This window comes from Humulus lupulus, chromosome 2, assembly GCF_963169125.1.
Source record: "Humulus lupulus chromosome 2, drHumLupu1.1, whole genome shotgun sequence".
In the NCBI taxonomy this organism is placed as follows: Eukaryota; Viridiplantae; Streptophyta; class Magnoliopsida; order Rosales; family Cannabaceae; genus Humulus; species Humulus lupulus.
In genome coordinates, this window is record NC_084794.1 from 1767037 (window position 1) to 1820471 (window position 53435).

The 53435-nt window shown below is 37.0% G+C and overlaps 4 protein-coding genes across 5 annotated transcripts; 1 reads left to right on the forward strand and 3 right to left on the reverse strand.

Annotated features, from left to right (window-relative positions):
• Positions 1–26607: 26607 nt before the first annotated feature.
• LOC133816827 (large ribosomal subunit protein eL21x/eL21w) lies at positions 26608–27756 on the reverse strand. Its single transcript, XM_062249127.1, has 2 exons — positions 27443–27756; positions 26608–27069 (listed from the first exon to the last, which is right to left on the reverse strand). Exons 1-2 carry the CDS (start codon positions 27677–27679, stop codon positions 26812–26814), a joined length of 495 nt encoding a protein of 164 aa, XP_062105111.1. The 5' UTR covers positions 27680–27756; the 3' UTR covers positions 26608–26811.
• A 3077-nt stretch (positions 27757–30833) lies between these two features.
• LOC133816828 (type II inositol polyphosphate 5-phosphatase 15) lies at positions 30834–37477 on the reverse strand. 2 transcript variants are annotated; one of them, XM_062249129.1, is made up of 11 exons: positions 36519–37475; positions 36151–36403; positions 35109–35901; positions 34637–34761; positions 34179–34263; positions 33796–33961; positions 33653–33693; positions 33280–33547; positions 32940–33063; positions 32060–32420; positions 30834–31507 (listed from the first exon to the last, which is right to left on the reverse strand). In XM_062249129.1, exons 1-11 carry the CDS (start codon positions 37282–37284, stop codon positions 31133–31135), a joined length of 3357 nt encoding a protein of 1118 aa, XP_062105113.1. In that variant the 5' UTR covers positions 37285–37475; the 3' UTR covers positions 30834–31132. The 2 variants fall into 2 exon arrangements, with proteins under 2 accessions (XP_062105113.1, XP_062105112.1); XM_062249128.1 differs by having other exon boundaries at positions 33653–33961; positions 36519–37477.
• A 1242-nt stretch (positions 37478–38719) lies between these two features.
• LOC133816829 (beta-hexosaminidase 3) lies at positions 38720–42545 on the forward strand. Its single transcript, XM_062249130.1, has 13 exons — positions 38720–39402; positions 39495–39530; positions 39629–39740; positions 39855–39925; positions 40020–40150; positions 40232–40297; positions 40564–40664; positions 40765–40824; positions 40983–41016; positions 41188–41286; positions 41383–41442; positions 41627–41877; positions 41967–42545. The coding sequence occupies exons 1-13, from the start codon at positions 38917–38919 to the stop codon at positions 42131–42133; spliced, it is 1674 nt and encodes a 557-aa protein (XP_062105114.1). The 5' UTR covers positions 38720–38916; the 3' UTR covers positions 42134–42545.
• A 222-nt stretch (positions 42546–42767) lies between these two features.
• Positions 42768–45311, reverse strand: LOC133816830 (2-alkenal reductase (NADP(+)-dependent)). Its single transcript, XM_062249131.1, has 5 exons — positions 44909–45311; positions 44628–44814; positions 44102–44268; positions 43913–43995; positions 42768–43271 (listed from the first exon to the last, which is right to left on the reverse strand). Exons 1-5 carry the CDS (start codon positions 45155–45157, stop codon positions 42893–42895), a joined length of 1065 nt encoding a protein of 354 aa, XP_062105115.1. The 5' UTR covers positions 45158–45311; the 3' UTR covers positions 42768–42892.
• Between the last annotated feature and the right edge of the window lie 8124 nt (positions 45312–53435).

Below are 53435 nucleotides of genomic sequence, written 5' to 3' on the forward strand. Positions count from 1 at the left end.
GGAATTTTTTTTGAAATGTTGACTTAAGTCTCCGTTTCGACTCCAATATATTCATTTACCCATGAGAACTCTTGGGGAAAAATATCGAACGAGTTGAACACGGGGGTAATACATTTCGGAGAAATTAGTGAAATCTCCAATTCACCAAAGGGGTACCCCTTTCAGAAATCTTCGATTTCTCTAATATGGATTCGAGCAATGATTTGATAGTGAATACTAAAGAATATGCGAGGGTCATGGGCACAAAATTTGTACCCTATGTCTTAGGATTTAATGTATAAAGTTTCGTACAAATCCGAGGTGTGTTGAGGGTGAAACAGTCAAAATACTGAGAGATGTACGAATATAAGGAAAAAACTTGAGAAAATTGCCATCAAAAAGGGGAATTTTTTTTGAAATGTTGACTTAAGTCTCCGTTTCGACTCCAATATATTCATTTACCCATGAGATCTCTTGGGGAAAAATATCGAACGAGTTGAACACGGGGGTAATACATTTCGGAGAAATTAGGGAAATCTCCAATTCACCAAAGGGGTACCCCTTTCAGAAATCTTCGATTTCTCTAATATGGATTCGAGCAATGTTTTGATAGTCAATACTAAAGAATATGCGAGGGTTATGGGCACAAAATTTGTAGCCCTATGTCTTAGGATTTATTGTATAAAGTATCGTACAAATCCGAGGTGTGTTGAGGGTGAAACAGTCAAAATACTGAGAGATGTACGAATATAAGGAAAAAACTTGCGAAAATTGCCATCAAAAAGGGAATTTTTTTTGAAATGTTGACTTAAGTCTCCGTTTCGACTCCAATATATTCATTTACCCATGAGATCTCTTGGGGAAAAATATCGAACGAGTTGAACACGGGGGTAATACATTTCGGAGAAATTAGTGAAATCTCCAATTCACCAAAGGGGTACCCCTTTCAGAAATCTTCGATTTCTCTAATATGGATTCGAGCAATGATTTGATAGTGAATACTAAAGAATATGCGAGGGTCATGGGCACAAAAGTTGTACCCTATGTCTTAGGATTTAATGTATAAAGTTTCGTACAAATCCGAGGTGTGTTGAGGGTGAAACAGTCAAAATACTGAGAGATGTACGAATATAAGGAAAAAACTTGAGAAAATTGCCATCAAAAAGGGGAATTTTTTTTTGAAATGTTGACTTAAGTCTCCGTTTCGACTCCAATATATTCATTTACCCATGAGATCTCTTGGGGAAAAATATCGAACGAGTTGAACACGGGGGTAATACATTTCGAAGAAATTAGGGAAATCTCCAATTCACCAAAGGGGTACCCCTTTCAGAAATCTTCGATTTCTCTAATATGGATTCGAGCAATGATTTGATAGTCAATACTAAAGAATATGCGAGGGTCATGGGCACAAAATTTGTAGCCCTATGTCTTAGGATTTATTGTATAAAGTATCGTACAAATCCGAGGTGTGTTGAGGGTGAAACAGTCAAAATACTGAGAGATGTACGAATATAAGGAAAAAACTTGCGAAAATTGCCATCAAAAAGGGGAATTTTTTTTGAAATGTTGACTTAAGTATCCGTTTCGACTCCAATATATTCATTTACCCATGAGATCTCTTGGGGAAAAATATCGAACCAGTTGAACACGGGGGTAATACATTTCGGAGAAATTAGGGAAATCTCCAATTCACCAAAGGGGTACCCCTTTCAGAAATCTTCGATTTCTCTAATATGGATTCGAGCAATGTTTTGATAGTCAATACTAAAGAATATGCGAGGGTCATGGGCACAAAAGTTGTAGCCCTATGTCTTAGGATTTATTGTATAAAGTATCGTACAAATCCGAGGTGTGTTGAGGGTGAAACAGTCAAAATACTGAGAGATGTACGAATATAAGGAAAAAACTTGCGAAAATTGCCATCAAAAAGGGGAATTTTTTTTGAAATGTTGACTTAAGTCTCCGTTTCGACTCCAATATATTCATTTACCCATGAGAACTCTTGGGGAAAAATATCGAACGAGTTGAACACGGGGGTAATACATTTCGGAGAAATTAGTGAAATCTCCAATTCACCAAAGGGGTACCCCTTTCAGAAATCTTCGATTTCTCTAATATGGATTCGAGCAATGATTTGATAGTGAATACTAAAGAATATGCGAGGGTCATGGGCACAAAATTTGTACCCTATGTCTTAGGATTTAATGTATAAAGTTTCGTACAAATCCGAGGTGTGTTGAGGGTGAAACAGTCAAAATACTGAGAGATGTACGAATATAAGGAAAAAACTTGAGAAAATTGCCATCAAAAAGGGGAATTTTTTTTGAAATGTTGACTTAAGTCTCCGTTTCGACTCCAATATATTCATTTACCCATGAGATCTCTTGGGGAAAAATATCGAACGAGTTGAACACGGGGGTAATACATTTCGGAGAAATTAGGGAAATCTCCAATTCACCAAAGGGGTACCCCTTTCAGAAATCTTCGATTTCTCTAATATGGATTCGAGCAATGTTTTGATAGTCAATACTAAAGAATATGCGAGGGTCATGGGCACAAAATTTGTAGCCCTATGTCTTAGGATTTATTGTATAAAGTATCGTACAAATCCGAGGTGTGTTGAGGGTGAAACAGTCAAAATACTGAGAGATGTACGAATATAAGGAAAAAACTTGCGAAAATTGCCATCAAAAAGGGAATTTTTTTTGAAATGTTGACTTAAGTCTCCGTTTCGACTCCAATATATTCATTTACCCATGAGATCTCTTGGGGAAAAATATCGAACGAGTTGAACACGGGGGTAATACATTTCGGAGAAATTAGTGAAATCTCCAATTCACCAAAGGGGTACCCCTTTCAGAAATCTTCGATTTCTCTAATATGGATTCGAGCAATGATTTGATAGTGAATACTAAAGAATATGCGAGGGTCATGGGCACAAAAGTTGTACCCTATGTCTTAGGATTTAATGTATAAAGTTTCGTACAAATCCGAGGTGTGTTGAGGGTGAAACAGTCAAAATACTGAGAGATGTACGAATATAAGGAAAAAACTTGAGAAAATTGCCATCAAAAAGGGGAATTTTTTTTTGAAATGTTGACTTAAGTCTCCGTTTCGACTCCAATATATTCATTTACCCATGAGATCTCTTGGGGAAAAATATCGAACGAGTTGAACACGGGGGTAATACATTTCGAAGAAATTAGGGAAATCTCCAATTCACCAAAGGGGTACCCCTTTCAGAAATCTTCGATTTCTCTAATATGGATTCGAGCAATGATTTGATAGTCAATACTAAAGAATATGCGAGGGTCATGGGCACAAAATTTGTAGCCCTATGTCTTAGGATTTATTGTATAAAGTATCGTACAAATCCGAGGTGTGTTGAGGGTGAAACAGTCAAAATACTGAGAGATGTACGAATATAAGGAAAAAACTTGCGAAAATTGCCATCAAAAAGGGGAATTTTTTTTGAAATGTTGACTTAAGTATCCGTTTCGACTCCAATATATTCATTTACCCATGAGATCTCTTGGGGAAAAATATCGAACGAGTTGAACACGGGGGTAATACATTTCGGAGAAATTAGGGAAATCTCCAATTCACCAAAGGGGTACCCCTTTCAGAAATCTTCGATTTCTCTAATATGGATTCGAGCAATGTTTTGATAGTGAATACTAAAGAATATGCGACGGTCATGGGCACAAAAGTTGTAGGCCTGTGTCTTAGAATTTATTGTATAAAGTATCGTACAAATCCGAGGTGTGTTGAGGGTGAAACAGTCAAAATACTGAGAGATGTACGAATATAAGGAAAAAACTTGCGAAAATTGCCATCAAAAAGGGGAATTTTTTTTGAAATGTTGACTTAAGTCTCCGTTTCGACTCCAATATATTCATTTACCCATGAGATCTCTTGGGGAAAAATATCGAACGAGTTGAACACGGGGGTAATACATTTCGGAGAAATTAGTGAAATCTCCAATTCACCACAGGGGTACCCCTTTCAGAAATCTTCGATTTCTCTAATATGGATTCGAGCAATGATTTGATAGTGAATACTAAAGAATATGCGAGGGTCATGGGCACAAAAGTTGTACCCTATGTCTTAGGATTTAATGTATAAAGTTTCGTACAAATCCGAGGTGTGTTGAGGGTGAAACAGTCAAAATACTGAGAGATGTACGAATATAAGGAAAAAACTTGAGAAAATTGCCATCAAAAAGGGGAATTTTTTTTGAAATGTTGACTTAAGTCTCCGTTTCGACTCCAATATATTCATTTACCCATGAGATCTCTTGGGGAAAAATATCGAACGAGTTGAACACGGGGGTAATACATTTCGGAGAAATTAGTGAAATCTCCAATTCACCACAGGGGTACCCCTTTCAGAAATCTTCGATTTCTCTAATATGGATTCGAGCAATGATTTGATAGTGAATACTAAAGAATATGCGAGGGTCATGGGCACAAAATTTGTACCCTATGTCTTAGGATTTAATGTATAAAGTTTCGTACAAATCCGAGGTGTGTTGAGGGTGAAACAGTCAAAATACTGAGAGATGTACGAATATAAGGAAAAAACTTGAGAAAATTGCCATCAAAAAGGGGAATTTTTTTTGAAATGTTGACTTAAGTCTCCGTTTCGACTCCAATATATTCATTTACCCATGAGATCTCTTGGGGGAAAATATCGAACGAGTTGAACACGGGGGTAATACATTTCGAAGAAATTAGGGAAATCTCCAATTCACCAAAGGGGTACCCCTTTCAGAAATCTTCGATTTCTCTAATATGGATTCGAGCAATGATTTGATAGTCAATACTAAAGAATATGCGAGGGTCATGGGCACAAAATTTGTAGCCCTATGTCTTAGGATTTATTGTATAAAGTATCGTACAAATCCGAGGTGTGTTGAGGGTGAACCAGTCAAAATACTGAGAGATGTACGAATATAAGGAAAAAACTTGCGAAAATTGCCATCAAAAAGGGGAATTTTTTTTGAAATGTTGACTTAAGTATCCGTTTCGACTCCAATATATTCATTTACCCATGAGATCTCTTGGGGAAAAATATCGAACGAGTTGAACACGGGGGTAATACATTTCGGAGAAATTAGGGAAATCTCCAATTCACCAAAGGGGTACCCCTTTCAGAAATCTTCGATTTCTCTAATATGGATTCGAGCAATGTTTTGATAGTCAATACTAAAGAATATGCGAGGGTCATGGGCACAAAAGTTGTAGCCCTATGTCTTCGGATTTATTGTATAAAGTATCGTACATATCCGAGGTGTGTTGAGGGTGAAACAGTCAAAATACTGAGAGATGTACGAATATAAGGAAAAAACTTGCGAAAATTGCCATCAAAAAGGGGAATTTTTTTTTAAATGTTGACTTAAGTCTCCGTTTCGACTCCAATATATTCATTTACCCATGAGATCTCTTGGGGAAAAATATCAAACGAGTTGAACACGGGGGTAATACATTTCGGAGAAATTAGTGAAATCTCCAATTCACCAAAGGGGTACCCCTTTCAGAAATCTTCGATTTCTCTAATATGGATTCGAGCAATGATTTGATAGTGAATACTAAAGAATATGCGAGGGTCATGGGCACAAAATTTGTACCCTATGTCTTAGGATTTAATGTATAAAGTTTCGTACAAATCCGAGGTGTGTTGAGGGTGAAACAGTCAAAATACTGAGAGATGTACGAATATAAGGAAAAAACTTGAGAAAATTGCCATCAAAAAGGGGAATTTTTTTTGAAATGTTGACTTAAGTCTCCGTTTCGACTCCAATATATTCATTTACCCATGAGATCTCTTGGGGAAAAATATCGAACGAGTTGAACACGGGGGTAATACATTTCGAAGAAATTAGGGAAATCTCCAATTCACCAAAGGGGTACCCCTTTCAGAAATCTTCGATTTCTCTAATATGGATTCGAGCAATGATTTGATAGTCAATACTAAAGAATATGCGAGGGTCATGGGCACAAAATTTGTAGCCCTATGTCTTAGGATTTATTGTATAAAGTATCGTACAAATCCGAGGTGTGTTGAGGGTGAAACAGTCAAAATACTGAGAGATGTACGAATATAAGGAAAAAACTTGCGAAAATTGCCATCAAAAAGGGGAATTTTTTTTGAAATGTTGACTTAAGTATCCGTTTCGACTCCAATATATTCATTTACCCATGAGATCTCTTGGGGAAAAATATCGAACGAGTTGAACACGGGGGTAATACATTTCGGAGAAATTAGGGAAATCTCCAATTCACCAAAGGGGTACCCCTTTCAGAAATCTTCGATTTCTCTAATATGGATTCGAGCAATGTTTTGATAGTCAATACTAAAGAATATGCGAGGGTCATGGGCACAAAAGTTGTAGCCCTATGTCTTAGGATTTATTGTATAAAGTATCGTACAAATCCGAGGTGTGTTGAGGGTGAAACAGTCAAAATACTGAGAGATGTACGAATATAAGGAAAAAACTTGCGAAAATTGCCATCAAAAAGGGGAATTTTTTTTGAAATGTTGACTTAAGTCTCCGTTTCGACTCCAATATATTCATTTACCCATGAGAACTCTTGGGGAAAAATATCGAACGAGTTGAACACGGGGGTAATACATTTCGGAGAAATTAGTGAAATCTCCAATTCACCAAAGGGGTACCCCTTTCAGAAATCTTCGATTTCTCTAATATGGATTCGAGCAATGATTTGATAGTGAATACTAAAGAATATGCGAGGGTCATGGGCACAAAATTTGTACCCTATGTCTTAGGATTTAATGTATAAAGTTTCGTACAAATCCGAGGTGTGTTGAGGGTGAAACAGTCAAAATACTGAGAGATGTACGAATATAAGGAAAAAACTTGAGAAAATTGCCATCAAAAAGGGGAATTTTTTTTGAAATGTTGACTTAAGTCTCCGTTTCGACTCCAATATATTCATTTACCCATGAGATCTCTTGGGGAAAAATATCGAACGAGTTGAACACGGGGGTAATACATTTCGGAGAAATTAGGGAAATCTCCAATTCACCAAAGGGGTACCCCTTTCAGAAATCTTCGATTTCTCTAATATGGATTCGAGCAATGTTTTGATAGTCAATACTAAAGAATATGCGAGGGTCATGGGCACAAAATTTGTAGCCCTATGTCTTAGGATTTATTGTATAAAGTATCGTACAAATCCGAGGTGTGTTGAGGGTGAAACAGTCAAAATACTGAGAGATGTACGAATATAAGGAAAAAACTTGCGAAAATTGCCATCAAAAAGGGAATTTTTTTTGAAATGTTGACTTAAGTCTCCGTTTCGACTCCAATATATTCATTTACCCATGAGATCTCTTGGGGAAAAATATCGAACGAGTTGAACACGGGGGTAATACATTTCGGAGAAATTAGTGAAATCTCCAATTCACCAAAGGGGTACCCCTTTCAGAAATCTTCGATTTCTCTAATATGGATTCGAGCAATGATTTGATAGTGAATACTAAAGAATATGCGAGGGTCATGGGCACAAAAGTTGTACCCTATGTCTTAGGATTTAATGTATAAAGTTTCGTACAAATCCGAGGTGTGTTGAGGGTGAAACAGTCAAAATACTGAGAGATGTACGAATATAAGGAAAAAACTTGAGAAAATTGCCATCAAAAAGGGGAATTTTTTTTTGAAATGTTGACTTAAGTCTCCGTTTCGACTCCAATATATTCATTTACCCATGAGATCTCTTGGGGAAAAATATCGAACGAGTTGAACACGGGGGTAATACATTTCGAAGAAATTAGGGAAATCTCCAATTCACCAAAGGGGTACCCCTTTCAGAAATCTTCGATTTCTCTAATATGGATTCGAGCAATGATTTGATAGTCAATACTAAAGAATATGCGAGGGTCATGGGCACAAAATTTGTAGCCCTATGTCTTAGGATTTATTGTATAAAGTATCGTACAAATCCGAGGTGTGTTGAGGGTGAAACAGTCAAAATACTGAGAGATGTACGAATATAAGGAAAAAACTTGCGAAAATTGCCATCAAAAAGGGGAATTTTTTTTGAAATGTTGACTTAAGTATCCGTTTCGACTCCAATATATTCATTTACCCATGAGATCTCTTGGGGAAAAATATCGAACGAGTTGAACACGGGGGTAATACATTTCGGAGAAATTAGGGAAATCTCCAATTCACCAAAGGGGTACCCCTTTCAGAAATCTTCGATTTCTCTAATATGGATTCGAGCAATGTTTTGATAGTGAATACTAAAGAATATGCGACGGTCATGGGCACAAAAGTTGTAGGCCTGTGTCTTAGAATTTATTGTATAAAGTATCGTACAAATCCGAGGTGTGTTGAGGGTGAAACAGTCAAAATACTGAGAGATGTACGAATATAAGGAAAAAACTTGCGAAAATTGCCATCAAAAAGGGGAATTTTTTTTGAAATGTTGACTTAAGTCTCCGTTTCGACTCCAATATATTCATTTACCCATGAGATCTCTTGGGGAAAAATATCGAACGAGTTGAACACGGGGGTAATACATTTCGGAGAAATTAGTGAAATCTCCAATTCACCACAGGGGTACCCCTTTCAGAAATCTTCGATTTCTCTAATATGGATTCGAGCAATGATTTGATAGTGAATACTAAAGAATATGCGAGGGTCATGGGCACAAAAGTTGTACCCTATGTCTTAGGATTTAATGTATAAAGTTTCGTACAAATCCGAGGTGTGTTGAGGGTGAAACAGTCAAAATACTGAGAGATGTACGAATATAAGGAAAAAACTTGAGAAAATTGCCATCAAAAAGGGGAATTTTTTTTGAAATGTTGACTTAAGTCTCCGTTTCGACTCCAATATATTCATTTACCCATGAGATCTCTTGGGGAAAAATATCGAACGAGTTGAACACGGGGGTAATACATTTCGGAGAAATTAGTGAAATCTCCAATTCACCACAGGGGTACCCCTTTCAGAAATCTTCGATTTCTCTAATATGGATTCGAGCAATGATTTGATAGTGAATACTAAAGAATATGCGAGGGTCATGGGCACAAAATTTGTACCCTATGTCTTAGGATTTAATGTATAAAGTTTCGTACAAATCCGAGGTGTGTTGAGGGTGAAACAGTCAAAATACTGAGAGATGTACGAATATAAGGAAAAAACTTGAGAAAATTGCCATCAAAAAGGGGAATTTTTTTTGAAATGTTGACTTAAGTCTCCGTTTCGACTCCAATATATTCATTTACCCATGAGATCTCTTGGGGGAAAATATCGAACGAGTTGAACACGGGGGTAATACATTTCGAAGAAATTAGGGAAATCTCCAATTCACCAAAGGGGTACCCCTTTCAGAAATCTTCGATTTCTCTAATATGGATTCGAGCAATGATTTGATAGTCAATACTAAAGAATATGCGAGGGTCATGGGCACAAAATTTGTAGCCCTATGTCTTAGGATTTATTGTATAAAGTATCGTACAAATCCGAGGTGTGTTGAGGGTGAAACAGTCAAAATACTGAGAGATGTACGAATATAAGGAAAAAACTTGCGAAAATTGCCATCCAAAAGGGGAATTTTTTTTGAAATGTTGACTTAAGTATCCGTTTCGACTCCAATATATTCATTTACCCATGAGATCTCTTGGGGAAAAATATCGAACGAGTTGAACACGGGGGTAATACATTTCGGAGAAATTAGGGAAATCTCCAATTCACCAAAGGGGTACCCCTTTCAGAAATCTTCGATTTCTCTAATATGGATTCGAGCAATGTTTTGATAGTCAATACTAAAGAATATGCGAGGGTCATGGGCACAAAAGTTGTAGCCCTATGTCTTCGGATTTATTGTATAAAGTATCGTACATATCCGAGGTGTGTTGAGGGTGAAACAGTCAAAATACTGAGAGATGTACGAATATAAGGAAAAAACTTGCGAAAATTGCCATCAAAAAGGGGAATTTTTTTTTAAATGTTGACTTAAGTCTCCGTTTCGACTCCAATATATTCATTTACCCATGAGATCTCTTGGGGAAAAATATCAAACGAGTTGAACACGGGGGTAATACATTTCGGAGAAATTAGTGAAATCTCCAATTCACCAAAGGGGTACCCCTTTCAGAAATCTTCGATTTCTCTAATATGGATTCGAGCAATGATTTGATAGTGAATACTAAAGAATATGCGAGGGTCATGGGCACAAAATTTGTACCCTATGTCTTAGGATTTAATGTATAAAGTTTCGTACAAATCCGAGGTGTGTTGAGGGTGAAACAGTCAAAATACTGAGAGATGTACGAATATAAGGAAAAAACTTGAGAAAATTGCCATCAAAAAGGGGAATTTTTTTTGAAATGTTGACTTAAGTCTCCGTTTCGACTCCAATATATTCATTTACCCATGAGATCTCTTGGGGAAAAATATCGAACGAGTTGAACACGGGGGTAATACATTTCGGAGAAATTAGGGAAATCTCCAATTCACCAAAGGGGTACCCCTTTCAGAAATCTTCGATTTCTCTAATATGGATTCGAGCAATGTTTTGATAGTCAATACTAAAGAATATGCGAGGGTCATGGGCACAAAATTTGTAGCCCTATGTCTTAGGATTTATTGTATAAAGTATCGTACAAATCCGAGGTGTGTTGAGGGTGAAACAGTCAAAATACTGAGAGATGTACGAATATAAGGAAAAAACTTGCGAAAATTGCCATCAAAAAGGGGAATTTTTTTTGAAATGTTGACTTAAGTATCCGTTTCGACTCCAATATATTCATTTACCCATGAGATCTCTTGGGGAAAAATATCGAACGAGTTGAACACGGGGGTAATACATTTCGGAGAAATTAGGGAAATCTCCAATTCACCAAAGGGGTACCCCTTTCAGAAATCTTCGATTTCTCTAATATGGATTCGAGCAATGTTTTGATAGTCAATACTAAAGAATATGCGAGGGTCATGGGCACAAAAGTTGTAGCCCTATGTCTTAGGATTTATTGTATAAAGTATCGTACAAATCCGAGGTGTGTTGAGGGTGAAACAGTCAAAATACTGAGAGATGTACGAATATAAGGAAAAAACTTGCGAAAATTGCCATCAAAAAGGGGAATTTTTTTTGAAATGTTGACTTAAGTCTCCGTTTCGACTCCAATATATTCATTTACCCATGAGATCTCTTGGGGAAAAATATCGAACGAGTTGAACACGGGGGTAATACATTTCGGAGAAATTAGTGAAATCTCCAATTCACCAAAGGGGTACCCCTTTCAGAAATCTTCGATTTCTCTAATATGGATTCGAGCAATGATTTGATAGTGAATACTAAAGAATATGCGAGGGTCATGGGCACAAAATTTGTACCCTATGTCTTAGGATTTAATGTATAAAGTTTCGTACAAATCCGAGGTGTGTTGAGGGTGAAACAGTCAAAATACTGAGAGATGTACGAATATAAGGAAAAAACTTGAGAAAATTGCCATCAAAAAGGGGAATTTTTTTTGAAATGTTGACTTAAGTCTCCGTTTCGACTCCAATATATTCATTTACCCATGAGATCTCTTGGGGAAAAATATCGAACGAGTTGAACACGGGGGTAATACATTTCGGAGAAATTAGGGAAATCTCCAATTCACCAAAGGGGTACCCCTTTCAGAAATCTTCGATTTCTCTAATATGGATTCGAGCAATGTTTTGATAGTCAATACTAAAGAATATGCGAGGGTCATGGGCACAAAAGTTGTAGCCCTATGTCTTCGGATTTATTGTATAAAGTATCGTACATATCCGAGGTGTGTTGAGGGTGAAACAGTCAAAATACTGAGAGATGTACGAATATAAGGAAAAAACTTGCGAAAATTGCCATCAAAAAGGGGAATTTTTTTTTAAATGTTGACTTAAGTCTCCGTTTCGACTCCAATATATTCATTTACCCATGAGATCTCTTGGGGAAAAATATCAAACGAGTTGAACACGGGGGTAATACATTTCGGAGAAATTAGTGAAATCTCCAATTCACCAAAGGGGTACCCCTTTCAGAAATCTTCGATTTCTCTAATATGGATTCGAGCAATGATTTGATAGTGAATACTAAAGAATATGCGAGGGTCATGGGCACAAAATTTGTACCCTATGTCTTAGGATTTAATGTATAAAGTTTCGTACAAATCCGAGGTGTGTTGAGGGTGAAACAGTCAAAATACTGAGAGATGTACGAATATAAGGAAAAAACTTGAGAAAATTGCCATCAAAAAGGGGAATTTTTTTTGAAATGTTGACTTAAGTCTCCGTTTCGACTCCAATATATTCATTTACCCATGAGATCTCTTGGGGAAAAATATCGAACGAGTTGAACACGGGGGTAATACATTTCGGAGAAATTAGGGAAATCTCCAATTCACCAAAGGGGTACCCCTTTCAGAAATCTTCGATTTCTCTAATATGGATTCGAGCAATGTTTTGATAGTCAATACTAAAGAATATGCGAGGGTCATGGGCACAAAATTTGTAGCCCTATGTCTTAGGATTTATTGTATAAAGTATCGTACAAATCCGAGGTGTGTTGAGGGTGAAACAGTCAAAATACTGAGAGATGTACGAATATAAGGAAAAAACTTGCGAAAATTGCCATCAAAAAGGGGAATTTTTTTTGAAATGTTGACTTAAGTATCCGTTTCGACTCCAATATATTCATTTACCCATGAGATCTCTTGGGGAAAAATATCGAACGAGTTGAACACGGGGGTAATACATTTCGGAGAAATTAGGGAAATCTCCAATTCACCAAAGGGGTACCCCTTTCAGAAATCTTCGATTTCTCTAATATGGATTCGAGCAATGTTTTGATAGTCAATACTAAAGAATATGCGAGGGTCATGGGCACAAAAGTTGTAGCCCTATGTCTTAGGATTTATTGTATAAAGTATCGTACAAATCCGAGGTGTGTTGAGGGTGAAACAGTCAAAATACTGAGAGATGTACGAATATAAGGAAAAAACTTGCGAAAATTGCCATCAAAAAGGGGAATTTTTTTTGAAATGTTGACTTAAGTCTCCGTTTCGACTCCAATATATTCATTTACCCATGAGATCTCTTGGGGAAAAATATCGAACGAGTTGAACACGGGGGTAATACATTTCGGAGAAATTAGTGAAATCTCCAATTCACCAAAGGGGTACCCCTTTCAGAAATCTTCGATTTCTCTAATATGGATTCGAGCAATGATTTGATAGTGAATACTAAAGAATATGCGAGGGTCATGGGCACAAAATTTGTACCCTATGTCTTAGGATTTAATGTATAAAGTTTCGTACAAATCCGAGGTGTGTTGAGGGTGAAACAGTCAAAATACTGAGAGATGTACGAATATAAGGAAAAAACTTGAGAAAATTGCCATCAAAAAGGGGAATTTTTTTTGAAATGTTGACTTAAGTCTCCGTTTCGACTCCAATATATTCATTTACCCATGAGATCTCTTGGGGAAAAATATCGAACGAGTTGAACACGGGGGTAATACATTTCGGAGAAATTAGGGAAATCTCCAATTCACCAAAGGGGTACCCCTTTCAGAAATCTTCGATTTCTCTAATATGGATTCGAGCAATGTTTTGATAGTCAATACTAAAGAATATGCGAGGGTCATGGGCACAAAATTTGTAGCCCTATGTCTTAGGATTTATTGTATAAAGTATCGTACAAATCCGAGGTGTGTTGAGGGTGAAACAGTCAAAATACTGAGAGATGTACGAATATAAGGAAAAAACTTGCGATTATTGCCATCAAAAAGGGGAATTTTTTTTGAAATGTTGACTTAAGTCTCCGTTTCGACTCCAATATATTCATTTACCCATGAGATCTCTTGGGGAAAAATATCGAACGAGTTGAACACGGGGGTAATACATTTCGGAGAAATTAGTGAAATCTCCAATTCACCAAAGGGGTACCCCTTTCAGAAATCTTCGATTTCTCTAATATGGATTCGAGCAATGATTTGATAGTGAATACTAAAGAATATGCGAGGGTCATGGGCACAAAATTTGTACCCTATGTCTTAGGATTTAATGTATAAAGTTTCGTACAAATCCGAGGTGTGTTGAGGGTGAAACAGTCAAAATACTGAGAGATGTACGAATATAAGGAAAAAACTTGAGAAAATTGCCATCAAAAAGGGGAATTTTTTTTGAAATGTTGACTTAAGTCTCCGTTTCGACTCCAATATATTCATTTACCCATGAGATCTCTTGGGGAAAAATATCGAACGAGTTGAACACGGGGGTAATACATTTCGGAGAAATTAGGGAAATCTCCAATTCACCAAAGGGGTACCCCTTTCAGAAATCTTCGATTTCTCTAATATGGATTCGAGCAATGTTTTGATAGTCAATACTAAAGAATATGCGAGGGTCATGGGCACAAAATTTGTAGCCCTATGTCTTAGGATTTATTGTATAAAGTATCGTACAAATCCGAGGTGTGTTGAGGGTGAAACAGTCAAAATACTGAGAGATGTACGAATATAAGGAAAAAACTTGCGATTATTGCCATCAAAAAGGGGAATTTTTTTTGAAATGTTGACTTAAGTCTCCGTTTCGACTCCAATATATTCATTTACCCATGAGATCTCTTGGGGAAAAATATCGAACGAGTTGAACACGGGGGTAATACATTTCGGAGAAATTAGTGAAATCTCCAATTCACCAAAGGGGTACCCCTTTCAGAAATCTTCGATTTCTCTAATATGGATTCGAGCAATGATTTGATAGTGAATACTAAAGAATATGCGAGGGTCATGGGCACAAAAGTTGTACCCTATGTCTTAGGATTTAATGTATAAAGTTTCGTACAAATCCGAGGTGTGTTGAGGGTGAAACAGTCAAAATACTGAGAGATGTACGAATATAAGGAAAAAACTTGAGAAAATTGCCATCAAAAAGGGGAATTTTTTTTTGAAATGTTGACTTAAGTCTCCGTTTCGACTCCAATATATTCATTTACCCATGAGATCTCTTGGGGAAAAATATCGAACGAGTTGAACACGGGGGTAATACATTTCGAAGAAATTAGGGAAATCTCCAATTCACCAAAGGGGTACCCCTTTCAGAAATCTTCGATTTCTCTAATATGGATTCGAGCAATGATTTGATAGTCAATACTAAAGAATATGCGAGGGTCATGGGCACAAAATTTGTAGCCCTATGTCTTAGGATTTATTGTATAAAGTATCGTACAAATCCGAGGTGTGTTGAGGGTGAAACAGTCAAAATACTGAGAGATGTACGAATATAAGGAAAAAACTTGCGAAAATTGCCATCAAAAAGGGGAATTTTTTTTGAAATGTTGACTTAAGTATCCGTTTCGACTCCAATATATTCATTTACCCATGAGATCTCTTGGGGAAAAATATCGAACGAGTTGAACACGGGGGTAATACATTTCGGAGAAATTAGGGAAATCTCCAATTCACCAAAGGGGTACCCCTTTCAGAAATCTTCGATTTCTCTAATATGGATTCGAGCAATGTTTTGATAGTGAATACTAAAGAATATGCGACGGTCATGGGCACAAAAGTTGTAGGCCTGTGTCTTAGGATTTATTGTATAAAGTATCGTACAAATCCGAGGTGTGTTGAGGGTGAAACAGTCAAAATACTGAGAGATGTACGAATATAAGGAAAAAACTTGCGAAAATTGCCATCAAAAAGGGGAATTTTTTTTGAAATGTTGACTTAAGTCTCCGTTTCGACTCCAATATATTCATTTACCCATGAGATCTCTTGGGGAAAAATATCGAACGAGTTGAACACGGGGGTAATACATTTCGCAGAAATTAGTGAAATCTCCAATTCACCACAGGGGTACCCCTTTCAGAAATCTTCGATTTCTCTAATATGGATTCGAGCAATGATTTGATAGTGAATACTAAAGAATATGCGAGGGTCATGTGCACAAAAGTTGTGGGCCTATGTCTTAGGGTTCTATGTATAACGTTTCGTACAAATCCGAGGTGTGTTGAGGGTGAAACATTCAAAATACTGATAGATGTACGAATATAAGGAAAAAACTTGCGAAAATTGCCATCAAAAAGGGGAATTTTTTTTGAAATGTTGACTTAAGTCTCCGTTTCGACTCCAATATATTCATTTACCCATGAAATCTCTTGGGGAAAAATATCGAACGAGTTGAACACGGGGGTAATACATTTCGGAGAAATTAGGGAAATCTCCAATTCACCAGAGGGGTACCCCTTTCAGAAATCTTCGATTTCTCTAATATGGATTCGAGCAATGTTTTGATAGTCAATACTAAATAATATGCGAGGGTCATGGGCACAAAATTTGTAGCCCTATGTCTTAGGATTTATTGTATAAAGTATCGTACAAATCCGAGGTGTGTTGAGGGTGAAACAGTCAAAATACTGAGAGATGTACGAATATAAGGAAAAAACTTGCGAAAATTGCCATCAAAAAGGGGAATTTTTTTTGAAATGTTGACTTAAGTCTCTGTTTCGACTCCAATATATTCATTTACCCATGAGATCTCTTGGGGAAAGATATCGAACGTGTTGAACACGGGGGTAATACATTTCGGAGAAATTAGTGAAATCTCCAATTCACCAAAGGGGTACCCCTTTCAGAAATCTTCGATTTCTCTAATATGGATTCGAGCAATGATTTGATAGTGAATACTAAAGAATATGCGAGGGTCATGGGCACAAAAGTTGTACCCTATGTCTTAGGATTTAATGTATAAAGTTTCGTACAAATCCGAGGTGTGTTGAGGGTGAAACATTCAAAATACTGATAGATGTACGAATATAAGGAAAAAACTTGCGAAAATTGCCATCAAAAAGGGGAATTTTTTTTGAAATGTTGACTTAAGTCTCCGTTTCGACTCCAATATATTCATTTACCCATGAGATCTCTTGGGGAAAAATATCGAACGAGTTGAACACGGGGGTAATACATTTCGGAGAAATTAGGGAAATCTCCAATTCACCAAAGGGGTACCCCTTTCAGAAATCTTCGATTTCTCTAATATGGATTCAAGCAATGTTTTGATAGTCAATACTAAAGAATATGCGAGGGTCATGGGCACAAAACTTGTAGCCCTATGTCTTAGGGTTCGATGTTTAAAATTCCGTGCAAATCTGAGGTGTGTAGAAGGTGATACATTTAAAATACAGCGAGATGTACGAATAAAAGGAAAAAACTTGGGAAAATTGCCATCAAAAAGGGGAATTTTTTTTGAAATGTTGACTTAAGTCTCTATTTTGACTCCAATATATTCATTTCCCCATGAGATCTCTTGGGGAAAAATATCGAACGTGTTGAACACGAGGGTAATAGATTTCGGAGAAATTAGTGAAATCTCCAATTCACCAAAGGGGTACCCCTTTCAGAAATCTTCGATTTCTCTAATATGAATTAGAGCAATTTTTTGATAGTGAATACTAAAGAATATGCGAGGGTCATGGGCACAAAAGTTGTAGCCCTATGTCTTAGGGTTCTTTGTATAATATTTCGAGCAAATCGGAGGTGTGTAGAAGGTGATACAGTCAAAATACTGAGAGATGTACGAATATAAGGCAAAAACTTGGGAAAATTGCCATCAAAAAGGGAATTTTTTTTGAAATTTTGCCTTAAGGCACCGTTTCAACTCCAATAGATTCATTTCACCATGAGATCTGTTGGGGAAAAATATCGAACGAGTTGAACATTAGGGTAATACATTTCGGAGACATTAGTGAAATCTCCAATTCACCAAAGGGGTACCCTTTTCAGAAATCTTTGATTTCTCTATTATGAATTAGAGCAATGTTATGATAGTGAATACTAAAGAATATACGTGGGTCATGGGCACAAAAGTTATAGCCCTTTGTCTTAGGGTTCTGTGTATAAAATTTTGTGCATATCCGAGGTGTGTAGAGGGTGATACAGTCAAAATGCTGCGAGATGTACGAATAAAAGGTAAAAACTTGTAAAAATTGCCATCAAAAAGGTGAATTTTTTTTTAAATGTTGGCTTAAGGCACCGTTTGGACTCCAATAGATTCATTTGCCCGTGAGATCTCTTTCGGAAAAATATCTAACGAGTTGAACACGAGGGTAATAGATTTCGGAGAAATTACTGAAATCTCCAATTCACCAAAGGGGTACCCCTTTCAGAAATCTTCGATTTCTCTAATATGAATTAGAGCAATGTTTTGATAGTGAATCCTAAACAATTTGTGAGGGTCATGGGTACAAAAGTTTTAGCCCTATGTCTTAGGGTTCTTTGTATAATATTTAGAGCAAATTGGAGGTGTGTAGAAGGTGATACAGTCAAAATACTGAGAGATGTACGAATATAAGGCAAAAACTTGGGAAAATTGCCATCAAAAAGGGAATTTTTTATTAAATGTTGACTTAAGGCACTGTTTCGACTCCAATAGATTCATTTCCCCATGAGATCTCTTGTGGAAATATATCGAACGAGTTGAACACGAGGGTAATACATTTCGCAGAAATTAGTGAAATCTCCAATTCACCAAAGGGGTACCCCTTTCAGAAATCTTCGATTTCTCTAATATGAATTAGAGCAATGTTTTGATAGTGAATACAAAAGAATATGCAAGGGTCATGGGCACAAAAGTTCTAGCCCTTTGTCTTAGGGTTCTTTGTATAAAATTTTGTGCAAATCCGAGGTTTGTAGAGGGCTATACAGAAAAAATACTGAGAGATGTACGAATATAAGGAAAAGCTTGTGAAAATTGCCATCAAAAACGGAATTTTTTTTGAAATGTTGACTTAAGGCTCTATTTCGACTCCAATATATTCATTTCCCCATGAGATCTCTTGGGGAAAAATATCGAACGTGTTGAACGCGAGGGTAATATATTTCGGAGAAATTAGTGAAATCTCCAATTCACCAAAGGGGTACCCCTTTCAGAAATCTTCGATTTCTCTAATATGAATTAGAGCAATGTTTTGATAGTGAATAATAAAGAATATGCGAGGGTCATGGGCACAAAAGTTGTAGCCCTATGTCTTAGGGTTCTTTGTATAAAATTTCGTGCAAATCCGAGGTGTGTAGAGGGTGATACAGTCAAAATACTGAGAGATTAACGAATATAAGGCAAAAACATGCGAAAATGGCCATCGAAAAGGGAATTTTTTTTGAAATGTTGACTTAAGACTCCGTTTCGACTCCAATATATTCATTTCCCCATCAGATCTCTTGGGGAAAAATATCGAACGTGTTGAACACGAGGGTAATAGATTTCGGAGAAATTAGTGAAATCTCCAATTCACCAAAGGGGTACCCCTTTCAGAAATCTTCGATTTCTCTAATATGAATAAGAGCAATTTTTTGATAGTGAATACTAAAGAATATGCGAGGGTCATGGGCACAAAAGTTGTAGCCCTATGTCTTAGGGTTCTTTGTATAATATTTCGAGCAAATCGGAGGTGTGTAGAAGGTGATACAGTCAAAATACTGAGAGATGTACGAATATAAGGCAAAAACTTGGGAAAATTGCCATCAAAAAGGGAATTTTTTTTGAAATTTTGCCTTAAGGCACCGTTTCGACTCCAATAGATTCATTTCCCCATGAGATCTCTTGGGAAAAAATATCGAACGAGTTGAACACGAGGGTAATACATTTCGCTAAAATTAGTGAAATCTACAATTCACCAAACGGGTACCCCTTTCAGAAATCTTCGATTTCTCTAATATGAATTAGAGCAATGTTTTGATAGTGAATACTAAAGAATATGCAAGGGTCATGGGCACAAAAGTAGTAGCCCTATGTCTTAGGGTTCTTTGTATAAAATTTCGTGCAAATCCGAGGTGTGTAGAGGGTGATACAGTCAAAATACTGAGAGATTAACGAATATAAGGCAAAAACATGCGAAAATGGCCATCGAAAAGGGAATTTTTTTTTAAATGTTGACTTAAGACTCTGTTTCGACTCCAATATATTCATTTCCCCATCAGATCTCTTGGGGAAAAATATCGAACGTGTTGAACACGAGGGTAATACATTTCGGAGAAATTAGTGAAATCTCCAATTCACCAAAGGGGTACCCCTTTCAGAAATCTTCGATTTCTCTAATATGAATTAGAGGAATGTTTTGATAGTGAATTGTAAAGAATATGCGAGGGTCATGGGCACAAAAGTTGTAGCCCTATGTCTTAGGGTTCTATGTATAACATTCCGTGCAAATCCGAGGTGTGTAGAGGGTGATACAGTCAAAATACAGCGAGATGTACGAATAAAAGGAAAAAACTTGTGAAAATTGTCATCAAATAGGGGAATTTTTTTTGAAATGTTGACTTAAGTCTCTATTTTAACTCCAATATATTCATTTCCCCATGAGATCTCTTGGGGAAAAATATCGAACGTGTTGAACAGGAGGGTAATAGATTTCGGAGAAATTAGTGAAATCTCCAATTCACCAAAGGGGTACCCCTTTCAGAAATCTTCGATTTCTCTAATATGAATTAGAGCAATGTTTTGATAGTGAATACTACAGAATATGCGAGGGTCATGGGCTGAAAAGTTATAGCACTATGTCTTAGGGTTCTATGTATAAAATTTTGTGCAAATCCAAGGTGTGTAAAGGGTTATACAGTCAAAATACTATGAGATGTACGAATATAAGGAAAAAACTTACGAAAATTGCCATCAAAATGGGAATTTTTTTTGAAATGTTGACTTAAGGCACCGTTTCGACTCCAATAGATTCATTTCACCATGAGATCTCTTGGGGAAAAATATCGAACGAGTTGAACACGAGGGTAATACATTTCTGAGACATTAGTGAAATCTCCTATTCACCAAAGGTGTACCCCTTTCAGAAATCTTGGATTTCTCTAATATGAATTCGAGCAATGTTTTGATAGTGAATCCTGAAAAATATGCAAGGGTCATGGGAACCAAATTTTTTAGCCCTATGTCTTCGGGTTCTATGTTTAAAATTTCGTGCGAATCCGAGGTGTGCAGAGGGTGATACAGTCAAAATAGTGAGAGATGTACGAATATAAGGAAAAAACTTGCGAAAATTGCCATCAAAAAGGGGAATTTTTTTTTGAAATGTTGACTTATGGCTCCATTTCGACTCCAATATATTCATTTACCCATGAGATCTCTTGGGGAAAAATATCGAACGAGTTGAACACGAGGGTAATACATTTCGGAGAAATTAGGGAAATCTCCAATTCACCAAAGGGGTACCCCTTTCAGAAATCTTTGATTTCTCTAATATGAATTCGAGCAATGTTTTGATAGTGAATACTAAAGAATATGCGAAGGTCATGGGCATAAAAGTTGTAGCCCTATGTCGTAGGGTTCTATGTATAAAACTTTGTGCAAATCCGAGGTGTGCAGAGGGTGATACAGTCAAAATAGTGAGAGATCTACGAATATAAGGAAAAAACTTGTTAAAATTGCCTTCAAAAAGGGGAATTTTTTTTGAAATGTTGACTTATGGCTCCGTTTCGACTCCAATATATTCATTTACCCATGAGATCTCTTGGGGAAAAATATCGAACGAGTTGAACACGAGGGTAATACATTTCGGAGAAATTAGTGAAATCTCCAATTCACCAAAGGGGTACCCCTTTCAGAAATCTTCGATTTCTCTAATATGAGTTCGAGTAATGTTTTGATAGATAATACTAAGGAATACGCGAGGGTCATGGGAACAAAAGTTTTAGCCCTATGTCTTAGGGTTCTATGTATAAAATTTCGTGTAAATCCGAGGTGTGTAGAGGGTGATACAGTCAAAATACTGAGAGATGTACGAATATAAGGAAAAAACTTGCGAAAATTGCCATCAAAAAGGGAATTTTTTTTTGAAATGTTTACTTAAGGCTCCGTTTCGACTCCAATAGATTCATTTACCCATGAGATCTCTTGGGGAAAAATATCGAACGAGTTGAACACGAGGGTAATACATTTCGGAGAAATTAGTGAAATCTCCAATTCACCAAAGGGGTACCCCTTTCTGAAATCTTCGATTTCTCTAATATGAATTAGAGCAATGTTTTGATAGTGAATAATAAATAATATGCGAGGGTCGTGGGCACAAAAGTTGTAGCCCTATGTCTTAGGGTCTATGTATAAAATTTCGTGCAAATCCGAGGTATGTATAGGGTGATACAGTCAAAATACTGAGAGATGTACGAATATAAGGAAAAAACTTGCGAAAATTGCCATCGAAAAGGAATTTTTTTTTTGAAATGTTGACTTAATGCTCCGTTTCGACTCCAATAGATTCATTTACCCATGAGATCTCTTGGGGAAAAATATCGAACGAGTTGAACACGAGGGTAATACATTTCGGAGATATTAGATAAATCTCCTATTCACTAAAGGGGTACCCCTTTCAGAAATCTTGGATTTCTTTAATTTGAATTCGAGTAAAGTTTTGATAGTGAATGCTAAAAAATATGCAAGAGCCATGGGAAAAAAAGTTTTAGCCCTATGTCTTAGGGTTCTATTTTTAAAATTTCGTGCAAATCCGAGGTGTGCAGAGGGTGATACAGTCAAAATACTGAGAGATGTAAGAATCTAAGGAAAAAACTTGCGAAAATTGCCCTCAAAAAGGGGAATATTTTTTGAAATGTTGACTTAAGGCTCCGTTTCGACTCCAATATATTCATTTACCCATGAGATCTCTTGGGGAATAATATCGAACGAGTTGAACACAAGGGTAATACATTTCTGAGACATTAGTGAAATCTCCTATTCACCAAAGGGGTACCCCTTTCAGAAATCTTGGATTTCTCTAATATGAATTCGAGCAATGTTTTGATAGTGAATCCTAAAAAATATGCAAGGGTCATGGGAACCAAATTTTTTAGCCCTATGTCTTAGGGTTCTATGTTTAAAATTTCGTGCAAATCCGAGGTGTGCAGAGGGTGATACCGTCAAAATAGTGAGAGATGTACGAATATAAGGAAAAAACTTGCGAAAATTGCCATCAAAAAAGGGGAATTTTTTTTGAAATGTTGACTTATGGCTCCATTTCGACTCCAATATATTCATTTACCCATGAGATCTCTTGGGGAAAAATATCGAACGAGTTGAACACGAGGGTAATACATTTCGGAGAAATTAGTGAAATCTCCAATTCACCAAAGGGGTACCCCTTTCAGAAATCTTCGATTTCTCTAATATGAGTTCGAGCAATGTTTTGATAGTGAATACTAAGGAATACGCGAGGGTCATGGGAATAAAAGTTTTAGCCCTATGTCTTACGGTTCTATGTATAAAACTTGGTGAAAATCCGAGGTGTGCAGAGGGTGATACAGTCAAAATACTGAGAGATCTACGAATATAAGGAAAAAACTTGCGAAAATTTCCATCAAAAAGGGGAATTTTTTTTGAAATGTTGACTTATGGCTCCGTTTTGACTCCAATATATTCATTTACCCATGAGATCTCTTGGGGAAAAATATCGAACGAGTTGAACACGAGGGTAATACATTTCGGAGAAATTAGTGAAATCTCCAATTCACCAAAAGGGTACCCCTTTCAGAAATCTTCGACTTCCCTATTATGAATTCGAGAAATGTTTTGAAAGTGAATACTATGGAATATGCGAGGGCCATGGGCACAAAAGTTGTTGCCCTATGTCTTAGGCTTCTATGTATAAAATTTGGTGCAAGTCCGAGGTGTGTAGAGGGTGATACGGTCAAAATACTTCGATATGTACGAATATAGGGCAAAAACTTTTGAAAATTGCCATCAAAAAGGGGAAATTTTTTTCAAATGTTGACTTAAGGCTCCGTTTCAACTCCAATAGATTCATTTACCCATGAGATCTCTTGGGGAATAATTTGGAACGAGTTGAACACGGGGGTAATACATTTCGAAGAAAATAGTGAAATCTCCAATTCACCAAAGGGGTACCCCTTTTAGAAATCTTCGATTTCCCTAATCTGAATTCGAGATATGTTTTGTAAGTGAATAATACGGAATATGCGATGGCCATGGGCACAAAATTTGTTGCCCTATGTCTTAGGCTTCTATGTATAAAATTTTCTGCAAATCCGAGGTGTGTACAGGGTGATACGGTCAAAATACTGCGAGATGTACGAATATAAGGCAAAAACTTGTGAAAATTGCCATCAAAAAGGGAAAAAAAATTTCAAATGTTGACTTAAGGCTCCGTTTCAAATCCAATAGATTCATTTACCCATGAGATCTCTTGGGTAATAATATCGAACGAGTTGAACACGAGGGTAATAGATTTCGGAGAAAATAGTGAAATCTCCAATTCACCAAAGGGGTACCCCTTTCAGAAATCTTCGATTTCCCTAATATGAATTCGAGCAATGTTTTGAAAGTGAATACTATGGAATATGCGAGGGCCATGGGCACAAAAGTTGTAGCCCTATGTCTTAGGCTTCTATGTATAAAAAATTTTGCAAATTCGAGGTGTGTAGAGGGTGATATGGTCAAAATACTGCAAGATGTACGAATATAAGGCAAATACTTGCAAAAATTGCCATCAAAAAGGGGAATTTTTTTTCAAATGTTGACTTAAGGCTCTGTTTCAACTCCAATAGATGCATTTACCCATGATATTTGTTGGGGGAAAATATCTAACGAGTTGAACACGAGTGTAATACATTAGGAAGAAATTAGTGAAATCTCCAATTCACCAAAGTGGTACCCCTTTCAGAAAAGTTTGATTTCTATTATATGAATTCGAGCAATGTTTTGAAAGTGAATTCTATGGAATCTTCAAGGGTCATGGGCACAAAAGTTGTAGCGCTATGACTTAGGCTTCTATGTATAAAATTTTGTTCAAATTCAAGGTGTGTTGAGGGTGGTACGTTCAAAATACTGAGAGATGTACGAATATTAGGCAAAAAGTTGCGAAAATTGCCATCGAAAATGGGAAATTTGTTTCAAATGTGGACTTAAGGCTCCGTTTCAACTCCAATAGATGCATTTACCCATGATATTTGTTGGGGAAAATTATCGAACGAGTTGAACACTAGTGTAATACATTTCGGAGAAATTCGTGAAATCTCCAATTCACCAAAGTGGTACCCCTTTCAGAAAAGTTCGATTTTTATAATATGAATTCGAGCAATGTTTTGAAAGTGAATACTAAGGAATATGCGAGGGTCATGGGTACAAAAGTTGTAGCCCTATGTCTTAGACTTCTATGTATAAAATTTCGTTCATATTCGAGGTGTGTAGAGGGTGGTACAATCAAAATGGTGAGAGATGTACGAATATAAGGCAAAAACTTGCAAAAATTGCCATCGAAAAAGGGAAAGTTTTTTTTCAAATGTGGACTTAAGGTTCCATTTCAAATCCAATAGATGAATTTACCCATGATGTGTTGGGGAAAAATATCGAACGAGTTGAACACGAGTGTAATACATTTCATTGAAATTCGTGAAATCTCCAATTCAGCAAAGTGGTACCCCTTTCAGAAAAGTTTGATTTATGTAATATTAATTCGGGCAATGTTTTGAAAGTGAATACTAAGGTATCTCTGAGGGTCATGGGCACAAAAGTTGTAGCGCTGTGTCTTAGGCTTCTATTTATAAAATTTTGTTTAAATTCGTGTTGTGTAGAGGGTGGTACGTTCAAAATATTGAGAGATGTACGAATATAAGGCAAAAACTTGCGAAAATTACAATCGAAAATGGGAAATTTTTTTCAAATGTGGACTTAAGGCTCCATTTCAACTCTAATAGATGCATTTACCCATGATATTTGTTGGTATTAAAATTATAACAAAAAATAATTGAATAAAACACAGGGTCCAAATAAGTAATAGGAAAAAACATAGGGTCCAAAATTAAACTTCCTAATGCAAGTTTTCCGTTAGCAATAGTCTCAAAAAGAATGTATTTATTCATTATTTTTTTTTAAGAAAATAAATGAACGCATTTTTATTTAGTCTAAAATCTACCGTGGTGTCTCGTTGGAGTTACTTTTGACACATAGAGCACCACTCATCTTTGTGGTCTTGCTCAAGATAAATATGTAATTAAATAAAGAAAAATGCCAAATTTCGAATGTGTGACTTTCAAACGTTCTTAACATCTTATATATTACATGATACAAAGTAATATGTTTGTACGCAAATGGAAAATACAAATTCATATCACAACTTAAAAACAATAAATAAAAGTCAAAATACAGAGAGAGGTTAAGAGTAACCTGAGAAGAGAAGCAAGAGTAGAAGGATGGTGGAGGAAATCTTCATCGTCTCCCTTCTAAATTAAAAGCTTTGTCTCACAGAATCACACACTAGTTAAAACATGCCTCGTCATATAAGAAGCCAAAGTTTCTTAAAGGTTAAATTTTCTTCTAGCTAAAATACACTTGTAGATGAAGTGTTCTAAAATTAAAGAACATCAGTAAACCCAACTCGTCACCATGTGTATGTTACCAGTAGTACCTTAATAAAATTTACACGACTTTTAACAATCGAACAAAGGACCAATCTTATGGAAACAAGAATACACGATCAGAGTATGAATACCATACAAATATAGAGATCGTCTTCTCAAAGCGCTCAAATTATGTTTTTTTCAAGCCACTTAAAAACATGTATATTCCGTCAATATATCTGGTTGAATTTCTCCAACATAAACTGAACAATGAATCTATGTTTTTCCAAAGATGATAATCTCAAAATTAAAACAAAATTGTACTTATAATAGTATTCAAAATATGAAAACTAACAACGGCTTCGAGTACTTGAACTAATTAAGGAAACGTTTCCATTGGGAGTCTTGAAAACAAAATCAAAACCAGACAAGAACAGAACAGAACAGAACATTGAGAAGAAAAAATAATACATAAAAAGATCTAATAACCACCCTTGAGATCGTTGACAACATCGTAAGGAATGGGAGTGACAGTTTCCAACTGAGCTCCTTCGACCATGAAACCTGGCTTGGGACCCTCTGGCTGCCTCTTGGTGCTGATGGTCTCACCCTTCAACTTGGCCTCGGCCTTGAGCTTATCGTTCCTCAACTTTCTGTTTCTGAACTCCTCAGTGCATCTAGAGGGCTGGACATGCTCCACACGAACATGAATCCTCTTCTTAATGATGCGGTTCCCAACCTACATTCAATATCAACAGTGTATCAACAGCTACAGTCACATACTATTTGGGGCACACTACACAAATCAGCATGGCAACTGGGTAATGACTAGAGCTAAACCATAAACATGTACAAGACTGCGCCAAATATTTAGCACTTGAACTCAAACATATATATATAACTAAACATTCAAATCTACCCACCCACATCAAACAATTGACAAAATCCACTTCAGCCCATATCTCACATTTTCTCAGTCATCGAATATACAATCATCATCAACTCACCCAAATAAAAGAAAATTAACAAAAACCCAGACATACATACATACATAAACAACCATTTCTTTACAGTAAAAGTCGGCCAAAACAAACAGATCGGAGTAAACATACCTGCTTGTTAACCTCCACCCCAATAGCGCGCTTGGTGATGTTCCAGACACGCCCAGTTCGGCCATGGTAGAACTTGTGGGGCATACCCTTGTGAATGGCGCCGTTCACCCTAATATCGACATACTCGCCGGTCTTGTAGGTCTTGAGGTAGGTGGAGAGAGGGATGTACCCCTTCTTCCTGAAGGGACGTGAAAACAGGTCTCGTGTCCGAGATCGTAGACCGTGTCCAGCCGGCATTTTCTTCTACCGCTCTTCTCTTCTTGCTCTAGGGTTTCTCTCTGTAACACGGCAAAGTAAAGCCCTAGATAGGTTATGTTGAGAAACGATATGTTTTATAGTATCTTGGGCACAAGCTCTGGGCTTGGGCCCTTTTCTTTAAAAGCCCATTTTCGTAGGCGTTCGTTCCAGTTCCAATGAGGCCCATTAAGAAAAATCGAAATAGCAAGAGGTAGTAAGTCAGAAGAATTATCAGATTAATCTCTAAAAAGAAATAAATTTCTTTGAATAAGTGATGATGCTATATATATAATGATCTTTAATACTTGGATTAGCATTTGGGAAAAGCTGGGGAAAAAAACCCAACTTTTTGTGTATAGAATTATTTGTTAGTTTTCTGTATTGTGTTACTGTTAATTACAAGTTACAACATAATCTCTGAAGTATTATTATCTTATATTTGCCTTAAACTGCACATTACAAACTTATAAAACCCTATTGATCTTTGAGTATGTGTTCTACATTAGTGGAGAGAGATAAAAAAAAAAAACAAACCTATATAACTTTTGTACGAAAAATGATTTATCATTCCTTGAGATTTATTTTATTATTACATAATTTTTTCCAAAATTTCATTTATTGAATAGATAGATGGTTTTGTGTGTGCTCATTTGAAAGTAAATTTGACTATTAAATTAACTACATAAGCTAGATTTCTATTTTCAAATTTTTCGTGAACTATTTTCATTACAATTTTTTATTAAATACTCTTGATTTCACCAATAAATAAATTTGTGTTTTGATTTTTTTTTTTTTTTTTTTGCTTGAGGGCTAGTAAAATCTTAAGTTTGAGATGTGATAATTCTAGAAAATAGAGTTATTTTTTCACATTTTATAAACTAAAAATGGTTTAGTTCTTTAGTTTTTAAAGTTTTTAATTAAATTTAAATTTATTAGCATTATTTTAATTTTATAGACTTTTGTGTGGTTTTAGAGTTATTTTAGTGTCATATGTTGTATTTTAATTAATTGAATTATTGTGTTTAAATTTTGTTTTATGTTTATTTTACTTTTAATGGTTTTTGTTTTATGGTGGCAATTATGAAAGAAAAAAGAAAGAAATTAAAATTGAAAAAAATGATGGAAAATGTAGCATTTTTTAAGAAAAGAAGGAAAATTTTGATAAAGTTGAAGCACTAGCCCTTTTTGGGCCCATTTCTCTTCCCAACCCAGTAGTTCAGTCTGCTTGCGTCGACCTGAACTCGCGCCCATGTCACATCGACCCTTCAAAACACGAGTGCAGAACCATATGAAAGATAAGACATAGAACTACAACTTTCATGTTTATCAAAATTTCAAAATCAATTGTCTTCATTGTCAAACGCCTATCCTAATATAAGATATAGAAAATCGGCATTTCGAATATATTTACAAAAAAGTAGCCAAGAAATATTTTGCTCATACCCTACCATATACTCATCCAAATTTGATTTCATTTGTTTAGTAGCAATGCTAGGAGTTGGAGGATTCATTTTGGGTGAAATTAGGCATCACCAAAAAAAAATCATTTTTAGTGGTCTACTAACCACAAGCAAAAAATTCAAGGTCGTACATGCTTCGTTATTCTGGTCATACCTGGCTCTAGAAGTCTTGGAATAACACGATAAAAGAACCATATAACAGATAATACATAGTGTTATAACTTTCATCTTTACCGAACTTTCCAAATCAATCGTCTTCATTGTCAAAAGTTTGTCTCGGTGTGAGACACAAGAAATCAACATTTCCTGAAATGAGTATATTGACAAAAAAAGTAGCCTAGAAATATTTTGTTCAAACCCTACCCTATATTCATTCAAATCCAAAATTGTAGGAATGCTAGAAAGAAGAGCCTTTATTTTGGGCAAAATTAGGCTTAAAAATCAGTTTTAGTGGTCTACTAACAACCAGCAAGAAACTCGAGGTCATACATACTTCTTTATTAAAAAAAACAAAAGTAGTCTTACATACCAAATATCTCCTTTTGTTAAAAAAAAAGACCAAAATATTCCCTTTAGGGACGTAGTATACTAGTTGGAGATCAGAGATCGACTATAATCTAGAATATATAATTATTTCATTTGATTTCTACACTGATAAAGAAATTTGGTGTGGAATGATGAATCAGTTGTGCTCTTTATGGAATGGAAACAGAAGCTGAATGTGGGTGATGGTATAATTAAATGACTATGGTATAGTAGTATTTGCACTTTTTGAGAATGAATTTTTATTTATTACAATATTACAAGTTTTTATTTATTTCAATATTACAAGTTTGGTGTTGATCAAGATTTTGCACTTCTATTATATTGTTTAATAATTAACCAAATTTCTTTTAAACTTAGTAAAAACTATAATATGATTATTTTTTGTTGACCAATCATTCATGTAGGGGGTGTTTGGTATGAGGTTTGAGTTTGAGGAGTAGAGTTAGAAGGGTTTTAAATTAAGGGAATGTGAAAGTCAAATGTTTAAGGGCTGTTTGTATATGGGGAAGTGTTGGGATGGGTGGTCATTTGAAGTGTACCCCATGTTTGGTGCCATTTGTTAGGTGGGAAAGTGGTGGGTCCCACAGAGTTTTAGTGGGTAATGTGAATACTTGTGAAATTGTGAGTTTTAGATTAACCTACATGTGAACACTTGCCACACATTCCCATGACACTCAAAACTTATAACAAACAGCCTCTAAAGGGATTAAGATTACTCTCAAATCAAGTTAAAAAATAAGACCCACTTGGAAACACAAACCCTCAAGCCATTAAAAATGAATTTACCAAACATGAGTTAGATTTGACATTTTCATTCTCACCAAACCAAACCCCCCATACCAAACACCCCGTAGAGTTTAGCTCTAGGATTATCTCACCCATAGGCATATATATTGTTGAGCCATTCTAAATAAAATTTTAAAAAAAATAAATGCTCCTGCATTGCTCTATTGATGATATATATTTAGGTTTGCTCACTTTATTGATTTAACGAAGTGCATGTCACTCTCAAGGCATATGTCTTAATGTCGATTTCTAAAAGTTTAAGATATATTAAAATTATTCTCAATAGATACTAAATTTGAAAAATTCATAACAAATAATATCAATAAATATTATATAAAAGCCAAATTGAAGAGTCCTCAAAATAAAAACTCCAACTATCTTTTTTCATTGATAGCAGTCTGTGCTTCAGTTAAATGCCCCAAAATATGTTGAAAACAAAAGAACGCGTAAAATCCTATGATCTGCAAGCTTTACTTATTTGTCTTTCCTGTACAATTGAATACTGAAAATCAATCATCCCAAGAGAATATAAAAATGGAACAAAGATTTTCCTCAACAAATAATAAAGAGTTAGCTCCACAAGCAACTGGCAATTAAAAAATGGCAACTTGGCCGGCCGGCTATTCTGTTCCGAGTCAAATTCATTCATTCATTCATTCATTCAAGGACTGTGCATGCTTTGTAGGTTGCCAACCATGTCTTTTAAGTGGTCGACAACCTCGTTGGAACTACTAAGATGTTGCAAATCAGATCGGTGAAGGACTGTTCCTTGGAGTTTCCTGGATTCGAGCTCGTGTTCATTTGGATTCTTTCGTGATGATAAGCAGTGACGTACACGAACCTGGTGATCTCTTGACTCAGTCGTGTAACTCCCTCTAATCTTAACCGCCAATATAACTTCTTTGTCTCTGGCATCTTCACACCAACTGTTCTTGGGGACGCCATCAACGAATTCTTCCAGTGTTTGGAAGTCTTCATGATGAACAGAGACCTCTGCAATATGATCAGGTCTGATAATGCCCGTAGCAGGTGTAACCTAAATCCCATGCCAAATAAATAACAGATAAGCAAATTTGTGGCAAGCATATTCCGCCATTATTGCTGATAAGTGATATAAACTAGAGCTTTAAACTGGATTATGTACTCCATAATATGAAAGTATCAATCAAGAAGGGAAAAAAAATGTATAGAAAGACTTTTTAAACACCTGATGCAATGCAACAGAACACAATCATTTTATATAGGTACATTTTATATATGTTAAAGACATGAATAGTAAAAAGTTGAAACTTATTGTCGGCCATCTTAGTATGCATTTAATAGATCACTTCCTCTCTATATATTTTTTAAATTACAAATTTATCAGGATTAGAAATGTCTTTCTAAATTCTTTTACTGATATTTCTTAGCACTGGTGGTGTAGATTTGCAACAAATTTAAAATTTGAACACTATATCACTAATATACTGAAAAATAAAACGAGCCAAGTAACAAAAACACAGTATAATTTTGTAATCCTCTCAACCAAACAAAATAAGAACCTGCAAAAGTATAACTATTGTTCTTTTTTAAAAGCAAAACAAGTTACCTCAAGCCAACGGGGAAAGCCAAAGGAGCCTCTAGGACAATGATCTGATGCAAGCCCATCCTCATTAACGATAGTTTGTCCTTCACAAAGGATTTCAAATAATGCATCTCTTTCCCCACATTTATTGGTAATACGCAAGATCGATGTGTCCTTGTTTTGAAGAATTATGTTGTTTGTGCTGATGATCGTTTCCGGAATCTTGCACAGTTTTTCAAGTATAGCTTTGACTTTCTTATTTGTTCCAAGAATCTCTCCAAGCTCCTGTCTCCTAACTGATTCATCAACTCGTGCAATATCAACAGCAAAGATGCAGCGGACAGGCTTATGATCACTGTCTGTCACATCCATGCAACCCTCATACCTATCAAACAGAAGATGGCAGGTATTTAAGTATAAAATCATGGTGTCAGTGTATCCCAGACAGGAGTAGAAAAGATATCAGTATAAGTTGTCACAGGTGTTAGTCCAGTACACATGAAATTTTAATAAAATTATTGAGCATTTTTTCTCAACTCTGTTCCCTCCCTTCATATGTGTGATTTGAAGTTTTGAACATCAAATTTTGAGCATATTAATATGAACTAAACAGCTAGAGACTTAGCCAGAAACAAAACTGATGAGCTTCTTTTGATAAGTACATGCATCCAAATATGGCCTTGACAATCACAACCCTATTAAATACAGAATAAAGAAATGCATCCCTGTAAACCAGAAGAAATTTATCTAGTATCTCACTGGAAGAATTTAAGGGGGGCTCTAAAGGCCACCTGGATGGCCTTAGACCAGATAAAAAATTATGAGATACATTCCATTTGTTTTTATACTTTATTGCAATTGGGAAAAACAAAAAAGAAATATGTTACACACTAGAATCACTTACTGCAATATTGAGGAAACTACAGGACACTTCAAACTGCATTCTGATGCAGTGGTTGAACGGCTATCACGGTATATGATTCTATCACACCAAGCTGGAATTCGCTTCTTTTCACCTGAATCATACCCTACAAAAAGATAATTTACAAACAAGTCAATTATTTCCGGAAGCTTTTTATCAGCCTCAATGAAAAGCTCTACAGCAGGAACGAAAGCCCACCTACAAGATTTTTTTTACCTGCTAAACACCTGATTAGAAGAGATACAAACTACCCCAACCACCCCTCTCTCGAACAGCTCAATTGGCATAAACTGAACAATACTACTTGCACAGAAAAAGTTACCTGCTAAACCAACTTGGTGTCTTTCAAACTTGTATGTGGGAGGAAACCTAATATCTGCCTCACGCATTCCTTGAAAGACATTTCCAGCTTCCATTTCTGCTCTAAGTTGATCCTTTTCTCTAAGCCAATCGAAACATCTTTGTGACACAAAATCTCTAGCTTCATCATAAGATATACCATCTAATCGATAATTAAGATCACCAAGAAATATGACCATGTCTGCCTCAGATAATTCAGGCATCCCTTCAGCAGAGTAGGCAACACCAGTCTGTGAAGACAACAATGCTTCATAAAATGAACTGAAACTATTTAACTTTGAAAAAAAAAATAACTCAGACCAATTTAGCATGCTACAGTGATGACATATACATACAGTTGTACTTCGAAGCACCTGAGCAGCAGATGAAGCACTAGCTGCAACAGAAAGGACCAATGGCAATCCAGATCTATAAACAAGCCAAAATAAATACATTGAGAAGGCAAGCGAACAAAACAAGAATAGGTACAGTATTGTACCGGAAGCGGCATTGAAGAGATTAGTTGGTCGACTGAAGGCCATTGTCCGGTATACATGATCAAAGTCTGCATTGCGACGATTAACCGCTTCTAGATGTGCAGCGAAGTGACAGTTAACAAAGCACATTATTCGATCATACACTCTCATCCTCAAACCAACAGCTCCCTAAAAAAAAGTCATCAATTTCTATTTAGACAAAAGGCGGTTCACATATTTACTTGTGTAGAGTGTATGCATCAGCACGCATGAACAAATATAGATCTATAAGCCAAACGGAAACCATAAAGAAACCTTTTGGAAACCATCAAGTCTTTGAATGAATAAAAGTAACAACAATGTATGTATCACAATCATGTCATTCAAATTAACATAAAGAGCCTACCTTATTACCAATGGCACGCCCAAAGCCACACGGAACTGCTGCTGCATCAACATCTCCAACATAAGCTCTAAGATCAGTTCTCACCCTAAAGGATGACATTCAACAATCATTAATGAAAAGTCTTAACTGAGAAAGAGGCCATAAAAAGATTAAGTAGGCCGAATGCAAAAGCATTGAAGAGAAGAACAAAAAAATCTTAAATATAAGGTTTCTATCCTTATTCCTGAGAAAATCTAGTTCAAGACAAACAAACTAAAAATTACCCACTTGATTTTAAGAAACAACTGAGTTCACTTGAGACACAGTTATTAATAGGTTAAAGACTTGAAGTTATTAAGGAGTTAATCAGACACGGCACTTAAAAAATGGTGATGCAAAATTAAGTCTCTACATCTGAGACATTGAAAAAATAATAACAATAACAATTCACAAAAGAGATTTTGATAGAAAATACCAACCATGCAGCAATAAGCAAGCCTGCTAACTGCCTAGAACCAACACGTTCAAACGTTGATCCTTCATCCAATGTTTTGTCAATCATATCCAGCCACCACTGCCCAACAGAACTCCCCTCAAGACCTACCTACAGTCAGGAAACAAGAAAAGTCATCATAAAGAGAAACATATATTTTATGCGCTAAAAAAACAAAAGAAATAATAATCATAAATCATGTTATAATTCCATGTATTAATTCCTTTCATTAATTCTAAGAAAAAAGGCTCGTGATTAGTTGAACATTCACCTCTCATTTTCATTGCATAATTAAATTTTATTCTTTCCCCAGCATTCAGCAATCAAATTATTCTTAGATTTACATATTAAATTGCATGGGCAAGAGCGCTTAAAGGAAGCATTAAAGTAACAAAGTTAGCAGTAAACAAATAACATTTACAATTTTACATACCCACATATATAAAAGTACAACTTACAGTCTCTTTAGCTGCAGACATAGCAAGAAAGCCAGCTCCCATCTCAACTTCTTGCAACCCAACAACAACAATGCTAACATCAGAGGCAACGGAACCTAGCCATGATATGAGTGAGTCACGAGATGCTCTTCCTTGTCCAACATTCCATGTACCAGTCAATATTTTCAAACTTTCAATCCTTGTATATAAAAATTCTTTGTCGGTTAACTCCGAACGCACTATATTGTCAAGGGGTCCAGGTAATGTGACATTCCATCCACGTATGCCGCCATGATTTGCCAAAGTGAATATATAACCTGCCCCAGCAGTTATATTTATCACAGGACAGCTATGAGCCACCCATCCTCCCAGCAGATTACCATCAAGGTCCAATACTTGAACAGTGCCACTTAGATAACCCACCCATAATCGCATACCAAAGGTACAAAGGCACTGAACAGCAGAAGAATGATAAAGAAAATCTTGTACACGGTTGCCATTTCCATCCCACTGCACAAGCAAGCCACTTGTGCATCCTGTCCACACCATACCATCAACAGCTATCCCCATTGCTTCTGTTCTTCGATTGTCATCTCCAAAGGCACCCTTCACTGCAACTCGACGAACAGCATCTGCTGCACCCATTATAGCATTACGGGAGCGCTGAAAGAACCCAAATGAATTTTGTGTTTTCTCTTTCTTTGACCCAGAGGTAAAGTCTACAGAGATGTCCTGCACAGATGATATGTCCACTCGATTTTCAAGCTGACCATCTGTATTGAAAACTTTGAGTAGCTCCCTTGTACGAGCATCCCTGCAACACAAAAACTAGTATACTAAATTAAATTCAGTGTCTAAGATATTGGCTTCAATCATGTTCGTTCAAAAATCATCGAGAACATATTGTGCCCATAATATAAGTTATGATTGGTCAAGAACTTCACAAACAATTATTTGAAAATGTCATCCTATATTCATATTGTAAGAGTTCAAAAAAAAATCCACCAAAACTATTTTTAGACGTGAAGAGAGCAAATAATGGGAGGCGGGAATGTAGGCGTACCATAATGCAAAGGATAAATAACCAGCAGTCCACACTTTGGCCCTGGAATCATCAGATACGAGGTACTTGACATCGGAATTAAAGACATTGACGAAACCATTTGCAGCAAGTTGGCCCCTTGGGTCGATGAAGGACCTCTCTACAAGTAGTGCAGCCATGGGCCTTTCTTCAACAGTTAAAGACAAAGATCTTTCAATAGCTTCCCAAGGCCATATCTTAATAACACCAGCCTCTGAACCCGACCACAGGTCTCCTGGAACAGCAAAAGTCAAGACAAAATCTTCTTTAAGCCAAAGAAATGAAATTTGGGCAATAAAAAATGTAAACGATAAAGTTAAATCATAACACTGCGGATCCAGTTGAGGTACCATAAGCCGTGATAACGAGAGAGAGAACGGGGCCTCTATGAGCCTGCCACGACAAGCTTTCCTTGAAATAGGTTCGAGTTCCAGAAGCAGCAGCATCGTTCTGGTCCATTTTCCAACACCTAATCTTGCCGTCCCTATGGCCGCTCCAGATCACCCGGGACCCCTGGTCGGCGACCAAGCATAGAGTGGGCGAAGTCTCCACGGACTCCCGAAACGGCAGCGCATCCTCGGGGCCCCCGGATGCGTAGAGATTGTTCAAGTGCCAAAGGCGAAGGCCGCACTCGGTAGCAGCCCATAGCTGGGAGGGAGTGGCAACAATCGTGCGAAGGAAGCGGCCAATCTGAGTCTCCCGAAGTGGGTGAGGCCTGAGTTCGAGGCTGAATGGGCGGTTGGGATGGAGGGCGGCGCGAAGGGGAAGGCGGAAGATGCCAGTGCCTCCGCCGTTGGCAACGAACTCAGGCAGCGGAGGAGAGTGATTTAGAGGAGTGGAATGGGAATGGGAATGGGAATCGAGCTTTCGGTCGAGGAATTGGAGCATGTAATTAAGGCGCTTGGAGGCAGACTCGAGGGAATCGGCATCGTTTTGGGGTTGGTGTGAGTCTTCTTCGTCAGATGAATCGAGGAAGAAGCGGTCGGAGTTGGTGGAAGGAGCAGAGTACGAGCGGAAGTTGGAGTTGAAATTGGAGTGAGAGTCAGTTGCGGCGGCGAATAGGCCGAATACGTCGTCGTTTGGATCGATGTCGTTTTTGGGGTCCGGTTGATCCATATTTTTCGGGTAAGGAAGCGGAGGAGGAAGACGAGAAAATCTAGGCAAACTTATTATTATTACTTTACTACTACATATACTTATTTATTTATGAAACTTGAAATATATTGTGTAAATTTAAAAAGAAAATAAATCAAATGAAACAAGAAAAATGTAGAGTTTGGCTTTTTGAGGTTGATAGAAAGATAGATAGATATAAAATAAATAATGTAATGATGATGATAAACGTAAAGTTGAAGATTAGGAAGTAATGAAAGACGTGGAGAGTAGTAGGTTTGTTGGTTAACAAATAACAAAGCAATGTTAATATATATTAATATAATTAAGAGGGTAGAGTAGAAGAGTGGGCCTTTTGGATTTTAGTCAACCAGCCCAGCCCAGCCCAGCCCAGCCCAGACATCCTCACATCTCATCTCAGCTCAGCTTATGTTGTTGTTGATGAATACATAATCTTCTTTCTTGTCGATCTGTCTTGAATGGAAGATGAAGAAGATGAAGTTAAAAATGGAAGTCAGTTAAAAGGGATTGAATTGTGCACTTTTTCATTTTTAAATAAATATATTTTTATATTTTAACAATGTATAATTGTTAAAATTTATAGAAAGTGTAACCAATTAAATGTAAATATTTATTAAAAATTATAAATATAAAAAACTGCTTTATTAATCTTTTAATAATTGTCATATTAAAATTAATTTTTTAGAGAGAAATAAAAATATCTTAGAAAATTATTTCTATATAATTGTGTTTTTTTCCTATAAAAGAGAAAAAAGAATATGAAGGTGCCAACTGCCGGCTGCCACCTGCCAAGACATTTATATTAATTGGCGTTTCATTTTGTTATAAAAGTCAATGTATTAAATGAGTATTGTGTCAAATTCTAATCGGTTAGACACTAAATTGGAACACAATTTTAGACAGCAACCAACCAATGTTTTTGTATTAATAATAATAATAATAATAGAGTAGAAGAGGTGTGGTGATGTAGAGAATGAGAATGAGTTGTGTAAATACCAAAAAGAGACAGACAGAGACACGTGGCGTAGTTGGATTGGATTGGATTGGATTGGATTGGGTTGAGTTAACTTTTCGTTGGTAGATAGTTGGGCTGCCACGTTGGTATTAACAAATTAATTTGGATGGAAAAATGGAAAGCATTATTGGGTTTGGAAAGCAAGAATGGTAAAGATGCTAGCTGTTGAGACAAATAGAAAAGAATGTTATGAAATACAAAAAAAGATTCATATTCATTATTCATTCATAGGATTAGGATGGCAGACAAACAAACAATGGAATGGTCATAATGAATTGGATTGGATTGGATTGGAGCAGCAGGCACTTTACGTACAATTATTATTATTTATTTTAGAATATATATTTAGTATTTACATACATGAGCTCATGATAACATATTATATTAAGCTACTTTGTTCTTTTTCCTTTCATGGTTCACGTGAACACAAAACACAACAGAAAAGAACAAACAGAAGACAAGTGATCCACCCACTCCTAACTCCCATTCCTAATCTTACTTTTCTATTTTTCTTGTTTATTAATATTCCTTTCCATCCCCAAACTCACAACACAACCAATTATCCTCATTTTTCTTCTTCTTCTTCTTCTTCTTCTTCCATGGCCACCACAATCAGAACCAGAACCAGTAGTAATGGTCATAGTCATGGTAATGGTGGTGGCCTACTTGTGAATCTGAGGCTGCTGGGACTGCTACTACTTCTTCTTCTTCAACTTGGTCAGCTGGCTTACTCTCTTGAAACCCAAAACCAAAATACCCAAAAGCAGCTCAACCTATGGCCAATGCCCAAGCATGTCAACTACTCCACTTCCACTCTCTTCATTCCCTCTCATTTCCACCTCATTACCCAATACGCCGACGTTTCCTCCATTCTCAAGGACGCCTTCGCCAGCCTACTCACTCTCATCAATCTCCCTCGTGCTACTGCTAACAACTCCAAATCCAAATCCCCTCTTCTTCTTCTTCAAGGCTTAAACGTCGTCGTCTCCTCCACCAACGAACAGCTTCAGTATGGGGTGGATGAGTCTTACCACCTGTCTATTCCTCAACCAGACCCCTCCAAACCCCTTTATGCATATCTCCAGGTGATAAATCAATTACCTTTCCTCCAATCTCCAATCTCCATTTGTTGTTTTCGTTGACTTTTCACTACCATTTATTTTTCATTTTCATGTAGGCAAACACCGTCTACGGTGCTTTACACGGACTACAGGTTATGCTGAATATGCCATGATATTATGTGTTGTGTTATTACATATTCATTCACATTCATTCATGCTGCTGAGGATATCAAATATTATTGCAGAGCAGACCTTCAGCCAACTATGCCGTTTCAACTCTAAAACCAAGACAGTCGAACTCAATAGGGCCCCCTGGACCATTATCGATGAGCCCAGATTCTCTTATAGAGGTCTCTTGATTGGTGAGTGACCACCTACTTACATACTTCTCATCTCAATCCACACAAACTTCAAAAATGTCAAACTCTATGTGTAATTAATTATTGTATGTATGTATGAATGTGAGATTGGTTCAGATACATCTCGACACTATCTGCCTCTGCCGGTGATAAAGAGTGTCATTGATTCCATGGCCTATGCAAAGCTGGTATGTCATCTATACCAGTCCAACTATTCTTTCCTAACTTTCCATTTTCATTTGATAGTGTTCACTCAATCAATCCTTAACTTTGAACGACCAGAATGTCTTGCACTGGCACATTGTGGACACTCAGTCTTTTCCTTTGGAGATACCTTCCTATCCCAAACTGTGGAATGGTGCTTATTCTAATTCAGAAAGATATACCATAGCAGATGCCACAGAAATTGTCAGGCAAGTCATTTTTTTTCTTCTCTCTATATTATTATTAGTATCTTTGTTACTTCTTTAATATTCTTGTTCAAATATTTGCAGCTATGCTCAAAGACAAGGGATTAACGTATTGGCTGAAATTGATGTTCCAGGACATGCTGGGTCATGGTATGCAAACTAAATCTATATATACATATAGTTGCATGTATTAGAGTCTTTTGAAGCTTTAGCATACATATAAGAAATCATTGCAAACTTTAAGAAAGGAGCAGTCTTTTTATTTCTTGAATCTCTATAATATCTAAAGATAAGTGTTCATTTTCCATATGAGGTAAGCAGAGCTTGATATTTTTTACATACATTATCTTAGATATGTCATTTTCAATTGATTTTAAGTTGCTCAAAAAGGTAATGAGTGATGGTTTAAATTTTAGGGGAGTTGGCTACCCATCTCTGTGGCCATCTAAGGACTGTCAGGAGCCACTTGATGTTAGCAATGAGTTCACCTTCAAACTAATTGATGGAATTCTTTCAGGTCCTTATCATACTTTCATCTGTTTTTCGAAATATTACACATTTAGTTGTTAATCGTAGTGCTTCAATGAATTGAGATATCTCACTTTGACATGTTTCAGACTTCAAGAAGATCTTTAAATTTAAATTTGTGCACTTGGGAGGTGATGAAGTTAATACAAGTAAGCAGAGAAACTTAACAGCCTTAATCTATGCTTGTTATTTCAGTTTCAGTTCAGCCTGTTATAGATAAATTTAGTTGTTATGTTGAATCGTAGAAGTGATTATACATTGTTCTTTTACTTTTAGCTTAGATTTTTTTAACAACTCTATGTTTCAGGTTGCTGGAGGACCACACCTCATATAAGAAAATGGTAATAATGCTATAATCAAACTCATTGCTAGAAGGATTTGTCTTATTTTGTTTTTTTTTTGTTTTTTTTAAAAAAAAGAGTTGTGTCAGCTCAGTTTCTGAACAGATATCCAATTCCTTGATTGATCATTAACTCCTCTACATCCATCCATAATACCAATCTTGTGTGCAGGTTAAGAAGGAATGGTATGAATGGATCTGAAGCTTACCAGTACTTTGTGTTGCGAGCACAACGCATAGCTCTATCTCATGGATTCGAAATTGTTAACTGGTATGATGACATGACGTTTATGTCCAATCTAATTATTGTACTGCTTATCCTTAGCTAACAATCTACATCTAATCATCCACTTTAAAAAATTTACAGGGAAGAGACGTTCAATAACTTTGGCAAAAAATTGAGCCGACAGACAGTGGTGCACAACTGGTATGCCAAAACTCTAATCACTCATAATTCTGAATCTTATATTATATGGATGGTATTGAACGATTTTGGTTTGCAAACAAGTATGTGATTTCTTGATATGTCACTTTACTCATATGTATTCTCAAAAATCACTCATTCTCAGTATTTTTGTTGGGGATGATGATGCTCATAATTTTGTGGGCAGGCTCGGAGGTGGTGTTGCTCAGAAGGCAGTTGCAGCTGGGTTGAGGTGCATTGTGAGCAACCAGGACAAGTGGTACTTGGATCATTTGGATGCTTTATGGCAAGATTTCTATTCAAATGAACCGCTCACAAATATCACAAACCCCAACCAACAAAAATTAGTTATTGGTGGCGAGGTCTGTATGTGGGGAGAGCACATTGATGCCTCGGATATTCAGCAAACCATATGGCCCCGCGCTGCTGCAGCCGCAGGTACTTGCATTGCATTCATTGAGTTGCATCTTGATCTTGTTGTTGTGAGGGCTTTACTCATGTTTTTCCTTTCATGTCATGTGATGAAGAGCGGTTATGGACGCCTTATGACAAGCTGGCGAAGGATCCAAGGGAGGTTACTGGAAGACTGGCGCATTTTAGATGTTTGCTGAATGAAAGAGGAATTGCAGCTGCCCCATTAGCTGGACCAGGTAGGGTTGCTCCTGAGGAACCTGGCTCTTGCTACCAGCAATAATAATAATAAAACCATCTTTAGAGCATTCATTTGATTTGAAATGGCCTTTGATTTAGGAATCAGACAGCTTTTCTCTTCTTCATTATTATGGAAAAAGGATGTGACCTCTTCTCATGTTAGTGCATTGAAATCAGTACATGAATGACAGGTATGCACACTCATGAACAGATGTGAGGTGCAAAGAAAATGTATTATCACTATTATTATTATTATTATAAAAAATAATTAATAATTAATAATGAGAATAGGAGAGGAGTGAATTCGATTCAAGATGGATGGAAATTTGGCCACTAGCTTGTGTTCTACATTAACAACCATGTCAATAATTTAGATGAGTGAGAGTGACGTTTCATTCATGTAGAACTATTTTCACATTGAATATGTTACAACATAATTGGCATTGTTGACAATAGATGAGTTTGTTTTGTGGCTGGGACTATCATCAAATCAGGCCACAAATGTTTGTTAGTGTCCTTTTCTTCAAGCAAAGGAAGGAAACATATATATCCTATCCATTCATAATTATTAAGTCAAACATTATAAACACCATCTCTTTTTTACTTGTGCATAAGATTAGGAAAGCAACCCTTCATGAGTTTCTGGCCATTGAAGTAAAAAAGCTCAAGAAATAAATATCTCAACATTATTGCATAATCATCCACTTCAAAAACAGGGAATAAATATAGCTCATTTATTCTTGAGTTATTGAACATGCGCTATGCGAAGGGCCTCTTCCAGAATGTATAAGCAGAAGAAGATTCATTGATGGGCTACACGAATGACCTGCTTACCAATATTTTTGCCAGAAAATAAGCCAACAAGAGCAGATGGAGCACTTTCCAAGCCTTCATTCATGTCTTCAATGTAGACAATCTTTCCTTGCTTGTAGTAAGTGGTAACATGTTCAAGGAAACGTGGGAATGAATCCAAGTAATCGCTTTGCAGGAATCCTTGTATCTTGATACGCTTGGGTATGAGATTGTACAAGTTGTGCATTGTTTGAGGATCAGAGAGGCTGTTGAGGGACACCATTCCACAGGCGGCAATCCTACCGAAAATTCTCATGTTCCCAAGTGCTGCATCAAGCATGTCTCCTCCCACATTGTCAAAGTAGATGTCAATGCCTTGTGGGAAGTACCTGCTCCAACGATCCATCTCATCGGTATTAAACTCTACATCAACATCTTATGCAAAACAAAACTCTGCATGCATTTTTTACTTGGTTTAAGTTTCAAAACAAGATTTAGTACACACCCTCAATCTCTCTCAGTAAGGTTGTTATATTAGGCCTAGAAATCCAGATAGCCAATGAACTTCATAACATAACAGACTTGTCAAATACGTTCTTATGAGTAATAACTAACAGTCATGAATACTTGTAGACAATCACGTCACGTATTCTATCTCTTTATGTAAAATGAACCACATTTGGTTAATTTTCAGAATAAAAGGGCTGTGGTTTCCTAACCTAGTCTATAAAATAAACGTACCACTTCTCAAACACGTAATATGATTAAATGAGTATAGGTCCCCCTGCCTAGCTAACTTAATGGTCATCACAGATGGATCAACCAATCAGATTATAACATAAGTCTACGATAGCAGACATATACATGTGTGCGTGTTGGGTCTAAAAGAATTAGATAACGAAAAGACAGAGTTGTCAATTTTGTATCATGTTATTCACTTTATAAGTTTATTACTAATAATAATAATAGCATTCATTCATTGTACCAAGAAAAGAAAAACAAAACTTTATCCAGAAAAATCAGTACCAACCTCTTCAAAGCTGCAGTCAAGTTTGGGTCATCCTTGTAGTTAAAAGCATCATCAAAGCCAAGCTTATTCTTCAACAGATCAACCTATAGTATTTAACTGTTTTGCTTAGTGAATATGTACCAGTCTAGCTAGCATATATAGAAATATTTTGAGATTGGGGTTGTAAGAATAGTTAAATTAAGACATTACTTTGTGGTTCGAGCCAGCACTTCCAACCACATAACAACCATGCAATTTAGCAAGCTGGCCAACAAGCTGACCAACAGCACCTGAAGCTGCAGACACAAAAACATATTCTCCTTTCTTGGGGCAGCACACCTCAAACAACCCTGCATACGCAGTAAAACCTGGCATGCCTGCATACACACACGCACACCCCTTTTCTACTTGAGTGAATATTTCAACAACCAAATAATTTTGCAAAAACTGTAGACTTCCCCCTTTGCCAAATACTGTCAACAAAAACATTATTTGTTTCTGTTTAGTTTTGTTTTGTTTGGTTTGGTGGATACCCTTTTGGTTTTTCTTCTCTCCCACATGTTCGAAAACAGAAAAGTACAATAATGGTTCTAATGACTGTCTTTTTCAGTTGGATAAAAGAGATTTATTTATTCAAAAGAAAAAGATGAAACTTCAATTCAACATGGAATTAGAAAGTAGAGATTTCAATTGATTTGTATGTAGCAAAGAAATAAATAAGTAAGAAGATGCATACCAAGAAGCCCCAAATGGTATGAAAGAGGGATATCATCATCCAAGTGGATTTTTCTGAGCTGTTGGGCACGAGTGGGAGAGACTAAGGTGTATTGTTCCCATCCAGTCATCCCAGTCACATAATCACCAGCCTTGAAATCTGGGTGATCAGAGTCGACAACTTGGGAGACGCCAAAACCTTCAAGCGGCTAAGCTATGCCAACATATTATATCAAATATAATTATGATTTTACAAATGAATAAGATAATCATGTGTGTGTGGGTGGGTGGGTAGGTATGTACCTGAGCAGGGACAAATGGGGGTATATAGGAACCATGAAAATCTCTCATACGACCTCTCATGTAAGGGTCACAAGAGAGATATAGGTTCTTAAGAAGAATGGCTGCAGACCCTTTTAGATTTGGAGGGTTGAGCTGAGTCTGAGTTACCTTCACTTCCATGTCTGATTCCTTTGGAATTGTGTCTACGTAGCCTTTCAGTAACACTTGTTTGTTCTCTACACCCATTGCCATTGCCATTGCCATTGCCATTATCACTCACTGCTACACTCTTTGGTTTTTTGGTTATTTGAGCCTTGTGAGGCCGTTGAGCTGTTTAATGATAATAAATAAGAAAGAAAGAAAAATCTATGGCATGAGAATTCAGATTGTTTGTTGTAAAAATATTAGAAAAATCTATGGCATGAGAATTCAGATTGTTTGTTGTAAAAATATTAGATTTACGAATTTGAATCTTGTTTGTCAGTTGTTTTGGTCTTTTTTTTTTTTTTTTTTTGGAGAATTATTAATGTTAATTTATTCCACCTTAAAAGAAAACTCCAATTCTCTGAAAACTTTTTCCCACCTACTCACCTCCCATTCCAAGCCCACTTCTACTTACCTACCCAACATAGTGATAATGGTACTACTACTAGGACTACTTCTCCTAAATCCTAATACTGAGACGTGGCACCATGTCGTTTACAAATAATATCTACCTTCCAATTTGATTGGACATTTCACACGTGTGAAGCCAAACCATCTCACATGCCAACATTATATTGTACTATTACAAGCTAAAAAGAAAACAATTGCTAGGAAAAATATACAAATAAATTAGAAATAGCATTGGGATTATATTAAAAAATTAAAGAAATGATATAACAATAGAGTAACAATTAATAAAGATAAAATTTTATTATTTATATACCACCGGTGTTAGTAGGAATCGACATCTTTGTTGCACAGCTTTCTTAAAATACATTTGGTGCAAGAAGACTAAGACCACTCCCCAGTAGATGATTTTTTCTATATTTTAAAATATCTCATCAAAATACTATTTTATTTATTTTACTTTTAATTTTTACATTATACTATACATCAGCTTCTCTATTTTTTTCTCAATATCATTTAAATATATTTTTTTTATTCATTTAAATTTTTTTCTTTCATTATCAATAGTATCTTTATATCTTTTAATATGATATTTATCCTTATATAATATCAAAATATAATTATATTTTATTTTAGATTATTCCAAAATAAATAAAATACAAATTAATACAAAATTTCAAAATAATTCTCAATATAATAATTATAACAAAATATAAAATAATAATATGTATATAAGTTTTAAAAAAATTACTAAAACCATATAATATTATTCTTAATATCAAACATATATATAGAAAGTTAGAAAAAAAAAATATTTATAAAGGAGTGAATAGTTGTTTCTACATGTAAATAATGAATAGTGTATTAAGCAAAAAAAAAATTTGAGTAGCTCATTTGATGGAGAACCATTTTCTCACATTTGAACTATAATTTTAAAATATAACTATTTTAAAGGAGCCATTGGGAGTGCTCTAATAATAATAGATAGAAAGTAGTTATCCTCCTCACTCCTTCAAAAGATTTCCAGAAAATTAAAATGGCCTAATTTTTTTTAAAAAAATTACTAGTAGGCCGAGAGCTTCTATCACGAAGAAAGACTCTCTAAGAGCTAAGAACTAAACTTAAGAAATAAAGACTAGAGTATTGTTGAGAGATTTGAGAGAAGATTGAACTATGTGTTTGGCATGAGGGTTAGGTTTGGTATGAATGAGAATGTCAAAACTAACACATGTTTGATTAATTTATTTTTAATGGCTTAGAGTTTGTATTTCCAAGTGGTCCTACGTTTTAGCTTGATTTGATGATAATTTTTTACTCTTATAAAAAATTGAGTTTAGGAGTGTAAATCCCGCCCCTGATTCAATAAGACCTTGCCCCGCCCCAATCCAACTCGATAAGTGTTTTGAAGCAGGTCAGGGCAGACCCGCCCCGGATGAGTCCGGACAGGTCATACCTGATACGATTTACTTTTTTTTTTCTTTTTTTTGTAAATAAATTTTTTCAAAAGATTTTTTTTATGTTTTTATCAGATATATTTATAAATTGTTTTAAAGTAATTGAGTTTTTTAAATTTTTATTGTATTATTAACTATGAGGTTTATAATATTCAAATAATACTAGCATAAATCAAATTTACATGTAAATTTATAATAGTCATGTATTTTATGTATATCATTACTTATTGATTGTAAAAAAAATTAAAATCAAAATTATAATTCTTTACTTATTGATTGTAGAAAAAAAAAAGAGTAAACTGGGTGGGTCGGGCCGGTACTTGAATCAATAGTGGGTGGGGTGGGGTGCTGCCCCATGTAATATGCCGGCCTTGAGAGCATGTTACCAGCTAGGTTGGTGCTCGGTCAGATGCACACGCGAGGGTGCAAGCTGGTGAGCATGTTGATGACTTGTTTATACGACAGTGGCATTTTTGTAAATATCTTCAACATTGCCCAGAAATGGACGAGACTTGGTAGGTTCCATATTGAAGGGTCAATGAACGCAATGGTGCAATCAGATTTGGGAGATTCGGAGAATTGGCGAGATGAGAGCCAAATATGTCTCCCAAGCAAAAACCATATATGTTACTAGTAAAAGGCTAAAAGCTGAGAATGTTCTTTGTAGGGGGAGCACCTGGTGCTAGCTATCCACCACCCCTGGCGCAGGTGCATCAAGTGAGCTACTACTAGTTAAAAGGGCTAGTAGGGCAGGCGTATGAGGACCACGAGGGGACTCATATGTCTCCATGAGTAGGAGTACTCATGAACATTACCGGGCCACCCTGGTAGTGCGTTGAAGTGTGCTGCCAGAGCTTTATGGGTACGATTCCTTTGGCTTGTCGGGATGCCGCTTGCATGGAACGTGGCCCAAACCTTCGAGAGACGTCGTGGTGCGCCATGGCCACGAGTCTCGACATGAGATGGCATGGGAAGTCATTCGTGGGACTTGTTAGCATGCAAGCATTTGAGGGTGCACTATGCTTGAGTAGGTAGAGGTCCAGTGTGTGCTACTAGTTTGGCAACTAGTCTCGAGGGCCTGACAACATGAGTGAAGGTACGGTGCCTTGAGGATTGGACCATGGATGGATGGGAGTCCTTGGGCCGCGATGGGAACTATTCGGATGGTATCGAATAGGGCATGATGAGAGGCGCTAGCACGTCATCTTGGTGTTGGCTCTTGGGCACACATGTTGCATTGGCTTATGAATGTCTGGGTGGGCATCGGTGTTGGAATTTTCCTTGCCATAGTGAGAACCTATGGACAGTGTGAGTGTCTTGGCTATATAGCCTTAATGCATGGATGCACTCATAGATGCTTGAAAGTATGACTTGGCGAGAGTTGTTCGAGAGACGGAAGTGTGCGTAGGCATACGATCGCGCGAAAAATATGCTCATTGTTATTTGAATAGTTGGAAGGCTGACCTGGGCTCAGAGGATTCAGGTGTCGCACAGGCATTTCTCCTGTCAAAATGTCAGCCCATAACAGTTGGTATCAGAGCCAGGTTCATCTCAAGTTGGGGTGAACCTGGTTGGCCCATCCTATAGTGGATGTAGGCGTGAAGAAGGATCAAGAAGGTTCGAATGCTTGAACAGATATCGTTAAGCCTTTTAGTCACCTATAAAGGACCAGTAAGCTGAGACGGGATGAGACTTGGTTGCTCCTCTTTGTGGGAATACTGGACATCCGAGAGAGGGGACAAGTTATGGTTGCTTCGAATCAGAAAGTTCAGTGATGCTAGAAAGACAACTACCATAGGCGATTGTGGAGATGTGCTACATTAGAGTTGGAACTCGTTGATATGAGACAAGGTTGATCGAGAGATCAAGGTTGTATGCTTTTTCACTAGTTCAGGTTCGCCTGAGTGACAATGTAAGTTGCATGGAGCGCTGTTGTTGAAAAGGGAACTTGTACGCGAAGGTATGGAAGCATGATAGTGGTCATCAAATGCTTTGTATTTGATGCAGTTGATTGTGTTGTCCATGTTGAAGCCCCGGCCTTCGGAGATAGATTATTATAGCGCTCTGACTGAGGGTGATGCTCTCTTGTATCCCAGGTTGGGCCAAGAAGAAGAGGTAGAAACTCCCACTGATTTTGAGAAGGTGGCGGAGATAGCTGCTGAGGTTGCGAAGGCAGCCAATATTTTTGTTGATGGCCCTGATGATGAGGATACCCCAGTCCCTATCGGCCCCACACCCTCGGCCCCGGCTCCATCGATACACCACAGTCCTGATCAACCTGATTTACAGGAGGTGTTGGAGAGGTTGGAGCGAGTCGAGAGTCATCAGGATACCATCCTAAAGAACCAGGCGGTCATCATGGATGCTGTCAATAAGATCTTGACATTTGTACAAGATCTTCCAGATGATTCTGATTCCGACTCACTTGACCTCCCAGATGATTTTGTCGTACATGACATAGGCCTTCACCCCAGATAGTACTCATAGCAAATCCTGAGACCCCAGGTGTTGCTATTATAGAACCTGGGGATGTTGCTGGTGTAGAGTTTGAATTGGCCAAGAGGAAAAGATGCCAACCTAAGAAATTTGAAGACTACACCGACCCAACCAAGAAGAAAGCTCGTGTGGATGCGATTGATGATGTGCCATTAGTCCTCGACCCTCTGAAGAAGCCACTTGCTACACAGTACAGGACGGTCGGCAAGTGGTTGCTTGGAGATATTCCGAACAAGACGAAGAGGGATGTCCAAACTGGTGTGTATGGTATGAGTTGGTTTCTGACGATGAAGACACCACAGTTTTGGATCGATGATGGGGTAAGTAATTTTATTAATATCTGTTATCTGGTATAAACATTGGGTTCGATAGGGTTCGATGTTTGTTCGATAGGGGTTTTATGTTGGTTCGATAGGGGTTCGATGGGTAGAGGCAGATGGTTTGGTTCTAGTAGCTTTAAATTGGATTCGATGGGTAGAGGCAGATGGTTTGGGTTCTAGTAGCTTTATATGGGGTTCGATGTTGGTTTGGTTCTAGTAGCTTTAAATTGGATTCAATAGGGGTTCGATGGGGTTTCGATGGATAGAGGCAGATGGTTTGGTTCTTGTAGCTTTAAATGGGGTTCGATAGGGTTTCGATGGGTAGAGGCAGATGGTTTGGTTCTAGTAGCTTTAAATTGAGGTCGATGGGATTCGATGGGGTTCGATAGGGGTTCGATGGGGTTTTGATGGGTAGAGGCAGATGGTTTGGTTCTAGTAGCTTTAAATTGGATTCGATGGGGTTTCGATGCGTAGAGGCAGATGGTTTGGGTTCTAGTAGCTTTAAATGGGGTTCGATAGGTGTTCGATATGGGTTCGATGTTGGTTCGATGGATAGAGGCAAATGGTTTGGTTCTAGTAGCTTTAAATTGGATTCGATGGGGTTCGATAGGGGTTTGATGTTTGTTCAATAGGGGTTCGATGGGTAGAGGCAGATGGTTTGGTTCTAATAGCTTTAAATTGGATTCGATGGGGTTCGATAGGGGTTCGATGGGGGTTTCAATGGTAGAGGCAGATGGTTTGGGCTATAGTAGCTTTAAATGGGGTTCGATAGGGGTTCGATATGGGTTCGATGTTGGTTCGATGGATAGAGGCAGATGGTTTGGTTCTAGTAGCTTTAAATGGGGTTCGATAGGGGTTCGATATGGGTTCGATGGATAGAGGCAGATGGTTTGGTTCTAGTAGCTTTAAATGGGGTTCGATAGGGGTTCGATATGGGTTCGATGGATAGAGGCAGATGGTTTGGTTCTAGTAGCTTTAAATTGGATTCGATGGGGTTCGATAAGGGTTCGATGGGGTTTCGATGGGTAGAGGCAGATGGTTTAGTTCTAGTAGCTTTAAATTAAGGTCGATGGGATTCGATGGGGTTTGATAGGGGTTCAATGGGGTTTCGATGGGTAGAAAAAGATGGTTTGGTTCTAGTAGCATTAAATTTGGTTCGATAGGGGTTTGATGTTGGTTCGATAGGGGTTCGATGGGTAGAGGCAGATGGTTTGGTTCTAGTAGCTTTAAATTGGATTCGATGGGGTTCGATAGGGTTTCGATGGGTAGAGGCAGATGGTTTGGGTTCTAGTAGCTTTAAATGGGGTTCGATGTTGGTTCGATGGATAGAGGCAGATGGTTTGGTTCTAGTAGCTTTAAATTGGATTCGACGGGGTTCGATAGAGGTTTGATGGGGTTTCGTTGGGTAGAGGCAGATGGTTTGGTTCTGGTATCTTTAAATTGAGGTCGATGGGATTCGATGGGGTTCGATAGGGGTTCGATGGGGTTTCGATGGGTAGAGGCAGATGGTTTGGTTCTAGTAGCATTAAATTTGGTTCGATAGGGGTTCAATAGGGGTTCGATGGGTAGAGGCAGATGGTTTGGTTCTAGTAGCTTTAAATTGGATTCAATGGGGTTCGATGGGGTTTCAATGGGTAGAGGCAGATAGTTTGGGTTCTAGTAGCTTTAAATAGGGTTCGATGGATAGAGGCAGATTGTTTGGTTCTAGTAGCTTTAAATTGAAGTTGATGGGATTCAATGGGGTTTCGATGGGTAGAGGCAGATGGCTTGGTTCTAGTAGCATTAAATTTGGTTCAATAGGGGTTCGATGTTGGTTCGATGGATAGAGGCAGATGGTTTGGTTATAGTAGCTTTAAATTGGATTCGATGGGGTTCGATAAGGGTTCGATGGGGTTTCAATGGGTAGAGGCAGATGGTTTGGTTCTAGTAGCTTTAAATTGAGGTCGATGGGATTCGATGGGGTTTGATAGGGGTTCAATGGGGTTTCGATGGGTAGAGACAGATGGTTTGGTTCTAGTAGCATTAAATTTGGTTCGATAGGGGTTTGATGTTGGTTTGATAGGGGTTCGATGGGTAGAGGCAGATGGTTTGGTTCTAGTAGCTTTAAATTGGATTCGATGGGGTTCGATAAGGGTTTCGATGGGTAGAGGCAGATGGTTTGGGTTCTAGTAGCTTTAAATGGGGTTCGATATGGGTTCGATGTTGGTTCGATGGATAGAGGCAGATGGTTTGTTTCTAGTAGCAGCTTTAAATTGGATTCGATGGGGTTCGATAGAGGTTTGATGGGTAGAGGTAGATGGTTTGGTTCTAGTAGCTTTAAATTGAGGTCGATGGGATTCGATGGGGTTTCGATGCGTAGAGGCAGATGGTTTTGTTCTAGTAGCATTAAATTTGGTTCGATAGGGGTTCGATGTTGGTTCCATAGGGGTTCGATGGGTAAAGGCAGATGATTTGGTTCTAGTAGCTTTAAATTGGATTCGATGGGGTTCGATGGGTAGAGGCAGATGGTTTGGGTTCTAGTAGCTTTAAATGGGGTTCGATATGGGTTCGATGTTGGTTTGATGGATAGAGGCATATGGTTTGGTTCTTGTAGCTTTAAATTGAGGTTGATGGGATTCGATGGGGTTTCGATGGGTAGAGGCAGATGGTTTGGTTTTAGTAGCATTAAATTTGGTTCGATAGGGGTTCGATGGGTATATGCAGATGGTTTGGTTCTAGTAGCTTTAAATTGAGGTCGATAGGGGTTCGATGTTGGTTTGATGGATAGAGGCAGATGGTTTACAATTGCTTTCCTATCATTTTTGCAGCATATTGATGCAACCAAGCATATGCTACGTAGGCGTCGACAGTTCTATCCCGGAGCGTATCAGCAAGATGCTATTGTGATGAATATTATGTTCTCACAAGTGGTACCGGCCCGTTATGATGCATATCAGAATGCCAAGGAAGCGAATAAGAAAAGATTTTTGTGGGATTCATATGTGATGTCAATGATTACAGGAATTGACAATCAATTTCTGGCGTCGTGGAAGGAAGTAGACACTGTATATTGGTGCTAGAACTACCTTCAAGCGCATTGGTTTGCAGTTAAAGCCTCCATTTCTACTTGGACTCTGAATGTTTATGATTCAGACGTGACAGTGATAAGTGATAAACAACTGCAATCCTTTATGAAGTCATGATCTACTTTGTTCCCATTGTTGTTATTGCAGTCACAACTTTTCAAGGACAACTCTCGGTTGACGATTCCACCTGGAGCTAAAATAAAGATTCCAAACGGGTAAAGAGTTAAAATACAAAGTTTAATATGGTGTGAATCCTTACACAAAACATAAATTAAACATATCACTTACTTTTTATAATTTAAAAAAAATAAAGATTCCAAACAGGTAATCAGTCAAAATAATCTTACACAAAACATAAATTTATTTATACATAATTTAAATTTTTTATAAAAAAAACTACATAAAATGTATAATAATAATAATAATAGCACACATACAATAAATAATAAAAACACACATACAATTATTGTTTGAATTTTATTTTTGACACTCTAATTATTTAAAAAAATTCAAAATCCTACAAGAAGATCGCTACGCAATAAATACCATCATAAAATAAAAAAAAAAGGTTAGGAGAAGAAATCCCTACATGTTCATATAA

Coding starts and splice junctions, on each gene's coding strand:
- LOC133816828 (XM_062249128.1), bottom strand. CDS start 37,284: ATGGATCAACCGGACCCCAAAAACGACATCGATCCAAACGACGACGTA. Junction 34,762..35,108: donor TGTCTGCAGCTAAAGAGACT/GTAAGTTGTACT, acceptor TCCTGACTGTAG/GTAGGTCTTGAGGGGAGTTC. Junction 31,508..32,059: donor GCTTTCCCCGTTGGCTTGAG/GTAACTTGTTTT, acceptor CATGGGATTTAG/GTTACACCTGCTACGGGCAT.
- LOC133816827 (XM_062249127.1), bottom strand. CDS start 27,679: ATGCCGGCTGGACACGGTCTACGATCTCGGACACGAGACCTGTTTTCA. Junction 27,070..27,442: donor GGGTGGAGGTTAACAAGCAG/GTATGTTTACTC, acceptor TATTGAATGTAG/GTTGGGAACCGCATCATTAA.
- LOC133816829 (XM_062249130.1), top strand. CDS start 38,917: ATGGCCACCACAATCAGAACCAGAACCAGTAGTAATGGTCATAGTCAT. Junction 39,531..39,628: donor GTGCTTTACACGGACTACAG/GTTATGCTGAAT, acceptor ATTGCAGAGCAG/ACCTTCAGCCAACTATGCCG. Junction 40,825..40,982: donor AGGTGATGAAGTTAATACAA/GTAAGCAGAGAA, acceptor TCTATGTTTCAG/GTTGCTGGAGGACCACACCT.
- LOC133816830 (XM_062249131.1), bottom strand. CDS start 45,157: ATGGCAATGGCAATGGCAATGGCAATGGGTGTAGAGAACAAACAAGTG. Junction 44,815..44,908: donor CCCCATTTGTCCCTGCTCAG/GTACATACCTAC, acceptor GGCATAGCTTAG/CCGCTTGAAGGTTTTGGCGT. Junction 44,269..44,627: donor ATACCATTTGGGGCTTCTTG/GTATGCATCTTC, acceptor GTGTGTATGCAG/GCATGCCAGGTTTTACTGCG.